Source organism: Notolepis coatsorum, assembly GCF_963971535.1.
Source record: "Notolepis coatsorum genome assembly, chromosome: 1".
Taxonomy (NCBI): Eukaryota; Metazoa; Chordata; class Actinopteri; order Aulopiformes; family Paralepididae; genus Notolepis; species Notolepis coatsorum.
The window spans coordinates 238,982,649-239,052,989 of record NC_140165.1 but is presented as its reverse complement, the minus strand read 5'-3'; the positions used below and the strand labels follow the sequence as shown (position 1 = coordinate 239,052,989).

At 43.9% G+C, this 70,341-nt stretch overlaps 2 protein-coding genes across 2 annotated transcripts in view; both read right to left on the bottom strand.

Moving 5' to 3' along the window:
- vmn2r1 (vomeronasal 2, receptor 1) overlaps positions 1-7,445 on the bottom strand; it is a gene marked incomplete at both ends in the record, with an annotated part of 17,790 nt that extends 10,345 nt beyond the window's left edge. Inside the window, 4 exon segments of the mRNA XM_084309366.1 lie at positions 124-145; positions 673-915; positions 2,456-2,747; positions 7,222-7,445. Of these exon segments, the coding sequence (XP_084165492.1) occupies positions 124-145; positions 673-915; positions 2,456-2,747; positions 7,222-7,445 (781 nt within the window).
- A 9,548-nt stretch (positions 7,446-16,993) lies between these two features.
- gmps (guanine monophosphate synthase) lies at positions 16,994-65,040 on the bottom strand. The gene is made up of 16 exons (XM_084330890.1): positions 64,793-65,040; positions 60,112-60,284; positions 57,941-58,055; positions 52,811-52,908; positions 47,605-47,708; positions 45,653-45,846; positions 39,747-39,912; positions 34,217-34,368; positions 33,075-33,248; positions 31,451-31,556; positions 31,130-31,245; positions 25,812-25,937; positions 21,666-21,781; positions 19,338-19,468; positions 18,933-19,105; positions 16,994-17,640 (listed from the first exon to the last, which is right to left on the bottom strand). Exons 1-16 carry the CDS (start codon positions 64,817-64,819, stop codon positions 17,539-17,541), a joined length of 2,073 nt encoding a protein of 690 aa, XP_084187016.1. The 5' UTR covers positions 64,820-65,040; the 3' UTR covers positions 16,994-17,538.
- Positions 65,041-70,341: the final 5,301 nt, after the last annotated feature.

Here is a 70,341-nt window from a genome sequence, read left to right as displayed (position 1 = left end):
GGTTAATCTTTTTATGATATTGGGATTTGATACTAGATATTTATTAAGCTTGTCTGAGAAAATATTCTTACGTAAGCAATCCTGAATTATTCCAAGATGAATGAATGATTTAACCAACCTTACCTGATCGTTTGGTTTGTAAAACCTTGGAGAGGGGCAAAGTTGAAATCATTGTTATGTGTTGATTAAATAACAGTAGTGGTAATTAAATATTAGGAGTGCAAATGGATGTAGAATGAATGAAAGTGGGCCGATGAATGAGAAGGAGAGAAGAGAAGAGAGGGAAGAGAAGAGAAGAGAAGAGAAGAGAAGAGAAGAGAAGAGAAGAGAAGAGGAGAGAAGAGAGGAGAGAAGAGAAGAGAAGAGAGGAGAGGAGAGGAGAGGAGAGGAGAGGAGAGGAGAGGAGAGGAGAGGAGAGGAGAGGAGAGGAGAGGAGAGGAGAGGAGAGTGGAGAGGAGAGGAGAGTGGAGAGAAGAGGAGAGGAGAGGAGAGAAGAGAAGAGAAGAGAAGAGAAGAGAAGAGAAGAGAAGAGAAGAGAAGAGAAGAGAAGAGAAGAGAAGAGAAGAGAAGAGAAGAGAAGAGAAGAGGGGGTGGGGTGAATGGAGAAGCATGATAAAAGCAAGAGGGAGGGAAGGAAAGAGAGATGCATGAAGAGAGACAGAGAAATCGCACCTTGGACAGGGTCTCGGAGAAGGAAATGCAGACCCCAGCATCCTCCACCTGCTCCTTGAAGGCCTTGATGCCGTACTTGCCGTAGTCATCGTCGGCGGCTATGGTGCCCACCCAGGTCCAGCCGAAGTGCAGCACCAGGCGGGCCATGGCCTCAGACTGGTGCACGTCACTGGGGATGGTCCTCAGAAAGGTGGGGAACTGGAACTTACTCTTCAAGGCGGAGCAGGACGAGGAGTAGCTTACCTAGAGGGAGAAGAGAGGGGGGACAGGTAGGGGTGTGAAGACAAGGTGAGAGGAGAGGAGAGGAGAGGTGAGGTGATGAGAGAAGAGGAGAGGAGAGGAGAGGAGAGGAGAGGAGAGGAGAGGAGAGGAGAGGAGAGGAGAGGAGAGGAGAGGAGAGGAGAGGAGAGGAGAGGAGAGGTGAGGAGAGGAGAGGAGGGGATAGGAGAAGAGAGGAGAGGAGAGGAGAGGAGAGGAGAGGAGAGGAGAGGATAGGAGAAGAGAGGAGAGGAGAGGAGAGGAGAGGAGAGGTGAGGAGAGGTGAGGAGAGGTGAGGAGAAGTGAGGAGAGGAGAGGAGGAGAGGAGAAGAGAGGAGAGGAGAGGAGAGGAGAGGAGAGGAGAGGAGAGGAGAGGAGAGGAGAGGAGAGAGAAGTGAGGAGAGGTGAGGAGAGAAGAAGAGAGGTGAGGTGAAGTGAGGAGAGGAGAGGTCAGAGGTGAGGAGAGGAGAGGAGAGGTGAGGAGAGGAGATGAGATGAGAGGTGAGGAGAAGTGAGGAGAGGTGAGGAGAGAAGAAGAGGGGTGAGGAGAGGTGAGGAGAGGTGAGGAGAGAAGAAAAGAGGTGAGGTGAAGTGAGGAGAGGAGAGGTCAGAGGTGAGGAGAGGTGAGGTGAGGTGAAGAGAGGGGAGGCGAGGAGAGGAGAAGTGGGGAGAGGTGAGGAGAGAAGAAGAGGGGTGAGGAGAGGTGAGGAGAGGTGAGGAGAAGTGAGGAGAGGTGAGGAGAGAAGAAGAGAGGTGAGGTGAAGTGAGGAGAGGAGAGGTCAGAGGTGAGGAGAGGTGAGGTGAGGTGAAGAGAGGAGAGGCGAGGAGAGGAGAAGTGGGGAGAGGAGAAGTGAGGAGAGGTGAGGTGGGGTGAAGAGAGGAGAGAAGAGGAGAGGTGAGGTGAGGAGAGGATATGTGAGGAGAGGATATGAGAGGAGAAGAGAGGAGAGGAGAGGTGAGGTGAGGAAAGGAGAGGATATGAGAGGAGATGAGGAGAGGAGGAGAGGAGAGGTGAGGAGAGGTGAGGTGGGGTGAAGAGAGGAGAAGAGGAGAGGTGAGGTGAGGAGAGGAGAGGTGATGAGAGGAGAGGTGAGGAGAGGAGAGGAGAGGAGAGGAGAGGAGAGGTGATGAGAGGAGAGGAGAGGTGAGGAGAGGTGTGGAGAGAAGAAGAGAGGTGAGGAGAGGTGAGGAGAAGTGAGGAGAGGTGAGGAGAGAAGAAGAGAGGAGAGGTGAAGAGAGGAGAGAAGAGAAGAGGAGAGAAGAGGTGAGGAGAGGAGAGGTGAGGATAGGTGACAGGATAATGGATGGGATTAGGGTTATGAGGAAATGGTAAGAGGAGTGGAGTTAGGGGCATCTGTCAAACATACAAGTACAAAGACACACACACACACACACACACACACACACACACACACACACACACACACACACACACACACACACACACACACACACACACACACACACACACACACACACACACACACACACACACACACATCACATCACACACACGACAGCCTACCTGTGGGAAATGATACAACCCCAGGATCCTGGCCGTGGCGATGGACAGATCCGAGCCGCCCGCACCCACCAGAGCGGCGAGCGGGGGCCCCGTGCCACAGCGGTAGTTGGGCACCGCCTCGTCCTGGCCCGTCAGGTAGGTGAGGGTGCCCTCCACGGCCTTGGAGATGGTGAAGCAGGAGTCGTAGATTACGTAGCCCAGGTCGGTGTTAGGGAGCAGGTCCGTCCGCCGGTTGATCTCCTTGATGGCAAACAGCATGGTCTGAGTCCAGCGGAAGGTACGGAAGTTAAATCTGAGGGATGATGTTGGGAGGATGATGGGATTAAAGACATTTAATTACAGTAAAGCCTCATTTAAACTGGGGCATCCTGCTGACTCAGTGTGGGTGGATACTGGATAGATAGATAAGACAGGCCCACTTTATTAATATACTATGTACTCGTGATGACATGGGTTCAGCTGATTGATTGATTGATTGATTGAAAACTTTATTAACAGATTGCAGAATGGGTACAGTACAGTACAGTACAGCTCAATACATACAATTGTTAAGGGGATGCAGACCAGAGAAAGACTTTCGTCTTGTTTACATCAGGGTCCCCCATTTTCAATTCATCATAACATATATGACATACATGACATACAGATAGACAGTACTGCTACATCTATACATTTATGACATACCAGATTTGCAAATACAGTACTGTTTGTGATACAAAAAGAGTCTAGAGAAGAGAGTTTATACATTTGACATAGAAACTGTACATTGGAGGAGGTTGGGTAGGTGGGGTGGGACTGTACATTGAAGGTGGTTGGGTGGGTGGGGTGGGCAGGGGTAGGAGGGGTGGGGGGGGGGAAACTGTACAACTGTACAAGCAAAACTGTACATTGGAATATTGACAAAACCATACTTGGTTCCAAGAGGAGGGTCTCGTGTATTCTTGGGTTAGGTCATTTACTGTACATTGGAGGGGGTTGGGTTAGGACATTTACAGGGGCCAGTTTCGAATTGCAGTCTCCCGTAGGTGTTCTTTGAGAGTGGTTTTGAAAGTGGGTAGTGATTCACATTCCTTTACAGCTGTGGGTAGGGCGTTCCACATTGATGTGGCATAATTGCGAAACGTGTTTAGTCCCTTGTTTGAGTCGAATCTGGGTTTAACATGATTTGTGGAGCTCCCTCTGTGTTGTGATCGTGGTATTCACTGACCTTTGGGAAGTATTTTGACATGTACATGGGTACCTTAGTCGTGTAGTGTATCTTGTAGACCAGGCCCATTGCAAGTTGCTGTACTCTGTTGTCTACTCTAAGCCATCCTAGGTTGTCAAAGTGGGCAGGGGTGAGGTGGGTTCTAGGAGTAAGGTCAAGCAGTAGTCTGACCAGTTTGTTTTGAGATGTTTGTAATTTTGTTATTAGCGCCTTTGAGGTGCTTTGGTACCATGAGGTGCAAGCATAGTCGTAGTACCCTTGAATGAGTGCTCCTGCCAGAGTCTTCAGGGTATTCTTGTTTACCAGAGAGGAGATCCGGTACAAGAATCAAGTTTGTTGGTTGACTTTTTTAATTACATTGGATGCCATTTTGTCACAGGAAAGATTTGCCTCTAGGATGGAACCTAGGTATGTAATTTCATCTTTCCTTGTGACAATATTGTCACCCACTGTAACTGAGAAGCCGTCGGTCTTTCTGAGTTTGTTATTTGAACCGAAGAGAATGGACTCCGTTTTGCCCAGGTGTAATGATAGTTTGTTATCAGCAAGCCATATGCAGATTTTGCCTAATTCCGAGCTGAGGGTTTTTTCAACCTGTAACTTGTTCTTGACAGAGACCAGCAGGGCCGAGTCGTCCGCGAACAGGAACAAGTTGCAGTCACAAGCTGACGACATGTCATTTGCATAAATTAGGAACAGTAGCGGTCCTAGTATGCTTCCTTGTGGAACACTGAACACCACAGCTCGTTGGGACTGACAGGGGGGGGGGGGATAGGGTACCGTTTTGCGTGTATATTTTCCCCATCGGAGTTTCACGTCCGCGTTCGGTTTGCGCGATCTGATTGGCCACTGACGTTTTTTTCAGCGTCAATCGCATTACTCCTAACAATCGCGCCAGCAGGCTGTTACCCTAACCTTAACCCTAACCTTAACCAACTAACCCTAACCTTAACCCTAACCTTAACCAACTAACCCTAACCCTAACCTTAACCCTAACCATAACCAACTAACCCTAACCCTAACCAACTAACCCTAACCTTAACCAACTTCGAAAGAGTCGCCAAGCTTAACCAGTTTGTTAGGAGTAACGCGATTGACGCTGAAAGAAACGTTAGCACGCGCATACATGTTCCCTCGGTTGCGCACAGAACAGATGATTATTATGTGTAACGGGGAAGTCCGTGGGGTCCACAGTCACTGAAACAGGTGTGTTGACGGGTGACTGTGGCAGTGCGGGCTGGTAAGTTAAACTCACTTCCTCATAACAGGGTTAACAGACGCATCGGTACGGTAGTTAGGAGTGAATTCACTTCTTAGTGCAGCGGCCTGTGTTGTCGCCCGTGGACGCGGGAGCCCCCTGTTCGACTCCCCCTCGGGACATTAACATTTAACATCAAACACAACGCAGACCCAGTATGATCCGTCACATATGCATAAATGTTTTAAATGTAATTGTAGTTACAATTTCTTTAATTGAATTAACTTAAACTAGAAAAGTAAATACAAACTAAATTAACAATGTAACTTAGAGTTAGTTTACAGAAGGACAGTTTCCTTCAGCGACTCCCCGCTGGAGCTGGGCGGCTGCTCCGAGGACTCATTGACGCTGGTGGAGAGGCGGTAGTGGAGGAGAGGAGTCCGTTGTTATGCTATCGGTATCCTATTATTATGCAAAGTCTAGGTGATAAGTGCCGGCTGGCACGACGAGTCCAGTGACAATTGTGAACGCATTTTTGTGTGCGTGCGTGCACATCCGTGCGCACTTCTGCCTCAGTGACCTACCTAAACGGCATTTAACCGTGTTTGTGCACGACTGCATGCCTGGTCAAGAGGCATGGATTCTATCTTGAGCCTTAACGTGGCGTGGTTTATTATTCACATGGAAAGCAGCAGATCTACAGTTCTTCTCTCTCTGAGAGACATGGGGCATACTTGCCCCAAGGTGGTGTACCTGGGTGGTTCCGCCTAGAGCGCCCTCTAGTGGGAACAGATATATATATATATGCAACTAGACAGTCACTGGTGGAGACAGTTATATATGCAGGTAAACAGTTACTAGTGTAAACAGCCATATGTACAGTTAGACAGTTACTAACAATCCTACACAGAACCTCTGATCTCAACAAAACCGAACGCGGAAGTGAAACTCCGTTGGGGAAAATATACAGGCCTCCAGGTAGGATTGCATCCAGCTCACTGATAGTGATAGGACTATCAAAACCAATTGCTTTTAGCTTGTCAATCAGAATGGTGTGATTGACAGTGTCGAAGGCCTTTTGTAGGTCCAGCATGACCATGCCGCAGTATTTGCCCGCGTCCACCTCTTGTTTGATGTGGTCGTTTAAATAGAGAAGGCATCAGTGGAGTGGGATGTTCTGAAGCCATCGTTTGATTGATTGATTGAAAACTTTATTAACAGATTGCAGAATGGGTACAATACAGTACAGCTCAATACACACAATTGTTAAGGGGATGCAGACCAGAGAAAGACTTTCGTCTTGTTTACATCAGGGTCCCCCATTTTCAATTCATCAGGACATATATGACATACATGACATACAGATAGTCAGTACTGCTACATCTATACATTTATGACATACCAGATTTGCAAATACAGTACTGTTTGTGATACAGAAGGAGTCAAGAAAAGGGAGTATATACATTTGACGTAGAAACTGTACATTGGAGGAGGTTGGGTGGGGGGGGGGGGTTGGGTACATTGGGATATTGACAACCATACTGGGTAATTTACATTGGAGGTGGTTGGGGGGGGGGGGGCACACTGTATAAACAAGCAAAACTGTACATTGAGGGGGGGGGGGGAGGAGACACTGTACAAACAAACAAAATTGTACATTGGACTATTATCGTCGGCTGAAGCTGATGAACACTGCTGCATGCTATCCCCTTCTCTGGTCGCACTCAACTATATAATATCATAAAGCAGAAATATCGTGAAAATAATCCAATTAACCAATGTGTAACATACAAATTAAAAACGAATACGTTGTTGGGAGGACGTGGATACTGTTGGAGAGGCTTCTTCCGGCGTTATTACTTTGATTCCCCAGCTGAGGGCAGCAAAGACACGGAACGTCACAGTAAGCTGCAGTCATTGCACACTGGTATTCATAACGAGATGATATGGCTAATTGGCCACACTGTGACAGTGGGCCTGAGTGCATCCTGATTACTGTAGCAGAATCACACGGTTGAAAGATCTCTAGCAGAGCTCTCTGTTGGCGACACAACAATCCTAATACAGTTCGCTGAAGCCAAATGTATTCCAAATGCTAAAGCAAAAATTGCAGTTCAATTTTAGATATTAAACTGTCCCCAGCGTCACTTTATCAGGCATTCAACGGGTAATATAAAAATATAGAATTTGGTTAATGTGCGTCAAGTTAAAGGTTGTTTTTTCTTTTTACAGGTCAACTTTTATCCTCTCCTCTTCTCACATCACCCCTCCTCTCCTTCCCTCTCTCCTCTCCTCTCCTCTCCTCTCCTCTCCTCACATCACCTCTGCTGTCCTCTCCTCACCTCTCCGTGGTCAACTCACCCCTCACACCCCGAGGACACCGGCACGGTGGATGTGTTGGTGTCGGTGGAGGCGATGCGCTGGTGAACAGGAAACATCCCTCCGACCACCACCCTCTTTTTCTCCACGTCCTTGTAGCCGCTCAGGTTGAACTTGGCCTTCAGCTTGCAGGTGGACCCGGCCGACGCCGACTTGTAGATGTGGAAGAATGCGCATAATCCAAACAGAAAGCGAGTAATTTCCATGCTATGGAAGTGTAGAAAGGGAACAGGGCAGCTTTCCGCTGTGGCAGACAGTAGCCTAAAGGAGAAGGGGACTGTGACAGGTGTCGCCATGTATTCTCAGAGGAATATTGTAGCAACAAGGGAACCAGAAAACAGATGACATGGAACAAGGCGTTTCAGGGCTAGGAGTTTCAGAGCGAGGAGTTTCAGAGCTAGGAGTTTCAGAGCTATAGGAGTTTCAGGGCTAGTTTCAGAGCTAGGAGTTTCAGAGCTAGGAGTTTCAGAGCTAGTTTCAGAGCTAGGAGTTTCAGAGCTATATGTTTCAGAGCGAGGAGTTTCAGAGCGAGGAGTTTCAGAGCAAGGAGTTTCAGAGCTATAGGAGTTTCAGGGCTAGTTTCAGAGCTAGGAGTTTCAGAGCTAGGAGTTTCAGAGCTACTGTAGGAGTTTCAGAGCTAGTTTCAGAGCTATATGTTTCAGAGCGAGGAGTTTCAGAGCGAGGAGTTTCAGAGCAAGGAGTTTCAGAGCTATAGGAGTTTCAGAGCTAGGAGTTTCAGAGATATATGTTTCAGAGCGAGGAGTTTCAGAGCGAGGAGTTTAAGAGCGAGGTGTTTCAGAGCTAGGAGTTTCAGAGCTATAGGAGTTTCAGAACTAGGAGTTTCAGAGCTATAGGAGTTTCAGAACTAGGAGTTTCAGAGCTATAGGAGTTTCAGAGCTAGGAGTTTCAGAGCTATAGGAGTTTCAGAACTAGGAGTTTCAGAGCTAGGAGTTTCAGAGCGAGGAGTTTCAGAGCGAGGAGTTTCAGAGCAAGGAGTTTCAGAGCTATAGGAGTTTCAGAGCTAGGAGTTTCAGAGATATATGTTTCAGAGCGAGGAGTTTCAGAGCGAGGAGTTTAAGAGCGAGGTGTTTCAGAGCTAGGAGTTTCAGAGCTATAGGAGTTTCAGAACTAGGAGTTTCAGAGCTATAGGAGTTTCAGAACTAGGAGTTTCAGAGCTATAGGAGTTTCAGAACTAGGAGTTTCAGAGCTATAGGAGTTTCAGAACTAGGAGTTTCAGAGCTATAGGAGTTTCAGAGCGAGGAGTTTCAGAGCTATAGGAGTTTCAGAGCTAGGAGTTTCAGAGCGAGGCGTTTCAGAGCTAGGAGTTTCAGAGCTAGTTTTAGAGCTAGGAGTTTCAGAGTGAGGAGTTTCAGAGCTATAGGAGTTTTAGAGCTATAGGAGTTTCAGAGCTAGGAGTTTCAGAGCGAGGAGTTTTAGAGCTATAGGAGTTTCAGAGCTAGGAGTTTCAGAGCGAGGAGTTTCAGGGCTATGTGTTTCAGAGCTAGGAGTTTCAGAGCTAGGAGTTTCAGCTTTGGCCGTTGTAGTGTTTGGCTACACAGGGCAGGCTATTGTTCATGTCATTCAAATTGAATTGGGATCACAGGGATCTGATCTGATTCTGATCTCACTATGGGGTCATCTGCCAAAAACATAATGGAAACCCCTTTATCTATAGGAGCATATCACCATTTAAATATGCATTGTTTGCATAACACTAGAACAATTTGAGAAAGGTCCATAATATTGTTCATTATATTGTTTACACTGCCTATAGGCATATATATATATATTTTTTACTTCCCCACTGTACTATAATTGTATGACCTGTATCATGTATTCTACTATCTATCACCATGTACCTGTACCTCCCCTCCCCCATGCTGCTATGATGCCTGAATTTCCCCAAGGGGATCAATAAAGGAATATCTTATCTTATATGTTTTCATTTGTTTAAAGTACACCATATAGCCTTCCTGATTATTGACATCTTTATTTAATTTTTAATAAATCAACAAACTGTGTTAATTTGCTGCTCAACAAGTAGAATATGCTGAAATACATGTAATTTAAGGGCTGTGACATGAGGCTACAACTCTATCTCTCTCCAAATAGGATTTCTTGCCTGATTTCTACCAGCATGTGACTTGCAACACCAGAGGCGGTAACATCCTAGATCACTGTTACACGCAATTTAAAGGTGGCTACAAGGCTCATTCTGATAGTGGCTTTGGCAAGTCAGATCACGCATCCATTTTCCTTACACCAAAGTACAGACAAAGAATTAAAAGTACTCCCGTAGTCTCGCGAGAGGTGCAGAAATGGGATGTGACGTCAGAGGATACGATCCGGTCAGTGTTCCACAACACAGACTGGATTGTATTCCGCGACACAGATAACATTAATGCCTACACGGAGACAGTGCTGGACTATGTCTGTACTAGGGTGAAAGAAACAATCCCCACTACCAAAATGAAAGTTTACCCAAATCAAAAACCCTGGGTAGACAAATCCGTCCGTGAAGCCCTGAGAGAGCGCACCAAAGCATACAATGACGGCCTAGTGGCAGGCAACATGAATGACCACAAGGTGGCGCAACACAACGTAAGGAGGACAGTGTCAGAGGCCAAACGGCGCTACAGGGATAAAATTGAACTCCAGTTTGAACAAGCTGACTCTAGAGCTATGTGGCAGGGGCTCAAAACGATGACAGACTACAAAGGCGCCTCCCTCAAACTGAACAATGACATCTCCTTAGCAAACAACCTCAATACCTTCTATGCGAGGTTTGATGCTGGTAATAACAACACCAGCTCACAAGCCTCGGCAATGGGGGGGGGGGGGTCGGCTGCTGATGGAGGCGCAGTGTTCAGGGTAACAGAGCATGAGGTGAGGCGGACCTTTAAAAAAGTGAATATCAGGAAGGCAGCAGGTCCGGACGGCATCCCCGGCCGCGTCCTAAAAGTCTGTGCCGACCAACTGGCCCCAGTATTCACTGACATATTTAACCTGTCCTTAGAACAGGCTGTCATCCCCACCTGCCTGAAGAAGTCCACTATTATCCCTGTACCCAAAAAATCCAAGCCTGCTTGCCTCAACGACTACCGCCCTGTAGCTCTCACCTCCATAGCCATGAAGTGCTTTGAGAAGCTAGTAAAGGGCTACATCTGCTCCTCCCTCCCCATCAACATGGACCCCCTGCAATTTGCATACCGCCCCAACAGGTCCACGGAGGACGCCATATCCCATGTGCTGCACACAGCAGCATCACACCTGGACAAGAGGCAGGGGAACTATGTGAGAATGCTATTCATCGACTACAGCTCGGCATTCAATACCATAGTCCCCTCCATACTCATAGCCAAGCTCAGGGACCTGGGCTTGGGCTATGACCTCTGCCAGTGGGTCTTGGACTTCCTGACTGGCAGACCCCAGGTGGTGAGAGCAGGCAACTGCACCTCCTCATCCATCACCCTCAACATAGGGGCCCCCCAGGGCTGTGTTCTGAGTCCCCTCCTCTACTCCCTGTACACACACGACTGTGTGGCTCAGCGGAGTAGCAATACAATCGTCAAATTTGCTGACGACACAGTGGTGGTGGGCCTGATCTCTGCCAACGACGAGAGGGCCTACCTGGAAGAGGTCAAGGTCCTGGCGGGATGGTGCCAGGAAAACAGCCTCTCCCTGAACGTCAGCAAAACAAAGGAGATGATTGTGGACTTCAGGAGGTCGGGGGTCAAGGACTACAGCCCCCTCAGCATCGACGGGGCACCGGTTGAGAGAGTCAACAGCTTCAAGTACCTCGGAGCCCACATATCCGAGGACTTGAAATGGACCATACACATTAACAGTGTGGTGAAGAAGGCACGACAACGCCTCTACTTCCTCAGGCGCCTAAGGAAGTTCCAAGTCAGCCAGAAGATCCTTAAGAACTTCTACTCATGTACAATAGAGAGCATCTTGACCGGCAACATCACCTCCTGGTTTGGGAATAGCACTGCAAAAGACCAAAGCAGACTACAAAGAGTGACACGTTCAGCCGAACGCACAATTGGAGGGGGGCTCCCCACTCTCCAGAACATTTACAACAAGCGTTGCAAGGGGAAGGCTAAGAGAATTATTAAGGACTCGAGCCACCCGAACAACTGCCTCTTTGAACTGCTGCCGTCAGGCAAGCGACACAGGAGTCTCAAGGCGAGCACAGAAAGACTCAGAAGTAGCTTCTATCCCCAGGCCATCAGGCTGCTAAACGAACAATGAATGAACACTACACAACAACAACCACCAAACACACATAGCACACACATCCACACGCACACACTCACTTTAAACAAACACACTGTAGCACCCACTACACACACTTTATAGCACACACCCACTTTAAACAAACACACTGTAGCACCCACTCCCCACACTTTATATTTATGGATGAAGGATTGCACTACAACTCGTACACCTTACTGTAAATTGTACCTAAAATTGTACCTCATCCCATTTCTGCTTTGCACTAGATAGTACTGTACATTAGTACACTGCATAGTATTGTGTATTGTATATTATATGGTAACTCAGAACATTGTACATATGTCTATACCGAACAACTGTGACCCCATTCTTCTTCTAAATTCATGCTATATTATGTTATTATGTTATTTGATACTATCTTGTCTAGCACAGTCTCTGGAGCGTAACAGTAAGAAGCATTTTGTATGAAAGTATTCTGTACTTCTGTATGACAACTATTAAAGAACTTGAACTTGAAATACTAATCAGTCCATTAGACTGTATTCGGGCTAACGACGTAGCCTGAACTGCCAGAGGCCAAGACTTAATTGGCGAGTTGCATGTGGCAACTTGCACTTGTCTGCACGAGTGATCACGGGATATCTTGTCGGTGAGCGTGTGGTTCAATAACAGCATGGATACTCTTCCGTGATCTCCGCAGAGTCCCGGGAGGCCACTGTAGCGTGTTGACGTGTGACTGAGCTTGTCTGCTCTTGTCCCTCTCAGTCAGCAGGGAGGCTGCGCTCCACCTGAACCCAGGGCCTGTGGCGCGGCCTCCTCCTGAGCCCGGGTCGTGTGTGAGGAGCCCTGTGTGCACAAACAGGTGTCACGTCACACTCAAGGTCATTTGTATTACCTCACATTAACCCTTTCACTGCCACACTACAGAATGTTAACCTTTCACTACAGACTGTTGTGAAAGGGTTAACCTCCTGTAGTGTGGCAGTGAAAGGGTGAACCCTTTGCCGTGTGGCAGTGAAAGGGTTAACCCTTTGGTAGTGAAAGGGTTAAGGAGAAGATGTACGTGCAACCAGATGGACACAGAGACAGAACTGTACACTGGGCATGACAGTAGATGATTGAAGTCGTAAGATCCTCATTCTTCTTTATTTTGGCGACATTTATCGTTATGATGAGGGGCCGTTGCTGTTGTGTTTTTGCACTGTATCGACTTGCTGTTGAAATGCATGAGAACTGCCCAGTTAGCCTTCTTTTCATTCCAAACAAACCTCTGTTGCCTCTGGTGACGTAAAAAAAACTAAAACACATCACCTCCTGTGTGCCAGATGATTTTCCCGGGAATATCAGACCAGACACCAGGGTTTAGAACAGGAAGGTTCTACCAGACACCAGGGTTTAGAACAGTAAGGTCCTACCAGACACCAGGGTTTAGAACAGTAAGGTCCTACCAGACACCAGGGTTTAGAACAGGAAGGTTCTACCAGACACCAGGGTTTAGAACAGTAAGGTTCTACCAGACACCAGGGTTTAGAACAGGAAGGTCCTACCAGGACAAGTCATTCCAGGTCACTACAGGTCCAGAATCAGCAGAGATTGTAATAGGAAGGAATGACTACTTGAATCCATCTGTCGTTATCCTATGAAATCTGTAGCCTGAGGGTAGCCATTGTAAAGTGTTATACACCTAAAGGACGGTCACCGACACTAACGGGTCACTGAACTCCTGCCAGGCCTCCAGAGCTCACGAGAACCTTCTGACCATCATTGATGAGATCGGCAAGAAATCAATTTACACAGGCAGCAATAAAAGACGTATTCCATGTCCACACCATGGTGAAGGTATGTGGTCGCTTAGCAACAACCATGTCCAGCGTAGTATTTCTGGAAGTGATACAGTGCAGACATTTGGTTTATTATTTGAAAATACAAAGTACACCCCTCTAGTACACACTTGACAAGACCATAGACTACCACAACCAGTTCATAGGAAGACTATTCTAATTCACTTCACAAGAACAAGACCAGCTTAGCAAAGCAATTCATCTCGTTTGAAGACATTATTTCAAATTGAACTGGCAGATCATTTAGCTTGCTTCAAGTTGCACTTCTTTTTTTCAAGAAATAAACATCTAAATAAGACGCTCGATTTATGATCGTTCTTGTAAACACGTCGTTATCATGAAACGAGGGCATCTTGTTACTTGAAACCAGCTAAATGATCTGCCAGTGCAGTACGTAAATCTGACGAGGGCTGGGTGGTATGGCCAAAGTATCAAAAAAAATATATATATATATATATCGTGGATGACTGTATGGTAAAACATCTATATCTTCGCATGGATCCATCACTATTCTGACTTACACTATCTCTTGAATTAAGCAAGCAAGCAAGCTAGTCTTCTATTGAAAAAAGCGATGCAGACAATCTTTTTAAGCCCCAAGGATAATTTCATTCTTTTACCATATACAGTAAATGTGGGGAATATTCAGATTAGTTGATTTATTGATGGAAGATACGCTATATATAACTTTCCTAACCCACTGTAAATCACAATATAGGCGTTTTACAAAAATATAACCAATGTAAACTGATATTTTTCAGCCACAAAATACAATACAAATAAATTACTTTCCCTGTTGTCTAGCATTAGTCCTTAAGCTTAGTCAATCAGCGAGAGAATGAAATTATGTCGCCATTCCTATTTTCTATCAGATTCATTTACATTTAGATTACGGATCGGGCCTTTTAAACATCATGGTGTTATACGTGACGACACTACGTCGTTATGTGATACCATGGTCACAAAAAAAAAAGGAGACAAGGATTTTAACATGGACTTCTTTTATTAAAGCTCAGTTTTTCATTATACAAATGTCATCGTAGTTGAAACTGCATGCGGTGGCTTGGTTCTAGGCACATTACTAAGGAGAATGAGCATTGTTCATAGTCAACAGAAACAAAAACAGAAAAAAAGAAAAAACATCAGACATAGAATTGCATAACTTAATCTTATCTCAATATTGCAATAAATTCCAACTACAAAATTAAATGTCCATTAATATCAAGCCATTGTTTTTCCTAAGGACATATGTATCATAAAATAGTACACATGTATAAAAGGCAACACAGAGGGGGGAGACACTAATAACAATTTGTAGTTTAAGACGAGTAACAGGAACAGTTTAGTTTTGCATTGGGTCATTTTGCCACTAAACGTGAGGAGATAACAGAGGATGAGAGGCACAAAGACAATAAATTCATTAGGAGGCGTGTGATTGGTTTGAACGGCAGAGTCGAGAGAAAGAGAAGACCACGTCTGTCGGATCCACGTCGGGAACGGTCAACTCCTTCGAAACGCTTGGTTAAACCCGAGCGCTCTGTTTCGCCCGAGACCTCGAACGATAAACTCTGCAGAACCGGTTGTTAGGGATCACTGAACGTTTGGACAGTAGAGAATGGAGACGTTTGGACAGTAGAGAGCGGAGACGTTTGGACAGTAGAGAGCGGAGACGCCAGTCTGGCGGTGCCCTTTTCTGAACACCTAAAGATTAGTCTTATCCTAGAGACGGCAACAGACGATACTATATGCTTGACCTTTGACACTAAAGGGGGAGACGGTTCGAGGTGAATGATCCACTGAACGCACTATCCTTTCTAAATGATGTCAGGAAAGGCTTTATGGGTAAAAGAAAAAAACAAAAGTTGCCCCCATTGCGAGAGCGACCCATGAAAATGACGATGGCTATTTGTACAACATTAAAGGGGAACTATTTTACTATTTCTTTCACTATTTGGGCACTTTTACACAATTCCTGTGAGTCTATGGAACACCTCTGTAATATATATATTTTTTTTATTCATTGTTTTGTATTTCTAATCAAGTCCTCAAAAACATCATTTTTCTACCTCAAGATCTCGAGCTGTTTTGAGCCTGGGCTCCTAAACCACTGCGCAGCGTCGTCTTCGCCTGAACATTATCATGCAGCGGTGTCTCTCTGACATCACATATAGGCACATTTTCAAATGACTCAGTTCAGTGAGGGTGAATATTGTGAGAGGAGAATTGGAAGAATGCGCCAATATGAGAATTTTGAGACAGATCATATTACCGGTAATATAAGTTCACATAGCTAGGAAACAATGCTAAACACTCAAAAAGGCCATTTATAAGATAGTTCCCCTTTAAAATCGACCCTACACCCTAGTTTATCATCTAGTTGTTAATCCTCTTGTGAGGAAAATTATTTAAGTATTACATCCCAGGTGAGTGTGAATTCAGATCAGTTCACATAATAATAATGGGAGGGGGGGGGGGGTGTGTCTTCCCGCAGTCGCACATGTGATATTTAACAAGCCCGTCTCTGTAACCCTAGTGATATGGCCAACAACACGTGGAGCGGGCCTAGAATTCAATGATACGTTGCCACGGCTTGTTCTACATTTGGCAAAACAATGTGTAAAAAGAGTTAATTGGTCACATAGTCTCTCTCTGTTGGGATTAGTCTCTGGACAGGCGGCCGCCGTCTCTTAGCACAGTATACAGGCGGGAGAGAACGCAAAAAGGGAGGGGTTAGAGTCCTGGGTTGAGAGGAGCCTTAAATACACCAGTAAAGAGCGATGAGTGACATTTTAAACCACCGGTTGCTGTTCCTTTTGTCTTGATGTTGTATGTCTCTTTTGTTACACCTGCGTGCGCAAATCGCTGGCGAGGGGGTATTGCAATCACCCCGTGGTTCTGTCTGTCTGTCTGTCTGTCTGCACCAGCCATAACTCCTACAGTTCTGATCAGATTTGGATCTGTAGGCCCTGGACCCAAATTCTCGAATATTTTATTTTGAATTGGTCAACGACAAGTATTTAATTTGAATTAATTTCCATCATTGCTCATTTAAATCAATAATGAGGGTAAACGCAAGAGGGCGTTTCACTATTTGGCCAAAAACGAGATGGCTGGTCTAAAGTAGGGGCAAAACTCACAGAAGGAGATAATCAGATTTTCTATATATTTTTTACTTTCTTTACTAGTTCACCTGTTTTTAAGTGAGCATTCACGACTGTAGGAGTGGAATTGGATGTGGCGCGTTACAGAGTGAGCCGCCGTGGTTCATAAACTGACACGTTCCAGTGGTTCTGTGAGTGAGCGGTGAGTCAGACAGCGGTTCCAAAGTGGAGGTAAATTCTAGTGAGGTGTCTTGCTCCATGGTAGGCATATATATATATATATATAGCCCTGTAACACATGTTGATAGTAGGTGTATGCATGTAGCTGACGTTGCCCAGATGGGGAGGCTTCTCTCCGAGTGGCCTTCTAATTATCTTTTTATTTTGTTCATTCCACAATGCAGCACGAGGCACTCCGTTCAGTTCATCCACTTCCTGAACTTTTAAAAACATTTGACCTTCCACCTTTCGTGGCCAATTTCAAAAACAGGAAGCAGCAATTAAAACATCCACAGAAGAAAAGAAAAAAAATAAAGAAATGTATCGTCACGCATGGACCCCCACCCCCCAAAAAAAGATTTGATGATGAATGATGAATTCATAATTTTTATCAATAACATTATATAATATCACATCCCCTCGACAGACAGAAATAAAGACGGAGAGCTAGCAGAGTAGTAGCGGCTTCGGGTGTGCGCTGGTCACAGTACTGCCTGCCTTCCATGGGAATGTTCTAGGGAGAGAAGAGAGAGAGAGAGAGAGAGAGAGAGAGAGAGAGAGAGAGAGAGAGAGAGAGAGAGAGAGAGAGAGAGACAGAGAGACAGAGAGGGGGAGAGAGAGAGAGAGAGAGACAGAGAGAGAGAGAGAGAGAGAGAGAGAGAGGAGAGAGAGAGAGAGAGAGAGAGAGAGAGAGAGAGGGCGATGAAGGATGAGAGCCATGGGAGTGTGGGAGAAAAGAGGTGAAGATAGGAGTGAAGGAAAGGACAGAGGAGAAGAAGGGAAGACGAAGGAGGAGGAGAGGAGCTCACCGGCCCCCTCTCGTGTGTGTGTGTGTGTGTGTGTGTGTGTGTGTGTGTGCGTGCGTCCTCTGCGTGGGTGTTTTGTAGCGTTGTTATCTACTCCCACTCGGTGGTGCCAGGTGGTTTGGAGGTCAGGTCAAACATCACCCTGGAGATGCCTGGGATCTTCTTGATCTCATTCACCATCTTCAACACCACCTGGAGGAACCAGTGAGAGGCTTCAGTTTCAAAACAAAAACAATCCGTTTCCTCTTTGCTACTCCTGATTCAACCCTCCTAATCTACCCCACAATGCAAAGCATCTAAACATAAGTGATATTTTTGTTTTGTTTGTTAAAACAAGTTGTCTACATGTTAAAATAATAGCTCAGGAGAGAGAACTCCACACTGCAAAAATGATCAGACAAAAACAAGAAGTCAAATCTAGTTTTAAGCAAATGTTGTCAAGTAAAATAATCTAAAAGAATCCCCAAAAATTCTAAAGTACCGTAAGCTAATTTGGTTATTTCAAGAAATTAAAATATCTAGGGTTCTCTCTCCTGATTGGATAAAGTGGACGGGGATACCAGAAAGAGTGGAGGGACTGGGAGACCCATGTTACTGACCAGACACTCTATATCAGCGATGGCTGTTAGAATGTAGAGCTATTTAACACTTATTTTAACAAAGAAACACCACTTACAGCACCTTTAATATCCACAGTTGGCGTTAGCGCCAACTACAGCTACCAAACATTAGAGCTACTGTATGTCAGCCAATGTTACAGCAGCTAACGCTACCGTAACCCTGGTGTTGTAATATCAATTGATAATCATTATATCTAAGCCTCGTCTTTTAATTTGTAAAAAAAAAATTATATTGAATAACAATTAGTTTGGTATGGTTTTTCACCATAAATGTTAAATAAACTAGCAAGGAAAATGAATTTGTCATTGAAAAAACTGTCATATGTGCACCATATGAATTGAATGGCAATTTCAACATTGGCAAATTCTCATTTTGATGTAAAAACTGTCCAAATAACCAGCCTAGATCCACTGATGAATGACATTCTGAGTTTAAAATGTCAATACGTTTCTAAGAAACATTGCAAATGTGTTGCTCAATCAGATAAACCTCCTCGACGTTTACTAGTATAAACTATTTTACACCTCACTCCATTAATTTCGTAGAGTCCTAGGCCTGCTTATATCCCCAGAGCTGACGATGTAAGTAGCCAGTGAGCTCCACATCTCGACTCGGAGGTTCTGCTCTGTAGCAGCGAGGCCAGCCAGCAGCAAGTCTGTCAACTTGGAAACTGGATTTGGGTCCCGTGTAAAGAAACCACCAAAGACACGTGGTCCTGACCACAAACTGCACCACTGTACCTCCGCAGGGATGTGGTTGCCAGGTGTGGCAGGAATCCCCCTCCATGAAATCTAGATCTCAGATAGGTTACTGAACAGGTTCTCACGAACAGTGGAGGCTAACTAGAGGCCAAGCTACTGTACCTCCTCGGGGATCTGGTTGCCAGGCGTGGCAGGAATCCCTGTCATGAAGTCGCTGGTGATGAAGGTGCGGATCACCACGGAGCGCCGGCATGAAGGCTGCTTCTGCAGGGAGTCACGGTCAAAGTGCAGGGGGGTCAAGATGATCGGCATCTGACTGATCTTACCAGAGTAACCTGAGGAGGAGGCGACAGAGGGAGGGAGAAACAAGAACACCAGGAGAAAGAGTTAGACATGGATATGGAGATATGGATTAAACAAGGTACGCCTCTATGGTTAGAAGAGTCATTGAATCATAAGTCATTGAATCATTGAACAGCCGGCAATGCAATTTCCTACCCGACTACTGGATTCTACAGTAACGGTCAAATACTGTACATGTTCCAACACCTGGAAACCCCAGCTTACCAGAGTCTCTGAGGATAGAGTGGGCTACGAAGTCAGCCTGTCTGAGCGTGCTCAGTACGCCTGTGGTCAGGAACGTGGGGGTGACGTCGGTGGGTGGCTCCTTTATAGGGGACCCAAATATATAGACGACTCTAGGGAGGGGAGAGAGGGACACACGTGTTAAATGGTGTGTGTGTGTGTTATGGGCGTGAGTCCATTGATGTGTTATTTCAATTATCATAAGTTGCACTCAACCGCTATATGTGGTCTATTTTATTGCATTAAAATTAGGGCCGTCACGATTCGTCGATTGATACATTTCGTCGATTTGCATACGGTAGTCATGATCGACGCGTCGTATTGTTGTTACTTGTATGCCTTTTGCGGTGGAAATGGCAGACGTTCAAAGTCATAACATGCGCAACGTATAATCTAACTGAGCCAGTCTCTCTCCCTCTCTCTCTGTACATCCAATGATTTGAAGTAGCGTTACACTATAAAAAACTAACTGGATAGTTGATAATAAATATTTCACTTAATTAGCAAAAATATTGTAAAATCATTAAGTCTGCTATAAGCTATTCCCCCTCTCTCTTGTGTGTGTGTGTGTGTGTGTATGTGTGTGTATAAATATACGCTACTCTTTTTTACATGGATTAGGCTAATTAGCTTTAACTATCCAGATTCTTGAGCCTATTTTATTCAAAAGGAAGATTCTTTTTTGATCCACTTTTTCTCCTTATTTTTCTCCCATCCCAATTTCGTATCGCCAATTCTCCCCTTCAATTCTCCCCTCCCCTGTCTTGAACGTTGCTAGACTATGCCTCCCACTGGTCGGCTGTAGTGAAGATAGAAGCCTTGCATCACGTGTCCCCTCCGGTACACGAGGAGGCAGCCTGTCGCATCTTTTCACCAGACAGCGCAGACTCTCAGTGGCAAGGAGTAACGCATGGGAGGCTCACGCTGCCCCCGATACTTCCTGTCTCTGCTGTACAGGCGTCACCCGACAGACCTATAGGAGTCGCTGTCCACAACGTCCAATCCCCACCCATCGACTTTCCACCCGCTACCTCTGCCAATTGAGATAATATGACGACTGGCCCAAGCCGCAGGCAATGCTGACTCAGGGAGTCGAGACCGGAGTCTCTTGCATTGGTGACGAGCGCAATCTCCGCTACGCCACCCGGCCGCATTCAAAAGGAAGATATTGATTTAAATATGTATATAGCCTATATATAATAAATACATTTTAATCGTATCTCCTGTGCAGGGCACTACCATAGCATGGAGTGGAGAGATAACACACAATACATATAATAATTCATGGAAATATACTAAAAAGCTATTTATGGCCGGTAAAAATCTCTCTGGCTGGTAGTTTTTTTTAAATCTAAAAAGGTAAAAAGGATGAGGGTAAAAATTTTAACATTTTGAAATATTAAATTGCAAATAATAATCAATTGTTGATTTTTCTGGGAAATTAATACCGTTTAGATTAATCGATAAAATAATAAACTGATTAATCGATAAAATAATCGTTAGTGACAGCCCTAATTAAAATGCATTTCATTGTTTTGACTTCACATCCTGCTTTCCGTTTCTGTACAGCCTTCAGTACTTTTATTTATTGCAAGACACTTACTAAATAAAAAGAAAATAAAGATTATTATTACCGGTATAAGTTTGTTGACAAGTCACTAACTCACTCATCAATCTTGTGTGAGTGAATACTATAATGTGACTAGTCTAATGTATAATATGGCTAGTATTATGTATAATGTGACTAGTATTATATATAATGTGGCTATTATTATGTATAATGTGACTAGTATTATGTGACTAGTATTATGTATTATGTCACTAGTACTATGTACAATGTGACTAGTATTATGTATTATGTGACTAGTATTATGTAACTAGTATTATGTATTATGCATTATGTGACTAGTATTATGTATTATGTCACTAGTACTATGTATAATGTGACTAGTATGTATAATGTGACTAGAGGCGTTTCACGGCGTGTTGGAAGAAACAACAGTTGCTATGTGTTGATACATAAGAAATATATCAACAGAAATGTAATAATTCTGTGTCTTATTACTGGGTCTTGTGAGTCACGGTAGAAGAGTGTTTCACTGGCGCAGCACCCATCACCACGTCGGTGCGCGCCTGTGGTGTGCCAGGTAGGCGCTATCTGGACACCATCCGACACATACGCCGCGCTTGAGTTTCGTTTCCATGGTAATACTGGTATATTGGCAATCAGGATGTGTATGTGTGTGTGTGTGTGTGTGTACTTGGTGATGGTGTGGCACATGCGTGGGATGAGTGTGTGTGTGTGTGTACCTGTTGATGGTGTGGCACATGCGTGGGATGAGTCTGGAGAGGAACATGAGCGACTCCCAGTGAGGAGCCTCTTTACTGGTGATACCACACACATAACTGTAGGACCGGCAGTCACCCTGAGGAGAGAAGAGGGGGCGGTGAGACCAACACATAACTGTAGGACCGGCAGTCACCCTGAGGAGAGAAGAGGGGGCGGTGAGACCAACACATAACTGTAGGACCGGCAGTCACCCTGAGAAGAGAAGAGGGGGCGGTGAGACCAACACATAACTGTAGGACCGGCAGTCAGCCTGAGGAGAGAAGAGGGGGCGGTGAGACAACCCTTCCCAGTCAAAATGTTTCCCTGCCTCACTCCGATGAGCGGAAGGCTGCATTTCTATAATGCTTTTCTAGTACCCACGGGAATCGAAACCCTAACCCTGGCAGAGTTACTGCCATGCTCAAGAGCACAACTCATAACAAGTTAGTCACACTTCCTGCAGTAAAAGGTTTTATTTATACACACACCAAACCTGGCGTGGCTCATTTCTTCCAGGACTTCCAGTCCTCTGTCTCCTGCCTGCCCCCAGGTCTGAGGTCTGGGGTAAATTTAGTTCTCTGTGGCTTCAAACAGGAAGTGATGGAGACACGCCCGACGTAATGTCATTGGCTGCCTGTGGTGAGTGTGGGCGTGCGTCTGGACAGGGTCAAGTGGCCACGATGATCAACGTTGTCATAGTTACCGTGGTAAAGTGAAACGCAACAGAGGAGGGGAGAGTGAGGGTGATGTTTGTTTGGGGAGGATCTCTGGGAGCAGCACAGACTGCAGGACTACAACCCTAACCACAGCCTCGACATTAACCCATTCAGTGCCAACCACGAGTATAGTCGGGTTAACTCGCAATCGCTTGAGTGCCAATCACAAGTAGTCTGGTTTTAATCGTTATTTCTTTTATTAGCGATATCCATTAATTTTCCATCCATCCAGCCTGACGTTATCATTGGGAATGGGTCTGAGCTCGCAAAGGGCAAATACCGCCGCATATCGTCTCCCGGATGGTATTGCACATCATTGGATTGGATTGGCTGAGACTGTGCATCAAAAAGTCCGGTCCAGGTTTTACTTCTAGGGCATGCAGCTGGATACTATTGCATTGGCTGGGGGGACTGGGAGCATCGTGGATTATGTGTTTTGGACTATAACGTTGGATCAATGGACGCGATCGATATTTGGAATGGCGATCAGGAATTGGATTAATCTTTTTGCATGACATCAGATGTGAGGTAAGGCCTTTATGTTACGAATATTGGGGTAATCAGATGTTCCTTTCTCCGCCATCGGCGCATGTGTGAGGTTCGCGCCGACCAGAGTATGGAGAAGCGATTTTTCAGACCCTGCTTCTCTTCGTGCATGAGGACACATATACCGTAACTTTCGGACTATAAGGCGCACCTGAATATAAGCCGCAGCAGCTAAATTGAATGATGTGTACATATTTATATAAGCCGCACTGGACTATAAGCCGCAGGTGTTTTAATGTTTAATTACCATAATAAGGGTTCGTGCACAGAGGGGATTGTCGGGAAAGAGATAGCTGTTTGAGGAAGCTCCCATTTATTAACATTTGTTTAAACAGTAACAGTAGCTAGGTACCAACATTAGCTCACAGAACGATAGCTATGTTAGTTAGCCAGCGCCAGCTAGGTACTAACGTTAGCTCACAGAACGATAGCTAGTTAGCCAGCGCCTGCTAGGTACTAACGTTAGCTCACAGAACGATAGCTAGTTAGCCAGCACCAGCTAGGTACTAACGTTAGCTCACAGAACAATAGCTACGTTAGTTAGCCAGCGCCAGCTAGGTACTAACGTTAGCTCACAGAACGATAGCTACGTTAGTTAGCCAGCGCCAGCTAGGTACTAACGTTAACTCACAGAACGATAGCTACGTTAGTTAGCCAGCGCCAGCTAGGTTCTAACATTAGCTCACAGAACGATAGCTACGTTAGCCAGCTAGGTACTAACGTTAGCTCACAGAACGATAGCTACGTTAGTTAGCCAGCGCCAGCTAGGTTCTAACGTTAGCTCACAGAACGATAGCTACGTTAGCCAGCTAGGTACTAACGTTAGCTCACAGAACGATAGCTACGTTAGTTAGCCAGCGCCAGCTAGGTACTAACGTTAGCTCACAGAACGATAGCTACATTAGCCAGCGCCAGCTAGGTACTAACATTAGCTCACAGAACGATAGCTATGTTAGTTAGCCAGCTCCAGCTAGGTACTAACGTTAGCTCACAGAACAATAGCTACGTTAGTTAGCCAGCGCCAGCTAGGTACTAACGTTAGCTCACAGAACGATAGCTACGTTAGTTAGCCAGCGCCAGCTAGGTACGAACGTTAGCTCACAGAACGATAGCTACATTAGCGCGTGCACAGCAGATTTAGGAGTCTGATCTGACGGTCACAGAGCTGAGGGAGCGCGCCCAGTTAGCTGTAAAAATCCATAGATTAGCCGCACCGTTATATAAGCCATGGGGACGAAAAGGGGGAAAAAGTTGCGGCTTATAGTCCGAAAATTACGGTACTATTGATAATCTAGCGTTTATTTGAAAACGATTCATAAATCAGCCGAAAAATGACAACATGTTTTGTGTATTCCACTAAAGGGCTATTATTATCGTGTCTTTCTCTGAAATTACTAGAAATCTCCAAAACTATACTCTTATTCAAAACGGTATAAAACGGAATTGTACCAATGAAAAAACAATCCGTTTCGTACATGTTGACTGCAAGCAAGTCATTGATAAGCGACGGGTGTATTAGACCCATAGCCATAATTTAAGATATAGTTTAAGCGTTCGCAAATATCCCAGTCCTCCCATTGATTAAAGCGCTGGCCTACAAGCCCTAATTTGGTCATATCCGGCCGGCTCTGAATGTGTTAAGACTGTTTCACATACCAAGAGAGGGAGAGGGGAGGGGGGGAGCGAGAGAGAGAGAGATAAAGAGAGAAACAACGGAAGAAACAAGGAAAGAAAAAAAGAAAGGAAAGAGAAAGAAAGCAAGAAAGTGAGAAAGAAAGAAAAAAGAAAAAGCAAAGGAGTGAGAGAGACAGAAAGAAAGAGTCAGAGAGAGACAGTCAGAATGGGTGTGGCTTACCACTGGTGGTTGACCACCAAGCTATGGTGATGATGATATAGCAGCAGGACTAACACTGTGAATGGAGAAATGTTCTCCAACGTCGGTTTCTCTATGCAGTACATGTCTCAGCCAGCCTGACTCTCCATATACAAACAGTGTTGTCTAACTTCCGTCTCTATACACCCAGTCACTCTCCATATACAAACGGTGTTGTCTAACTTCCATCTCTCTATACACCCAGTCACTCTCCATATACAAACAGTGTTGTCTAACTTCCATCTCTCTATACACCAGGGGTCTCAAACTCGCGGCCCGAGGGATGATATTTTGCGGCCCCCTACTTGACATCAAAGTGTAGTGTTAATGCGGCCATGGAGACCATGTTTGAAGGCAAACAAAAGCAAAGCCCCCTCAGATCGCACAGCAACCAGAACAACTGAAATACTGGCTGGTGATTTGATTAAACAGCTTTATATTAGAATAAAAGAAAATGCACAGTGCATTTCCATAGCTGTGGATGAGTCCACTGACACCACTGAGAAGCCTATGTTCTGAAGAACCATTCATGTTCTGAAGAACTGTTCATGTTCTGAAATGTTATTGCTAAGGATTGAGAAGATTGGATCAGTTGTACTTTTTTTTTGAATGCTTGAAACCCTTTTTTTGTGGAATATTTTATGCGGCCCAGCCTCACCCAGACTCTACCTCCAGCGGCCCCCAGGTAAATTGAGTTTGAGACCCCTGCTATACACCCAATCACTCTCCATATACAAACAGTGTTGTCTAACTTCTGTCCCCGCTAGACTCTCTTGACTTACGTGTGGTCTACGTTATGAAACGTAACATAATAGTAAATTTGTTGATCGACTGATCTGTCTAATAGTAGAGCTCTGCATTTTACGTTGACACTGAGAATGTTTATGGACAGCGAGAAGATATTATGATGATCGGAACTGATGGGTGGATGGATTCATTGATTTACCTGAATACCAACAGTTCTGATAGGTTGCAGACAGACAGAGACTTACCTGAACACCAACAGTCTTGATGGGCAGCAGGAAGGCATTGAGTGAATGAAGGCTGGTGATCTGCATGAGCTTCTCCTCCTCCTCATCAGATATACATGACTTGACTCTCTGTAGGAGCACATGGGGCTGAACAGGAGAGAAGGAGTTAAATATACACGCATGGGGCAAAACAGGACAGCAGGAGTTAAATATACACGCATGGGGCTGAACAGGAGAGAAGGAGTTAAATTATGGGGCTGAACAGAAGGAGTTAAATTTATACACATGGGGCTGAACAGGAGAGAAGGAGTTAAATATACACACATGGGACTGAACAGGAGAGAAGGAGTTAAATATACACACATGGGGCTGAACAGGAGAGAAGGAGTTAAATATACACACGTGGTGCTGAACAGGAGAGAAGGAGTTAAATATACACACGTGGGCTGAACAGAAGGAGTTAAATATACACACATGGGGTTGAACAGGAGAGCAGGAGTTAAATATACACACGTGGGCTGAACAGGAGAGAAGGAGTTAAATATACACGCATGGGGCTGAACAGGAGAGAAGGAGTTAAATATACACACATGGGGCTGAACAGGAGAGAAGGAGTTAAATATACATGCATGGGGCAGAACAGGAGAGAAGGAGTTAAATATACACACGTGGGCTGAACAGAAGGAGTTAAATATACACACATGGGGTTGAACAGGAGAGCAGGAGTTAAATATACACACGTGGGCTGAACAGGAGAGAAGGAGTTAAATATACACGCATGGGGCTGAACAGGAGAGAAGGAGTTAAATATACACACATGGGGCTGAACAGGAGAGAAGGAGTTAAATATACACACATGGGGCAAAACAGGAGAGAAGGAGTTAAATATACACACATGGGGCAGAACAGGAGAGAAGGAATTAAATATATGAACAACACCATGCTAACATTGACCAGATGTGAGGAATTGCCACTGAGCTCATTCAGCACCTTTTTGAGATCAAGTGTACAAAAAATCTAATGAAATGAATAAAGGGCAGATGATTTTTTACATGTTTTTTTTTTATACAGTACTGAATTTTGCCATCCGGACACATGCCATTTGAAATATGAATATAGAATATCAGGCCTAAAAATGACCTTATAATGGTCAAGTCACACATCTATGGATCGGGCCAAATCTCCTCTTTCCAATGGCAGAGGTCAATCTGGATTTAGTACCATCAGGCGCCCCTGACAGGGCAGCAAAAACCGTGAATGAAATCTATTTCTTTGTAATGCAAAATGCGCCGCCATTTTTTACCCGATTGAGCCGCAGTTTTTTCCCAGATGTTCACAGAAAGGTAAAGAAACTATAGGCCATAATGTGAAGCCTGAGAAGTGTCTAGAAAATGATTCTCGTTCCCACCTCGGGGGACTACGCAATTTTCACTCTGGGTGAAAGATATATTGGTGTAGATTTAGAAATAAAAAGAACTGTAAGTCTTAGCCAACTGAAAACATTTTGAGTTCATCAGCTTGAAAAAATTGAGGCAATCAACTTTTTAAAGTTCTAGTAACTTATTATTAGGGTTTACAGTGCATGAAAGGCACTTGTAGAGTCACAACCCCAATAGATCCCAATAAGTGCTGAACACACATTGGTGCCAAGGGCTGATGACACCTAAGCCTAGCTAAATAGACTATTTGCTGTGCTGAGACAGTTTAGCTGTGTTTTTGTTTACATAATTAACTAGCATTCTAGTTTTCTTCAGATACTGTATGCCAGGGGTGCCCAACCTTTTTTGAACCAAGATCTACTTTTTAATTTACCACCTAGCCGAGAGCTACCAGCCAAAATTGTATATTGTAAGCAGTCATTTGAGGCTTTATAAAAGCAGCATAATGAACACAAATCTGTCAGTGCCGAGTCAGACCTCATCTTAAATAACAAACAGCATTGCTTGTTGTAGTTAACAAAGAGAGGCAGAGTTGATTTAGCAAAAAAATAAATTAAAAAATCTAATTTTATTAATCGAGATCTACTTGAAATCAGCCCGCTATCTACCTGTCGACTGGTTGGGCACCACTGCTGTATGCCATCTAGTTAGCCCCCCCCCCCCTCCCCCAGGGGTGCATGCTAGCTCTTGTCCTAGTCACTAGGAGCTAGTGTGTGGGGGGAGGAAGAGGTAAGGGTAACAAGCATTGGTTCTGAAAGCTAACATACTTTAAACATCACTATGAACTAGCAGAGCTACATAAACATCACTGTAAACAATAAAACTAGATGGCATACAGTATCTGAAGAAAACTAGAATGCTAGTTATGTAAACAAAAACACAGCTAAACTGTACATTGGCAAAACCGATCTCTAAACAATGTTTGTATGTCTCCGCAATGGTATGATTCTGGCCTGGTAGGTTAAACCACCGTTCGACGCAAGTTTCTATATCTATCCCACGTGTCTGTGTAAAATCTTGTACACATTCTTTCTGAACGGATGTGAGATGCATATAACATTGTTTTGCGAACTTTAGGTGCTTTTTGTCCATTTCCGTCCTTTTCTGATGTAATGTTACTCTGTGGATGTCATATTTGTTGTTGCCCGACGGCCGTATCCTCGCAACAAAGAGAGCTGCTATTGGTCGAGCGCAAGATACGTGACTAAACTCGCACCAATTACGTCAAATAAAACTCTGTGGCGAGTCAAGTGGTGATCAAGTATCCGTTCGCGAGGAAAGATCTAGTCCCGACTTTAAAGGACTGTAAATGGAGAACTTTTTATTCCTAAATCTACACCAATATATCTTTCACCCAGAGTGAAAATAGCGTAATCCGCCGAGGTGGGAACGGGATGAAACGACACAGGCTCAGCCTTCACTTTACAGCCTACTAACTAACTACATTCTATTTTATGGCAATAATGTTCAGTGAGACATTATCATAAAAAAGAATGAAATAATTTCACGTCAGACAGCTCCAAGTTTGACAGGGGCTGGCGTGAGCTGGGTAGTAGGGGTGGGACGATACATCGATCCAGATCGATATATCGATCTATTATCAATGATTAAATAGGATCGATGCAACGTAAAAAGATTGATTCATATTGCGATACTATTTTGAAAATCCCCTGGAGCATATCCGCAACAACAACAGTAGCTCCGCATGTGTAGACGTTACACAGCATAGCTCCAGAGTCCGCCTATTTTGCGACCAGAAATAAGTGCCTGCTGTTTTCCCCCCACAACGGGTCAAAATGCATCCAACATGCTTTGCATCCTCGCCATTCCTTTATGCCCATGTTGCGTTAAAGACCGAAATTAACGTTACGTTAGCATAAGCTAGCTAAGCTAAGCTAACCCTGATCAGAGCCATATAGAGAGAACAGCAAAGTGGGGACTGGGGAAGGTGGGGGGCATTCTCCCTTTCTGTGTGTGCGTTTGGAAAGACCAGATGAAGTCAAGAATATATTATATTTATAGTAAATTTACTGAGGATGGACAGATCATGTTGATATTTAAACATAAAAAATACAATACATAATGAATGTATTCATGATCACCATGCAACATAAAACAATTAGAAGAACGGTTTGGGAGAGGAAGGGGTTTTATATATATCAATATATCAAAACGTGGCACTTTACAGTGAACAGGAGGTCTATTTGTATTAAAAACAATAGATTGTTTTTCATTTAAATGTCTGGAAGAGCAACATTTTTTTTGCCTTTTTTGAGTTGATCTAAATGTTACTGATTGTGTTAAAGGGGAACTATCTTATAAATGGCCTTTTTGAGTGTTTAGCATTGTTTCCTAGCTATGTGAACTTATATTAATATGATCTATGTCTCAAAATTCTCATATTGGCGCATTCTTCCAATTCTCCTCTCACAATATTCACCCTCACTGAACTGAGTCATTTGAAAATGTGCGCGATATGTGATGTCAGAAAGACACCGCTGCATGTTAATGTTCAGGCGGCGCCGGCACGGCGCAGTGGTTTAGGAGCCCAGGCTCAAAACGGCTCGAGATCTTGAGGTAGAAAAATGCTGTTTTTGAGGACTTGATTAGAAATACAAAACAATGAATAAAAAAATATATATATATTACAGAGGTGTTCCATAGACTCACAGGAATTGTGTAAAAGTGCCCAAATAGTGAAAGAAATAGTAAAATAGTTCCCCTTTAAATGGGCATATAACATAGTCTCATATTGATCGCAGGCACCTGAATCGAATCGTGGCAGATGTTGTGATATCGGCAAATATCGTATCGTTGTCCAAAGAATCGATATCGTATCGTGATGAAACTGGTGATTCCCACCCTACTGGGTAGTGTAGTTTTGGTAAAACTTAAAAAAAAAACTTAAAATCATTGGTAAAAAAATTTAGTGCTGAAAATATACACTCTTGGCTACATTTGAAAAAGAAACTCAACATTATTTAATGCGTTCTGTATTGATCGATTTATGGCGTGATATGAATCTTGGCCCTGTACCGGGCTATGACACCCAAGCCTAGGGCTTAAATATACACAACACTGAATTTCTGCAAATTACAAATTAATAGCTCGTTAGGTTATATTTTGAGAGAAAAAAAGTGTATTGTGTTGCTTTTACTAGGAATGAGCTCAAATAAATCAATTCAATTATCAAACTCAATCAATAAATTCACAAGGTGTTTTCTTTTTTTCCTTCTTCTAAAACTCAAATATGGAAAACCATTTTGCAAGAGAAGGTCATCATATCCAACCTATTCATGAATAACAGATTCTAGATTTACATTTTGAATTGATTGAAATCTAACTGAACTGCTCAGTGGTCAACAGTGTCAGACTGTGGTTGTACTGGGCAGCTCCTAGTGGTCAACAGTGTCAGACTGTGGTTGTACTGGGCAGCTCCTAGTGGTCAACAGTGTCAGACTGTGGTTGTACTGGGCAGCTCCTAGTTGTCAACAGTGTCAGACTGTGGTTGTACTGGGCAGCTCCTAGTGGTCAACAGTGTCAGACTGTGGTTGTACTGGGCAGCTCCTAGTGGTCAACAGTGTCAGACTGTGGTTGTACTGGGCAGCTCCTAGTGGTCAACAGTGTCAGACTGTGGTTGTACTGTGTTGTACTGGTTGTACTGGGCAGCTCCCAGGTGTGAATCTGTGTTAACAGTATGAGTGTGAAGCAGGGTGTTGCTGAAAAAGAGCTTCTGTGCTCAGCGAACCTACACTGTGTAAATAAAGGTTAGAAAAAGCTGAAAGACAAAAATCTGCATGCATTGTCCTCAAACATGAGGCTGTTTTCACCACAATTCCAAAAATAAATAAAACATAAAATTAAATAAAACATGTCCGTATACAGTTATGTAGTTCTGACCTTTTTGATGCTGGCGGAGAAGTCCGAGATGATTTTGAGGATGTTGTTGGTCTCAGCAAAGTCTTTACAGACGTAGGGCTCATCTGCACAGATCACCCTGATGGCCAGACCAGGACCTGCAGGAGAGGAGAGACACAGGGGACATCTGAATGGAATGGCAGTGTGGGAAGACTATAGATGAGCAAATGAGAGGGAGAGAGGTATAGAGGTAGTAGCAAGAGAGAGAGAGAGAGAGTGCGTATATGAATGAGTGTGTATGTACAGTGTGTGTGTGTGTGTGTGTATGCATGTGTGTGTGTGTGTGTGTGTGTGTGTACATACCAGGGAAAGGGTGTCGACAGACTATCTCCTCAGGCAGGCCCAACTCCCTCCCCAGTGCTCTGACCTCATCTTTGTGGAAATCCTTCAGTGGCTCGATTACTTTTCCCTGGATGGGATCAACACGGCCACAGAGAAGGCAGGAACACATGCGTGAGGGTTTGTACTGCTATACGTGAACGCTGAACAATGAACGATGACGATCAGCGATGGAGTAACTATCAAGGATTTAAAAATTGTTTTCTGGTGTGCATGTGAGCCCGTTTACCATAACAAAGTCACCAGCGTCTAGGGCTGGATATCGGCACCGATTACGCCGTATGATTTCAATTCACGGGGTTCCGATTAGATTTAGATTCAGTACCAATTCTATATGGATTCTATCAGGCTCGATGGCGCTGGTTACAGGGGGCCGGCATCTGCATGGCGAGACGCACACTAGAAATAACGTTTAGCGGGAAAATCTTCACACGTCCACTGAAAAAAAGGCATAAATTAAAACATCAATTGGGATTTTAAGTAGGGCGATATAACGATAATTATTGCGATATATATATATATATTTTTTTTTTATACTTGATAATATCGAATGATATATTGTTATCGATATCGCAATATAATTTTTGGCCATATCGCCCAGCCCTAATTTTAAGAATCAATTTGATTCACTTAAAATTAAAAGATTCAATTCAAATGAAAGGATTCAAATATATATCTTTTTAACCAGCCCTACCTTTGTCAGCTGTCCCATGTTGATGTTCACTGACCCAGGACTCGCTACCCAGGTCAAGAGCAGGGTCACGACAAGGCTCCTACCTGGGTGGTCTTTGTGTCAAAGGGTTTGCATGGTGGAGCCATGTTGAAAGAGCGTGGCCCCCTTGGCTTTGGTTACTGTGGACTAGTGTGGCGGTCATTTGGTGACGGCCTAAATACACAGCATGAGAGACCAACGTACTGGGCAACATGCAGCCTGCCCTGTGGAACAACAAAACGCACACACGTCTGCTCCTGCTAATGTTGAAAATGTGACAACCCGTTTGGGACGTGACAATTAAGCAAATATTAAGTAAATGTCTGCACTTTATGCATTGCTCTTGATCTGCCACTGTTTTTTTTTATTTTATTTTTTCTGCTGTGAAGCACTTTGAGCTGCAATTTTTGTATGAAAGGTGCTATACAAATAAACTAAGATTATTATTATTATTATATTATTATTAAAATAAACTTGTGGACCTGGTTCTGGCATAAAAATGTGACAGCCTGGGACCTACCCATGTCCATGGCTTGGTGTGAATTGCCCCACGAATGGTTGTGAAAACCTTCTGAAGCGCTTGCGTGCGTGTTTTCATTGTTTCAAGCTCCTGTGCGCTTGGGTGCGCTTCCCACTCTATGCAACCTGACTGATGCGTATTCTTTTCACATGTCAAAGGGAAAAAAACGATCCTACTTTTGCATGGTATACACTGTTGGCATTGGGGGGGGAAGGCGCTAGCAACAACCAATCAACGTCCTCCTGCCTTCACCCCTCCCTGCTTGGGAGCGAGCACCCCGCTTCTCTCCGCATGCTACAAGAAGCATCTAGCTGTGTGCAGCCTAAAAGAAAAGAAAAAGGATCCATGTTCCATACCTCGTCTCGGAGCTTGCGGATGAGCTCTGTGTCGTTGTGGTGCGTCTTGATGAGCTCGGCCTTGCCGCTGGCGAGGTGGGAGGCGCTCTCAATCAGGTCAGGCCTCAAGGTTCCCTGGGCCAGGAACACCTCTTCTGGTTTCAGGTTCAGCTCTCCTATCACCTCATTGGCCACCTGGGGATGTCAATCCGAGGAGGTTAATCATCGGAGACACACACACACCGGCCTCATATCTCGCGCTACCCGTTATTAACCCCTCTATTAGCCTCGACGCAAACCAGTTAGTCAGTCGCTGTAAAGGAAGTCAATCTAAATGTTAGCGGCTTGGCAGATGGGGAGGGGGGCCATGTGTAGTGAAGGGGGCAGGTGAATTGAAAATGCAATAATTAGTTGTAATAATTTTCAAGTCGCTTTGGATAAAAGCATCAGTAAATGACTAAATGTAGTTGGTATGATATCTTTGGGGGAAATATACGGTATATCTATGAACATACAGATGGACAGACATGCAATCAGGCAGCCTGGCAGGGAGACCTACCAACACACTGCTCTCTCTTCATCCCTTTCCAACACACACACAATCCCTCCCCATTCTCCTATCTATAACAGACGCCACTCATATCTCTCTCCCCCTCTCAGTCTCTTTCTATCTCACACACATTCATACACTACCCCCTCCCCTCTATAACAGACGCCACTCATATCTCTCTCCCCCTCTTTCTATCTCACACTGCCCCCTCCTCTCTCTCGATCTATAACAGACGCCACTCATATAACTCTCCGTCTCTTCCATCTCATATGTGCGAGCGCGCACACACACACACACACACACTTCACTCATATCTCTAACTCAATCCCAGTCATATCTAGCTCCATGTCATTATCCATATCGCTCTGTAGTACACCACATCTATAACTCATATTATGTACGTCAATGCTCCACTTGTTTGATCCATCGTCTATAAATACTGTATTAGCTCACCAGAGATATAGCCTATAGGGCCACTGCTGTAACCTAGGTCTCTCAGTAACCTCTGTCCTTAAATCAAAGCCTCTCTGCTGTCCGCCTCCACGAATAATCTGGTCAGATTATTCCACATCACAGCCCATGAGAGAGACGGTAATGAATGAGCTCGTCCCACCTTGACGAAGGTGTCTCCGATGATCTTCCTCTTCTCCTCGGGGTTGGTGGTCATGTTGAGGGTCTTGCTGATGCGCTTGCGCGGCGTCCGGTCCTCCTCGGAGATGGGCAGTGTCGTTGTCCCGTTGTAGAAGGTGTGGGCTGCGTTCACCACTGGGGGACGGAGGAGAGTCAACATCTTTATTAAAGTGTCACTCTACAAAGAAGCAGCTGACAAATACTGGCTTTGTAGGGCCCTCATTAAGAGTTTTGAGACACTACATACATTTGAAAAAACTAATAAAAGACGATTTGCAATTTACATTGTAGATTTGGTTGAATTTGCATTCTTTTTTTTTGCAATCGCAATTATGGATGGGCATCGATTTTCGAATAGTCGTTAAATAATATAAAAAAAATATATAGAATAGGTTATGCGAATATCATCAGTGTATTGAGATGGGACCCTATTAACTGTTACAACGGCATGCTGGGTAAAGGTAGCTAGCTAGCCAGGTAGCATAACAGTCTGTTAAGAGCTGGGAGAACTGAAAAGAAAGAGACTGGAGAATGTTACATGGAAACACCATTTTGTACATTTGCCATGTTGTTTCACACATTCCAAGCATCAGTGATGTAACGTTCAGAATGAATGCTTTTGTTCCCAAAATATGCTAGCGTTAGCTGTTAGCAATGACAGCAGCCAGCTAGCTCACTTGTTTGATTATCTCACGTTCGCTATTAACACTTTGAGTGCCAGCCACGAGAAATCTAATTAGTTCATGCCATGCGTTGAGTGCCAACCGACGAGAAATCTAGTTTTTAATTGTTTTTTTTTCTTTTTATCGATTTCCATGAATTTTTCATCAATCTAGCCTCACGTTACCAGTGGGGATCTGTTTGAGCTCGAACAGGGAAAATACCACCCCCTATCGTCTCTCCGGATGGTATTGCACCCCATTGGATTGGACTGAATGAAATGGATGGGGAAAAAAAGAGTCCGGATTACACATTTTACTTCTCAGGCATGTAACCCGAGCCTATTGCAGTCATCGCCCACCATCAGAACAGCGTGGAATATGTCTTTCGACCACCCAGCATTGGATCAATAAACGCGATCGATATTTGGAATGGCGATCAGGAATTGGAATACGCTTTTTGGAGAACATCTGATCTGAGGTAAGGAATCTATTTTTACCAGTCTTAGAATAATGAGAGCCGTTTTCACCTATATACCGTATCAACGTGTCCCATATGTGTGTGTGTGGCTGTGAGTGTGTGTGTGCTGATCAGGAAATAAGATAATCGATTTTTCAGCCCGCTTCTATAGCGTGCATAAGTACACATATACTATCGATAATCTAGCGTTTATTTGAAAACTATTCATAAATAGGCCGAAAAATTACAATGTGTTTTACAGTAAAGCGCGATTCCTGCAGAATCTTTTTTTCCCCCCGAAAGTTTAAAAAAAACAGCGTTTTTCAAAATGGTATAAAACGGAAATGAGCCGATTAAAAAACAATCCGTTTCGACAATGTTGACTGCAAACAAGTCATTGATAAGCGACGGGCGTATTAGACACATAGCCCTAATTTAAGATATAGTTTATGTGTTCGCAAATATGATCGCCCTCCATTGACTACAGCGTTGGCACTCAAGCGCCTATTTCTGGCACCCCCTGCTGGCACGGAAAGTGTTAAGTAAGTAAGAAAGAGACTGGAGATGTTACATCTATGGCATTGTGTGTCCTTGTTTATTCCAGGTTTTATTCAAATGGCCATTTGGCCTGAGAGCAACATAAGAACAAGGAACAACTGGAATGCGTGGTTCCATCTATGGTAATAGCCATACAGTCATCAGTGATGCTAAATTAATAGGAATCACAGATGCAACGGTGATGCGTTTCAGAATTCTTGGTCACACATTATTAAAACAGCACACAATTATTTTTTAATAATTGTTGCCCGTGGGCGGAACACACAAAGTCACTGCACTTTGTGAGCATCTAGTGGCTGCATTTTTCGCTGAACATATAAATGACCAAATTAAAGATCTATTTGTTGCCGTTCGAACACCACCTCACTCGACCAAATCCGTGCATCGGTTCTCGAGTTACATGACGATATGTCAGGTGAGCATCTTTTTACGTGCAAGTGTCAGATGACCGCCCCAGAATTGCCAACCATCCGCTGATGGCGAAAATGATGTGAGCGTTGTAGCCAATGAGTGTAGCTTTCCAATGATACCCCACATGGGGGGGTGCGAATAAGGGATCTAGGTGAAAGTTGAAGAGCGAAAACCAGAAGTGAATCACATTTTTAATGAATGGCCGTGGACGAGGAAATGGAATTCTGGAGAGCTTTTTTTTTTTGGCGCACGGTTTACGTGGATCTCTCTCAACGACACATTTCTGAACAGATTTTTATTTTATTTGAACCTGTACTACATAATACAGGCTATGGATCTGCAGAGTTTTCCAGCTTATACCTATTTAAAAAATAATAATTGGATATTGCAACCACTACAGAAAATTTTTAGTCTATTTCATTAGCACTAAAAGTGATTTCTTTTTTTCATTAGTAACTTCAAAATGTTATCGTGCTATAAGTATAAAGCTTTGCAAAAATGTTATGCAGTCCTCAAGTTCAAGTAAAAATAATTGCCACTTTTCTGGGTGCCTGTTAAGGTTAAAAAGATTGTGAAATACACTTATTTGCCATCTTCCCCAGAGTCAATAGAGAAGACTGATATCAGTTTCATCTCAGTGTGTCAAGAGAGCAGCTAGCCTAGCTCAGTCAAAAGTATACAACTTCCAACAACTGCAAAACCGATGCAGAGATGAAATTCATATAAAACGTATATGAAAATGGTGGAGTGTTCCTTACTGTTTATTTACTGCTTCACAGATGCATTTTTCTCTCTTCACGTGCACGTTATTAACCATGAACCAGAACCATTGTTAAAAAGTCCCAGCAACGTCTCATCTTTCTTAGGAAACTGAAAGAGTTCACTAATAACAGGGTGATTCTACACAACTTCTTTTTTTTTACTCCACTTTTTCTCCCATTTTTTCTATATTTTCTCCCATCCCAATTTCGTATAATCCAATTCAACCCTCCCCTGTCACGGACGCTGTTTCTTGCCTCCCACAAGCCGGCTGCAATGTGGACTAAGTCATACATAGCACAAGTCCCCTCCGGTACTTGAGGTAACAGCAGTCGCATCTTTTCACCTGCGCAGCTCGATCTCTCAGTGGCGAGGAGTAACGCGTGGGAGGCTCACGCTGCCCCCGACACTTCCTGATTCTACTGCGCAGGCGCACCAACCGACCTGTAGGAGTCGCTGTCCACAACGCCCGATCCCCACCCATCAGTTTCCCACCCCCTAATACGGCCAATGTGTATTAGTACGGACGACCAGCTAAACTGAAAGCAAATGTGGAGCGCTGGGCTCGAACTGACGAGCCCAGCGTCTCCAGCATTTTGTGGCGAGCGCCTAGCCCACTACGCCATGTAGCCGCCCGATTCTACACAACTTCTATCAATGTGTGATCGAGAGCGTTCTTACTTCCTCCTGTACTATAATATGGTTTGGTAATATTACAGACCAGGAGAAGAAATCTCTGAACAGAATTGTGCGTCTCGCATGCAAGACAATCGGGGTCATCCTGCCAGCTCTAGAAGAGATCTATGGTGCCCAGGCTGCTTTCCCGTGCCTCTAGCCCCAGCCGCAGGCCTCTTTGTCCCTCTCCCGTCGGGCAGACACTACTGCTCTATCACATGCTCTACCTCTCGGTTTACCAAGAGTTTCTTCCCCAGTGCTGTGCGCAGCCTGAATAACTCCAAAGGCTAGATTTGTATATTATCCTATTTTATTTTGGTGCGTTATTTAGTCAGGTTGTGGAAGTGCTGTTTCTGTGTGTCTGTGCATCACGCACTTTGATTATATGCACTTTTACTGTAAATTGTGCCTCTATGCATTATGCACTTTACCACTTTAGGGGATGTTTATATCAACCTTAGCATTTGTCCTTTTATACTGTCAGTGTTTTTTTTTTTTTTTTTTACCGTTTCTACTCTGCTCCTGTATTGGATTTATTTGTAGACAGTGTTGCTCTCTACCTGTATTCCAATGTGGATGCGTCCATACATGGCAAATAAAATCTCTGACTCTGATTGTGGCTGCAATTCTGAATGTCTTGTTTCAATAGGGAGGGTTCTTGTCACAGCTGAACTGCAAAAACTGCACTACGTACCTATTTCACAATTTCTCAGTGTTGAGACAACCCCTCATTGTGTAAAAACAATGGAAAACACAGGAAAATATTTGTTTTTACAATAGGGGCCCTTTATTGGTATTAATCACTATAATAGTCTTATAGCCAGGGTCTGAAATTAACTTCTTGGCACACCTGCCAAGGGCTTCAGTAGTCCTACTATTGGACTACTTGTAAGACTGTGCCAACTGTGGCTTCTGTTGGGTTGGTCATGTTGAGGCTATAGCTTATGCAACACTTTTATTTAACTTTTTATACATTGCTTTTATTTAGTAAATTCTCTGCTCATTTTATGCCTGTCTATTTTATGTCAATTTTGTCTACATTACTGCTGTGAAGCACTTTGGGCTGCAATTCCTGTATGAAAGGTGTGAAAGTAACCATAGCTGTATTATTATGGTGGTTCTCGGTTTCATAGTTTATACATGGCTTTTAAATAAATAGGTAAATGCTATCCTGTCTCAATCTAGTCAACTTCCTCTTGTAGATTGGATCGACGATTGTCCCACTTTTTACAGCTTAAAAGTAAACCAGGAGAAAATGTATACGTGACAAATAAAACAAAACTTGAACTGGAGTGTTTGCAGGTTAGCTAACTAGTTAGCTCCTCCACGCCATCCAGACAGGTTAGCTAACTAGTTAGCTCCTCTACGCCATCCAGACAGGTTAGCTAACTAGTTAGCTCCTCCACGCCATCCAGACAGGTTAGCTAACTAGTTAGCTCCTCCACGCCATCCAGACAGGTTAGCTAACTAGTTAGCTCCTCCACGCCATCCAGACAGGTTAGCTAACTAGTTAGCTCCTCCACGCCATCCAGACAGGTTAGCTAACTAGTTAGCTCCTCTACGCCATCCAGACAGGTTGGCTAACTAGTTAGCTCCTCTATGCCATCCAGACAGGTTAGCTAACTAGTTAGCTCCTCTACGCCATCCAGACAGACACTACGGTGGCCATCAGGGGACAAAGTCTGAGAACACGAGTAGCAAAGACCAAAGTCATGTAACATGATAACGCCATAAAGTATGGCTCTTGAGAGTTCATTTTAGACCCTGCTTGCAGCATTCAATAAAGAAATACACATTAACCTTCCCAAACAGAATTTAAAATGTGTAATACTTTTTAAGGCCTTTTATTAGTAAATGTGAATTTAAGAAATGTTTAAGGACCGGCAGCCACCCTGATTAATGTCAACCATTTGGGACGTTTACCACTATCCCGTGAGGGAGGTCTCCTACCTTGGAGTTTGATGCCCAGCTTAGTGAGGGAGGTCTCCTACCTTTGAGTTTGATGCCCAGCTTGGTGAGGGCCTCCTCCACACTCTGACTCTCCCTCTTCCGCATGAAGCCGTTGTCGATGTGAACAGCGATCACCTGGTCCGGGTTCAGAGCCTTGTTCAGCAGGGCTGTGCACACCGTCGAGTCCACCCCACCGCTCAGCAACACCTAGGGGAGGGGTTTCATTCAGTCATCACACACTAATATGCACAATCATTCCAGACTGTCCACGGTCTTTGAATTTGGCAGTGACTGAAAAGGTACAGGCTGAAGCATAATGGCGCAAACAGACCAGTCGCGCACTCAGGCACTCGCGGGTTCCGTGCGAGATCGCGCGCGTGGCCTGGCACACCGAGTCCGACTTCAGAGCGGGCGAAAGTGCACGGAAGAAGGCACATTTACATTGGAACAGCTGTAAATGCCTAGTCTATATGCGAAGTCAGTCCCTGTTTGAAGATTTTTTAAAGATTTCCAGTTCTATTGTCCATTTTGCATCATAACCAGTTATTATATAATTAATTAGAATGTTAGAATGATGATCAGTGTGACTGTACTCCTGAAAAAGTATAGTAATATGGTTTATTTGTATTGGGAAAGATACAGACACATTAGCTGGTTGAACAACATCTATACGTGTGGTAATAATGCAGATATTGAGTGTATTTCTGTGAAAATGCGCGTGGCGCACGGCTCTGAATCCAACCAAAGCGAGAACGCTCGCTTCCGCCCCGCGAGTCGCGCGCCCGCTTGCGGCCGGTGTGGTCACAGCTACGTGCATTAACATGGAAGCGAAAGTGAAGCGCTGGTCGCCCGCCTGCCTTCACGCGCTACTGGTGTGTCAGGGCTGTAATGCTTATACTGTATATCCATGTCCTATATTCTTATCAAATTAAGCCTCCAAAACACAAACAAAAAATAACTAAATATAAAATATTCACATTAGTAACCCTTTAAAACCCAAAGAGAATGACTTATTCTTAGTGATGCACGATATATCGGCCGCCAATATAATATCGGCCGATATGGCAGTTTTTTTACACATTGGTATCGGTCCGATATCAAAATAGGGCAGATATAAAAAATTATAATAATTATTATTATTATTATTTTAATATTTTTTATTTATTTATTTACATGTTTTGGCCTTAAATAGTTTCAAAATATCAGTCATTTCTGAAAAGAAGTTACAAAAGTATATATAAAAAAAATAAAAAACGTTTTGGAAAATAGCTCTTTATTTGATTATCATAAAAAAGTGTTTTCTATACAGAGATATCGACATCGGTAAATATCGGTATAGAACAGAAATATTGTTATCGGTATCGGCCACAATTTTCACATCGGTGCATCACTACTTATTCTTAAATGTATATCAGCATTGTTCCACACAAGTGAAGTGGAACCACACAGGCATGTCAGTATTGGGGGGGAAGGGGTGTTCTGACGCTATCAATCAAATGACTGTCCATCCCTGCCTACAAGCCTGCTTCCTTGACAAATTGGTTGCCTAGGTGCATCAAGCCAGCACAAATAAGGTGAAATGGGACTTCCTGTTTAGTGAACTGGCCCTCAAAACAAGTGCAGAAATCTGATAATTTTCATTCAAAATGTGTACGATTCTGCCCTTCTCGCTAAAACGGGTTCACGAGTCATCTTTTTCATGCTGCCTCCCTTGACACACCTGGGCAACCAACTATGATCAACCTAAATCACAGTAGAGCGATGATACCAAAATATTTTCTTCTAGAACATGCAGATGGATAAAAATAAATCCAAGTTGTCAGAAACCATTTCCTCTAAATGTGGAGGGGAGGACGAAGTGTACCGATGTCACCCTAAATCACACGCGTTGCCCCTCTCATCTACTCTCCCCCCTCTTCTCTCTCCCCAGAGAGGAAGCCCAGTTTGTCGGAGCTGATGGAATAGAAGAAGACTGCCTCCTCTCAGCAGATAGCAGTGTTTCTCCCCCCCCCCCCCCCCCCTGGTTCATTAAACCTTTATTTAATTCACAGGAATACATTAACCCTTTCACTACCACACTACAAAGTAGGGCTGGGCGATAAAACGATAACGATAACTATCGCGATAAATTATTTCCTCAAAATAAACATGAAACGTGGTCGCAAAGTTTCGATATATCGATTTTCCAAGCTTGGATATGAGCACACGCACTAACAACCAATCAGTGAAGGAGATGGCCGACAGCGAAAGGAGACCCGCGGTGCACCTCTGGGTAGAGAGGTAGGACTCAAGTAGTAAACAAGGCTGGCTAGGATAATTAGCTTGCACGGCGCTATTTTATAGTTTACGTGCCGAGTGGGTGTGGCGTGAATTCTGAGGCCACGGTTATAGTAGTGTGGGGTATACGGTGGACGTCGTTGCAATGTATTGGGGCGGAACAGAGTATTTTAGGGTGATATTTAGTACATTGGAAAAAAGGTTGGCTAGGATAATTAGCTTGCACGGCTAGGGATGGGAATCGAAAACCGATTCCCTTATCGCTGCCTACAGTTGCGCAATAACGTTACGTTAGCATGTAGCCATGGCAGACTATTTGATTCCTTAAGGGCTCGAAATTGCCTGGGTTTTGGTAATATGCTCCCGAAATGCTCCCGCTGTTTGGCTACTTCTATGTGCAGTGAAAACTACTTGAATGCTTTAGAATCTAGTCATTGATTTAGATCAGGGTGAGCTAAAATTAGCCGCGGAGCTAACGTGAGCTAACGCTATTTAATCAAGCTCACAAAGAGAGATAAACAGCCGACAGCGGATAGTACAGGTACAAATACAATAAAACAGCAGGTGGGGGCTGTTGTGTAAACCTTGTACTCTTTAGTTCACATATAATGAGACGTGAGTGCTTGTTTACTAGTCTCTGTAAGCCAGGAAGAGTGGTGCAACATACAAATGTGTCCGTGTAGCAACACAAGCCAATACTTTAAAGGACAGGGGCCCGGGGAGGGAGGGAGGGGGGGGGGGGGGGGGGGGGGGTGGGTGTGTGTGTGTGTGTGTGTGTGTGTGTGTGTGTGTGTGTGTGTGTGTGTGTGTGTGTGTGTGTGTGTGTGTGTGTGTGTGTGTGTGTGTGTGTGTGTGTGTGTGTGTGTGTGTGTGTGTGTGTGTGTGTGTGTGTGTGTGTGTGTGTGTGTGTGTGTGTGTGTGTGTGTGTGTGTGTGTGTGTGTGTGTGTGTGTGTGTGTGTGTGTGTGTGTGTGTGTGTGTGTGTGTGTGTGTGTGTGTGTGTGTGTGTGTGTGTGTGTGTGTGAGAGAGTGTGAGAGAGTGTGAGAGAGTGTGAGAGAGTGTGAGAGAGTGTGTGAGTGAGAGACAGAAGTCAGAGGAATAACAACCTGTTATTCAATAGATTAAATTCGTAATAATAATAATAATAATAAAGAAATAAATACATTTTAAGAGAATCTCAAATACATTATTTTATTTAAGTGTAGGCTATAGTTAATGTTTTATTTTTTACAGTTTTTGTATTTTTCTGACATGGGGGCTCAACAATAAATGACAATCAGAAATGTCAAGTTGCATGTTGTTATTCTAACCAGCTTAGACCCCGACGCTCTGCATCTTCTGGCCGCCTCAGACCTACTCCTATCCGAGCTCCGGGAGGGTCATCAAAGAGAAGTCGCCTATTCTCAGTCCTTGCCCCACAATGGTGGAATGAACTACCCACCCCAGTTAGGACAGCCGAATCACGTCCAATCTTTCGCCGTCGACTAAAGACGCACTTCTTCAACCATTATCTGAATAAAAAAAAATATATCTAACCCTAACTAACCGTACTGTCATGCACTTGTCCTAATAAACTAACCTACACTGTAGCACTCAACACTTTGATGAACATTGTTGCTCAGCTGATAGAGTTGTGCCCTTCCTGATGGCTTGTCGTACAGAACTTGTAAGTCGCTTTGGATAAAAGCGTCAGCTAAATGACTAAATGTAGTTCTGTTGCATTTCCAATTTATTTATTTAAATTAGAAATTGATCAGGTATCGATAAGGGAATCGATAAAGAATCGAATCGATAAGCAGAATCGATAATGGAATCGTATCGATAAAATCCTATCAATTCCCATCCCTATGCACGGCGCTATTTTATAGTTTACGTGCCGAGTGGGTGTGTGGCGTGAATTCTGAGGCCACGGTTAGAGTAGTGTGGGGTATGCGGTAGGGCTGCACGATTAATCGTTTTTTTAATCGAAATCGCGATTTGGAATGATGCAATTATCAAATCGCCAAGCCTGCAATAATTTTTATTTTTATTTTTTTTAACCAGGAAGTCCCATTGAGATACAAGATCTCCTTTGCAAGGTAGACCTGGCCAAGATGACAGCAATAACATTTGCAATACATCACACAGCAATAAAATGTGCGATACATCACACAAGAACATAATAAATGTGCATGTATACAATACATCACATGTAAACACAAAGCAGAATAGTCTACATGATAGTAAAAGTGTATAATACAGGGTAATACAGTAATTTTGCAGTTGGCACCCGACTACAGAAAGCAGCAACATGCTTCTTGTAAAAAAAATTTAAAATATGTTATAATCGCATCGCAAATCGCAATCGCAATATCTGTCAGAATAATCGCAATTCGATTATTTCCCAAAATCGTGCAGCCCTAGTATGCGGTGGACGTCGTTGCAATGTATTGGGGCGGAACGGCGTATTTTAGGGTCATATTTATTACATTGTCATGGGATACACCGCTTGCTCTGGCTAACTGCTAACGTGCGCGGACTGATGACGACATCAACTCGAGACATTCGCAGCAGCAAAACAAGTCTATTAATAGCCTGTCCATCGGCGCCGGGCATAAGAAGTTAATTAAACTCGACAGACATCATATAGACGATAATTATCGATATCGAGTTATATGAAAATAATTTTAGCGCAATAACGTTTTTGGCCATATCGCCCAGCCCTACTACAAAGGGTCAACCCTTTCACTACAGAAGGTTAACCCTTTCACTACCACACTACAAAGGGTTAACCATTTCACTACCACACTACAGAAGGTTAACCCTTTCACTACCACTACAAAGGGTTAACACTTTCACTACCACACTACGGAAGGTTAACACTATCACTACCACTACAAAGGGTTAACACTTTCACTACCACCACACTACAGGTTAACCCTTTCACTACCACACTACAGAAGGTTAACCTTTCACTACGACACTACAGACGGTTACCGCCTGAGTATTTAAACCCCGCCCGCACGGCTCGGATCGTCCCAGAAAAGACACTACACCATGCCCAATGGAGTGCAATACCAGCTGGAAGGCGTAGGCGGCGGTATTTGCCCTTTTACGAGCTCAGACCCATTCCCAACGATAACATCAGGCTGGATGGATGAAAATTTATGGATATCGCTAATAAAAGATATAACGATTAAAACCCGACTATACTCGTGATTGGCGCTGAACGGTCGGCGAGTTAACCCGACTATCATTGGGTCTGGCGGCCAATGAGTTAAGAATAAGCCAGTCATCTGAGCGAGTTAGATAGGGTCCAAAATTCCAATCCCCATTAATTTGAGTTTAATTTGTTCTGCTCAAGCACCCACCGGCACAATCCACACCCGGCACCACCCCCCACCCCCATCACAGCCTGGGTGTGTAATTCTCCGGTGCCTACACTCAGGGAGGGTTTTATAGAGCAAGGACAGCAAACATTTCTGCCCACAATTCTATTAATATGAACACAAAACAAAAAAACGCTGTAATGCTTTTGCGCTGCCTGGTTCTGTGTAGAAAAGCTTTTGCTTGTTGCACGTCGACACACAACTTTGTGTAAATGTTAATACTACTAATTACTTACTTATTTACTAATCCTACCATACATTGTTGGGACACACACAGTTTTCTGTAAAGGTTTCCGCCTCACCAGCACTTTAGAGTTGGCTACTTTCTCCTTGATCTCGTTGATGCAGGCCAGCTGCCGGTTCTGTACAGTGAAGTTGCTGGTGCAGCCGGCGATCTCAAACAGGAAGTTGCGCAGCATCTCTGTGCCCCGCTCCGTCAGGTCCACCTCCGGGTGGAACTGTGTGCCGTAGAGCTTCTTCTGCTCGTTGGCAATACCTGGGGAGAGGACGACAGGAGAGGAGAGCGGCGATGAGAGGAGAGGAGCGCTCGTTTCCCTATGCTTTCTCTTTGGTTGTTGTTCTTCTTAGCTCTATTATTCTATTTTAATCTTTCAAAAAATTTCTTATGTACCCCAGTTGCTATTGCATGTACATATGTGTTTTATTACACGTATATATATATACACATGCATACCAACTATTCGCCCGTTTTATTCTCCACCCATCGGTCATCCATAGCAACACTACCATCACCGACATCTAAGAAGGGAGATCCCCCTTGAACGGCCCTTCTAAGGTTTCTCCCCTCCACATTGCCTGTGGTGCCTTTTTCCTATTGCTAGGTTTTTAGTGAGTTTTTCCTTACATTTGCGTGGGGTATGTCTGAGAGTGTTGCATTCATTTATTTAAAAATGTTTGGACTTCATGGTGTTTTTGTTTTGTTCTTGATTTATTGTGATGTTTCTTCTTGACTTGTTTAAAGGCGACTTGTCCGGCCCATGGGGACATTGACTTGTGATTGCGGGCTTTACAAATAAATTTGATTCGAGATGAAAGGTTGCCGTGTCACCTCACTGTTCTAACGGAAAACATTAAGAAAAAGTCAAGAAAGTCTCTTCAGAACAGAAGCCTTGTGGGACTTTAATTAAACCACCAAATCACCTGCCTGTTACATACTTGTGTGTGGTTGAGTCTACATGGTCCTCATTTTAAATGATCAGAAATCTTAGTGCATTTCAATGATAACATATCATAACCAATCATAGATCACCTTAAATGGGGTATCAGGGATTTCCCTAAAACTCACTGTACCATTAAAAGCCCTCTTAACCCATTGAAACCGAGAAACACATTTGTGTGTATATGCAGGCTATATAATGCATTATTAGCAGGAGTTTTAGGTCTAAATGATTAGCAAAACATTTTGCTCAAAATGCAGAACTTGTAGGGAACTATTTTAATTTATCAACGGACCTCAAACTTGTGTGAATTTGTAAACAGGAAACTGGGATGCAGCCAAGGAAATGTGTTCCTTACACAAAAACAGGGGCGACCTCTGCCAATGGTGAGAAGTCAAAATAAGACTGAATGTATGAATACATTTTTTTTTATCTACTTTTTCTCCTCTTTTTCTGTATTTTTTCTCCCATCCCAATTTAGTCATTATGCCAAACACCCCCTCCCCTTCCGGGTCGTTGCGCGCATTTGCCCCCCACTTGCCGGGAGGGTTGATAGATACCATCACATGTCCCCTCCGATACATGTGGAGTCAGCCAGCCGCTTCTTTTCACCTGACAGCGAGGACTCTCACTGGGAGAGCGTAACATGTGGGAGGCTCACACTACTTCCCCCAGTTCCCTCCCTCGCTGAGCAGGCACCCTGACCGACCTGTAGGAGTCGCTGTTTACAACTACCAGGACACACTCCGCCGGCTTCCCACCCGCTAACACTGCCAATTGGTTAGTATGGACGACCGACCAAGCCGGAGGTACCGCTGACAGCTGGATTCGATACCAGTGTCTCTGCGGTGGTAGGCAGGCACTTAGTCTGCTGCGCTACCCAGCCGCCTATGTATGAATCAAATTTGAAATGTTGTGCAAAACAGATGGCCTCATTTCCTTGCACAAGAAGAAAATAAAAATTGATCGGATCCAAAGAGAGCAAGTTCTCGGTCTAAAAGGCTCCCCATGTACAAAAGCTACCCGTTCCCTACGTGGGGTTTGGTTAAGGGTCTGCGTTCCCAGGGGCTTCTTACCGGCGATGATGTTCCCCGACTGAGCCACCACCTTGAAGCCGTCTGCCACCTTGTCCACGCTGTCCCCGTGAGTCAACAGCACCAACTCCTCCTTCTGCAGGCCTCTGACGGAACACAGACACACAAAGGTTATGTTTGTAATCTTGACTCCGACTGCCGGAGCACACTGGCACAAAACTGATCGATGTTAATTCAGGGCATCACTATCAGAGCATATAGTATCAGAGCATCACTCCAGCCACTCTGACCAAGCAGGCAGAAGGAGCAACGCTAATGTTTACAGTAAATTGTATCAAGCTAACTGGCTATACTTGCTAGCAGCACGCAATATATTACATTAGATTCAAATGTATTGTCATCATACAGAACAAGTACAGTACAACGAAAAGAAGTTTGGCATCCAACCAGAGTGAAAATGTAGCAGTAAAGTGCAACAGTAATATACAATGTACAGGTGATTAAATTGAGTATAAAATATATAAATTAGTACTACTGGGTGTAGTGCTAATCAGATGCATGTACAGAGTTGTAATATTAATATTAGGGATGCACCGATATGAAAATTTGCCACCGATACCGATTGTTCAACTAACACAATCGGCCGATACCGATATTTGTGGCAAAATATTAATATTTTTCTTTTTGTAATTTTTTTTTTTTTTATGAAACTACTGTATATTTGTCTTACAAATTGTGCTCACCGATATGAACATAGGCCTCTTTACTTACTTAAAAAAAGGAAACATCAAGACATCAAGAAATAGCACTATCTCTCTCCCAGTATGTTCTGCAGGGCTGCAGCTAGATACTAGTTCTCCCAGCATGGTCTACCTGCTGGGCTGCAGCGAGATACTATTGTCTCAACCAATGACATTTTGATTGACAGTCGATTCTGCCAATTACGTCACACACCACTTACACCCGCCTCTGCTGTTACCACCAATCGGCAAGCCGTATACATTTTTTACTTCGGCTTTCGTCCGCCATTGATTTTGAGTTGACGAGAGGATTTCTAGAACAACAACACGGCGCGGCTGACGTTTAGCTTTTAGCTCCGCAGGATGACTTAAATGAGGCATAATGATTTTACTGCAACTAATGTTATAATAAAACAAAGCCTTTCTATACATGTGTCTGATTGAAAACGTTATTAACAGATTGCAGAATGGGTAAAACTCAGGGCTCTGTGAGCAACGGAAGGAACTGAGCTAGTATGAACGCTTGCTACGTTCGGGTAAATAATATGCTGATGTTATGAACGTGTAACACTAACTATATAATGTTAATGCCACAAAACGAATGCCTTGTTAATCATAAGTAGTAACTTTGATGCAGTAGCTTGTGTGTGTGTGTGGGGGACGGCGGGCGTTGCCTTTTGACGCTACACAAATTGATGGTTATTTATCGGCGACTGCTATCGGCACATTTGAGCTTATCGGCCGAAAGGCCGATAGCAGGCAACAAGGCACTTATCGGCCGATACCGATACCCGACCGATATATCGGTGCACCCCTAATTAATATGTACAGTGATACAGGTATAAAGACAGTATGGTAGTAAGTCATACTGGCCAGCAGCATAACTAGTAAGAGTAGGTAAGGGATATGTGCAGATATAGATATAGTATCTACAGATGTGTAAAAGGATTATGTGCAGGTATGTACAGCCAGATGTGGATAGATATACATACGGTCAGAATATATATATATATATACACAGCATTATTGTACATGCTATCAGAGTATTACTCAACAGCAGTTAAAACAAGTCTGTCAGTTCTGTTTTATTCCAATGCTTACAGGAGGGATTGAGCACTTAAATGTATGGATGTTTTTCATCATATCTGCATCACATCTGCTATTTCAACCATTCATAAATCCCTCTGGCATTTTCTGCCTTGTTCCAATGGATCTGTAATGCTCTTAATTGGAGCCTCACAATATATTTAGGAATGCACCCAAAGAAACGGATGCTCAGACCCAGGGAACAAGTGATGGTGTATGTGTATGAGCCGTGGTTAACTTGTTTTTTTGGTGTATGTATGTGCGTGCGTGTGTGTGTGTGGTGCGTGCTAGAGAGCAGACAAGACTGTGGTTTTCTATTTTAGACGTTGAACTGTTTGTCTGTCAACCAGTGGAAATATGCGACTAGTGGAAATGTTTCCTTAAGTTTATAGTAAACATGGCAACAAGCCAAACAAGAGAGACAGTCACATTGAACATCCTCTTCAGCTTCTCCTGCTCTTCTCTCATTCCGTCTATACTATTCTATTATATACTATTATATTCTTACTATTCTGTACTATTCTATAATATACTATTGTATTCTATAATATACTATTCTATTCTATTCTATTCTATATGCTTTATTGGCCTGAACAAGAACTATTGGTAACAGTCTGACGACTACAAGTGTCCTACTAGTACAGTGGTTCTCAACTGGTCTAGCCTCGGGACCCAACATTTTTCTTAGTCATTAAGTCGCGACCCACATTTTTTAACCACCGATTTATTTCAAACGTTTTTTTTGCAGTAATACACAATCTTTCATGCACTGTTAAAAACATGAAATAAACACAAAAAAGTGCAACAAAAGTGCAACTAGGGCTAAAAACCCAATGAAATAAAATAATAATAATAAATTATTATGCTTCTTAGCAGACTTCTTAGCTTAACATAACAGACCTACAGTACGTTTGGGGGAACTAATGGGATTGCAACAAAAGTGCAACTTACTATGGCTAAAAACACAATGAAATAAAATAATAAATATTATGCTTCTTAGCAGACTTCTTAGCTTAACATAACAGACCTACAGTAAGTTTGGGGGAACTAATGGGATAACTGGAGTTGCAACAAAAGTGCAACTAGGGATAAAAACACAATGAAATAAAATAATAATAATACATAATATATGCTTCTTAGCAGACTTCTTAGCTTAACATCCCAGGGAACTAATGGGATAACTGGGGATGTTGTTTGCTCCTGACAAGAGTCTCAAAGTCTGGGGTGATGGTAGACAAAGCAACTCTGAGGTCATGCACAATGCTTTGTCTTCACTCTTCAGCTGGACCAGAGCTGAAAAGCCACTTTCACAAAGATAGGTAGTGCAAAAAAATGTGTTTGACGGGTGGGGTGTCCAAAAGACAACACTCCATTGGACAGACACACCGCAAATAGACTTCTCAGCCTAACAGGGCAGCTTGCAGTGGGTCGAGGATCACTTCACTTTTCAGTGAATTCAGGAAGTAAGATTTTCTTTCAACTTTAGTCATGAAAAGGTTGTGCCATCCAACCTGGTGACCGGTCGATTAGAATGGACCCAAGACGTCTCAGTGTATCAACAGTGCATCTTGCTATGTCCGTCCATCACAAACACGCAAACTGTTAACGCCTGTCCCGTCTCCCTGTGAGTGGATGTCTCGTGGTGATGACCGGAGTGGTGGACGTCCCGTGATGATGGCTGGGAGGATGCAATCCTCTCTACGCTGCCCCCATACCTCAAATGGATCCATCATCAGCTCTATTTTCAATCTTTAAAAATTTTCTTATGTACCCCAGTTGCTATTGCATGTACTTATTTGTGCTTACCAACTGTTTCGCCTGTTTTATAGCAACACTACCATCACCGACATCTAAGAAGGGAGATCCCCCCTTGAACGGCCCTTCTAAGGTTTCTCCCCTCCACATTGCCTGTGGTGCCTTTTTCCTATTGCTAGGTTTTTAGTGAGTTTTTCCTTACATTTGCGTGGGGTATGTCAGAGTGTTGCATTCATTTATTTAAAAATGTTTGGACTTCATGGTGTTTTTGTTTTGTTCTCGATTTATTGTGATGTTTCTTCTTGACTTGTTTAAAGAAGACGTGTCCGGCACATGGGGACATTAATGTGTGTTGTGGGGCCTTACAAATACATTTGATTTGATTGGATTCTTGTGTTGTATATCAACAGTCTTTTCCAATGCAGACTATCCATATGTTATGGTAAATGTGGGAAAAGTGGTTTTGCACATTTTCAGTGATATGTGCCTGGAATATGGCAGGTCGGTAAGTAAATCATGTACGTAAGGTTTCTGAGGCCAATAATCTGTTAATAAGATCTAATACAGTGAACACTTGGGCTTTGTTCAGACTGCCAGCCATTTATTTTTGGCATATCCAGATTGATTTTCTCGACAGCAGATCGGATTTCAAGGGGTCTTTTGCGTCACAAGCAACGCGACACACGGCGACGTCAAATCCAAGTCAAGTCAAGTCAAGAGTTTTATTTGTCACGGCATACGGATATACAATGAAATGCGGGTGGTCTTGCATCAAGTGCATCAGAGCGGTATGGACATGGAGGACAATACAGAGGACAACAGAACGGTATGGACATGGAGGACAATACAGAGGTCAACAGAGCAGTATGGACATGGAGGACAACAAGCAGTGTGGTCCTAAATGATTTTTCCAGTTCACAGTCACATCTATTTTTAGGGGCAAATGAGAGTGAAATAGTCGCACTGTAGAGCCCTGACATGGAGGACAATACGGAGAACAGCAGTCCGTGGACAGACGGAGATTAATTGGCCAAAGCTGGATTGAATGCTTCCACGCTGAAAAGCCACGTCATCAGTGCACGTAGTTACCTACACCTAGACCGTTACCACAGCAATCGGTGAAAATAGGCCGGTGATGTCTGGACACACAAATCCCATCGGATCACTTGCAAATAACAGTGCGGCCAGTCTGCCTTAGAGATCGGATTTGAGGAAAACAAATCTGATTTGCCGGCAGTCTGAACAAAGCCTTGATGGTTTATATCCTAATCTGATTCAATTCTCCACATCATTGTACGCACGTTTGTTTATAAACCTAACCCCCGACCTAAAACAGACGCTGCTTGTTGAAATATGGTGAACATTCGGCAGTTCATATCCTAATCCGTTTCAATCTAAATCTAAACAGGCGCTCGCCGTGTCGTGGATGTGCACTGGGGAGGTAATTAAGAAGGATTGGTGCTCGTGCTGTCGCATGCTTTTCTCTCTCTCATTTACCCTCCTGACGGGGAACATACATACATACTGGAGATGTGCAATATCACCATTTTCCCACAGTCGCCATTAACATACATATAACAATAACCACAGAACCTGAAGGCAAACGATGGGCCTCCATGTTATCTTAAGAGAGAGCAGGTGTTACCTGAAGAGAGAGCAGCAGTTACCTGAAGAGAGAGCAGGTGTTGTCCAGCCCGATGTTAAACACCCCATCCTCCCTCACACTCTTCCTGTGTACCGTTCCGCCAAAGACTTTATTCATCATCTGGAACAGAGAGACAGACAGACAACAAAGTCAGCCACCAACAGGAAGCCAGCACTCGCATTTGGAGCTTGATTCACAAAGTGTGTGTGTGTGTGCGTGTGTTTGTGTGTGCGTTTGTGCCGATTAAGTTTTTTGGCCCCAATCCGAGTCATTAACCATTTCACTACCACACTACAGAAGGTTAACCCCTTCACTACCACACTACAGACTGTGAACCTTCTGTAGTGTGGTAGTGAAAGGGTTAACCCTGTCGTGTGACAGTGAAAGGGTTAACCTTCTGTATTGTCGCCGTGAAAGGGTTAACCCTTTGGTAGTGTGGTAGTGAAAGGGTTTGCCGATGCGTGACAATTTCATAGCTCTGCATTCATTTTTTTTATCTACTTTTTCTCCCATTTTCTATTTTTCTCCCATCCCAATTTCGTATCGTCCAATTCTACCCTCCCCTGTCTCGAACGTTGTTAGGCCATGCCTCCCACAAGCCGGCTGCAATGTGGACTAAGCCTTACATCACGTGTCCCCTCCGGTACTCGAGGAAGCAGCAGTCGCATCTTTTCACCTGCACAGCGCGATCTCTCAGCGTCGGGGGTCTGCGTTTGGAGGGCACACCGCCCCCGTCGCTTCCTGATTCTGCTGCGCAGGCGCACCAACCGACCTGTAGGAGTCGCTGTCCACAACGTCCGATCCCCACCCATCAGCTTCCCACCCCCTAATACTGCCAATTGTATTAGTATGAACGACCAGCCAAGCTGATAGCAATGCGGAGAGCTGGGCTCGAACCCAGCGTCTCCTGCATTGGTGGCGAGCGCCTTGCCCACTGCACCACCTAGCCGCCCCTCATAGCTCTGCATTCATAAAAGAATATCCTGCATCACAATTTTCCTTTAACCCTTTTCCCGCCAATAACGTCGTACGACGGGTTTCAAGTTCATGCGAATTCTGCCAATAACGGCGTACGACGTGATTCTGATCATAATTTCATATTTTCGCCATGGGTATTCATATTCCACTCACGGAGCCTTGTCAGATGCTGATGGACTCAGCACAACTCTGCAACGCTTCAATACTGCCACCTGGTGGCTGATCGGCGAGTTGCCAAACCGGAAATGCCCGTTGCAGCTCGGTCCGTCCCCTAATTCCGTCCGGCCACTCGTTTTAGCGTCCCGGGACTCAATACACACACCGTGGATATGGATCTTTGCCATAACTCAATAATCTACATGATTTGGGCGTGTATTAGTAATATACAAACCGGAAATGGATCGCCTAGATCCCCACCACATAACTGGGATCTGTTTGCTCCACTCTCATCGCCCAACGATACGAGAAGACTGATGTGAGTTTCAGCGTTTTTGTTTATCATTTTCGATACAAACTGCTCTGATCAATATATCACCCATACACTACATGAAGCATCTAACGACTAACATAGAATTATAAACGACCCCCCGCCCTCCGTTCACCCGCGCATGATCAGTCATAACCATGTACAGTTGACATTTTTAATATAGTGTCGATCGGTATCAAACTGCATTTGATGATCTAATATATGCATTTGTGCCTATATCTCACGTTCTGGGAAATACTGCAGAAAACGATAAAAACATATTTATACTCTAGACGGTATTTTCGTATGAATGTGTGAATGAAAAAGTAAAATGTTCCTACATCCTGAACGTAATCGATGTTGAATGGGCCATAGTAATGTCAATTTAGCAATACAATTTAAAAAGTTATAGCCCTTGACCACTGGCGCAAGGTACAATCGATGGTATCTAAGTTTATCTGGAATAACAAACGCCCGAGAAACAAAAGAGCTACTACTCAACGTAGGAAACAAGATGGGGGCCTCGCAATCCCTGATTTTAAGCTTTATTTCTGGTCCTTTTCACTGAGACCTCTGATGTGCTGGCTAGACCCTGTAGAGGCTGTATCTTGGCGCTCCTTAGAAGCGGCGGCGGTTTCACCGCTAAGATTGCAGGATGTAGTGTACTCCACTGTCCCTATTTCGAAATGCAGACTGAGGTATGGACCGATCATAACTCACGTGATCCAAACGTGGCGTAATGTACAGAAGTCGTGTGGGGTTAAATGCCCATGGCACCTGGACTCTCCAATTTTTAATAATCAGCAACTACTTGTTGGGCACAAGCCGGTTAGTATTCCTCAATGGCAAAGGAGGAGAGTTCATACTCTGGAGGATATTTATGATAAGAACGGCCTTCGGGCGTTTCAGGACTTAAGAGAATTTTATGATCTTCCCGGCGAGTCCTTCTTTCTTTACCTTCAACTAAGGTCAGCGCTGAGGGCGCATGGCGTGCCGTGGGCTCAAGCTTTGCAACCACACCCCTTCCTCAGGCTCATAGTGGACAGGACGACCTCCAGAGGGTTTGTCTCAGACTTTTATACGCTCTTAATTCAATCCACGTATAAAAATGTGTCATTGGATACAATCTGGCGTGTGGATATCCCGGAGTTGGACCCCGAGTTTGACTGGGATGATGTTTGGGCAAATGTGGCATTGTCTTCCCGCAACCCCAATCACCAGCAAATTAATTTTAATTATATTCATAGGACCCATCTTACACCTAGGAAGCTATTTGCTATGGGACTGGTAACCGACTCTCGGTGCACTTTGTGCTCTCAAAGGGCCGCTGGCACTTATATGCATATGTATTGGGATTGCCCACCAGTGGCCCGCTTCTGGAGGTCAATAACGGACAAACTTTCAGATTTGTGTGGCTTAACTATCCCATTCACAGCTGTTACGCTTCTCCTGAACGATATAACGACACTACCCGCGTCCGTACAACTAAAAAGGGTTGTCCTAGCGGGCGTCACAGCAGCGAAGAAGCTAATAGCATTGAGATGGAAGGAGCCTGAGAAGCTCACAGTGATTAACTGGTCCCTAACACTGTTGGATGTGATTTATCTTGAGATATCCACGGCGCGGGTGATTGGGGTGGGGCAGGCTGGTATTGACCTGTGGTTTGCAACAGCTGAGAAGGTCAGGACCGCCGTGTGCGGCTGAGCGGGGTTGAGGTGCTTGTTCGGGGGAGTCCGGCGGTCTTGTGGGAGGGGGAGGAGGAAATGTCTTGTCTGTCTTGTCTTTTGTCTTGTCCTTCTTAACTTTAACTGGGGGAATTTTATTGGGGGGGAGCTATTTTGCTATTTCTTCACTGTTTGGGCACGTTTGCACGGTTCCTGTGAGTCTATGGAACACTCTGTAGGTTTTTGTTTTTCGAAAAGGTTCATTGTTTTGTATTTCTGGTCGGGTACTCAGGGGCAGCGTTTTTTCTACCTCAGGATCTTAAGCCGTTTTGAGGCTGGGCTCCAACCACTGTGTGGCCTGGTGACAATTGCCACATTGTTATGTAGCTGGGAATCTCTGACATCACTGATATGCACGTTTTGAGATGACTCAGATTGGTGAGGGTGAGGGTTGTGAGGGGAATTGGAAGAGTGCGCCAATATGAGAATTAGAGACATAAGTCATATTGATATAGAGCCACACGGCCGGGAAACGGTACTGAATACTGGGAAAGGCCAATTGTTTTTTTTTTTTTTTTTTTGGTCTTTTTCCTCCTCCATTTTCCTCCGATTTTCTCCCATCCCAATGTTAGTCGTATGCCAATTCCCAGTCCCTTCCTGGTCGCTGCGCACTTACCCCCCACAGTCAGATCATCTGGGAGAGTGGAGGCTACCACGTGCTTCCTCCGACACACGTCCAGCCAATCACCGCTTCTTTTCACCTGGCAGCGCGGATTCTCATTGAGAGGGCGTAGCGTGTGGGAGGACCACACTATCCCCCTCACGTCCAATCCGCACTTAGCAGGCGCCCCGACCGAACTGTAGGAGTCGCTGTTTACAACGACCCGGACCCACCCCGCCAGCTTCTCCCACCCTCTGATACAGCCAATTGTATCAGTGCAGACGGCCAGCCAAGCTGGTGACAACCCCGGAGCTGTGAGCTGGATTCGAACAGGCAAATCCAGCTCAGCTCCGGGGCTGGTGACGAACGCAATCTCCGCTCGGCCACCTAACCGCGGGAAAGGCCAATTGTAAGATATAGTACCCCTTTAAATTAAAATGTTGTACTCTGTTTTTATAAATTGTTATTTCTTTTATTATTATTGCTCTGTTATCTCCCTGTGAAGTTTTGTGTATCGTTATTATGGTTACTGTATTGTGTTGTCTTGTTTTCATGTTATGAAAAAATTTGATAAAAAAATTAGGCCAATATTGCGGTCTGGTGGGCCGTGGTGGAAAAACTAAAAGAACACATATGACTCTGGAAAGTACTGGAAGTACTGGATAAGGTATTATATTGATGGCTCACGTTGGGGTCCTGGGGCGAGGGGATAGAGCGAATATTCATGTATGTTGATGGTTATGGTGTTTTTGTATTTTTAATTTTGTTTTGTTTATTATTTTTCATTCAATATTGGTCCTATGTATATTTTCTGACCCCCTTCTGATCTGGGTCTGGTGATCGTGGGCTCTGGCTGGGGTGGGCCGCGGTTCGGGGTCTCTGCGGGTCGAGGCGCTAAAGAGGCGTGGTGCTTTGGCTCGTGGGGGGGCCGGGCTGTGGGTCCTCCGGGACTGTGGCTTGCGGTTGCTGGACCTGGAGGTGGAGGGGGCTCGGTAAGCACTTTTTATAGTAAGATTTTATTTTGTTATCCTTTTTCTTTGTGACAAATTGTATTGACTGGTTGTGTATCCGATATATAATAGGTCTAATTTATTGTCTAGTCATTGTTGTGTTAGTTTGTGTTCTTGGATGTCTGTTATGTAATATTGTCATTATTGTGCTGTGTTGTTTCTTGTTTGAAAATATGAAAATAAAAGATTTGGTCAAAAAAATATATATATTATAGCCCTGCAAAGAAGGTGAACATCTCCATAGACTTACAGTACTGGCAGAGAATGGTATAAGATGATCAAAGTGGTGGCAGGGAATGTGTTAATGGTCTTCTTTTAACAAAAAAAGGGTTGGAATTCAAATATTTGTTTGTGTGTGTGTGTGTGTGCGTACCTGCATGCCATAGCAGATTCCGAGGACCGGCTTGCCAATGGTGAATATGGCAGGGTCGAACCAGGGGGCGTCCTCTGCATAGACAGAGGCAGGGCCGCCTGAGATGATGATCGCCCTGAGAGAGAGAGAGAGAGAGAGAGAGAGAGAGAGAGAGAGAGTTAAAGGAACACGCCAACATTTTGGTAAATTAGCTTATCGTCTTCTTCAGAGAGAGACAGGAACATAGATACCAGTTTCCTCTCTGTGCCTTCAGTAGAAAGCTATCTGGCTGCATGTTAGCCTAGCTTAGCACAATGAATGGAAGCGGACATGACCGGTTAGCCTTTGGGAGAGGTGTGCCTAGGCTAACCGGTCATGTCCGCTTCCATTCATTGTGCTAAGCTAGGCTAACATGCAGCCAGATAGCTTTCTACTGAACGCACAGAGAGGAAACTGGTATCTATCTATCTATAGTATTTACCAAAATGTTGGCGTGTTCCTTTAAGACCTCTGAAAAAGGAACAGATCCCCAGGAACCTCTATAGACCCCCAGCCCTTCTCCATGGAATATTTCACTAGCTTGATATTACATGTGTGCGTGTGTATTATGTGTGTGTAAGCATGCGTGTCTATCAGTCTGTTTCACACACATGTGTGCGGCACGCGTGTGTATTATGCATGTGTGTAAGCATGTGTGTCAATCTGTCTGTTTCACACACATGTGTGTGCGTGTGTATTATGCGTGTGTGTAAGCATGCGTGTCTATCTGTCTGTTTCACACACACATGTGTGCGCGCGTGTATTATGCATGTGTGTAAGCATGTGTGTCTATCTGTCTGTTTCACACACATGTGTGCGGCGTGCGTGTGTATTATGCATGTGTGTAAGCATGCGTGTGTCTATCTGTCTGTTTCACACACACATGTGTGTGCGTGTGTATTATGCGTGTGTGTAAGCATGTGTGTCTATCTGTCTGTTTCACATGTGTGTGTGTGTGTGTGTGTGTAAGGACCAAAGAAAATTCTGTCTTACTGGCAAGATAAAATGGCCACATGAAAAATACACAACCTCCTGGCTTCAAAGACGCCACAGGAGGGGTGTGTGTGTGTGTGTGTGTATAAAGTGGATAAGGCAATGCTTTTTCACAAAATGTAATGGAAAAATACTGTCTGGATAAAAGCCTGTCTCTCCCTCAGTCCCTCGAATGTAAAAAGACATCCGTCCTGAAGTGAAGAACAGGATTGTGGGTTCATAAATTGATCTTTTTGAAGTCCGGCGACAATGGGAACATGGACGCGGCCTGAAGTGGGTCGCTGTGCGCATGCAGGCTTCATTAGCGCCCACAGCGTCTTCAGTACATTCAAATATGACAGGCGTGTCAAGTGTCGTCTTTATGGGGGTGGACAGAATTTCTAAGTAGGGGGTTCACAAGTTCAAGCTTAGAGCGTAAAAGACACAAGGAACCATTTAAAAAAATAAAAGAAATGTATGGACTGAATTTTATATAGCAGCTTTTATCCAAAGCGCTTTACAACTTATGCCTCACATTCACATACCGACGGCGGAGGAGACCATGCAAGCCAAGGTACCTTTCTTTACTCTGTAGTGCTGATGTAATTCGGTCTGTACCATTAAAAGTGCTGAGTTCGGTACCAAACCCTAGTAATAACCAGTTTATTCTCCTGCATGATGGGATGGACAACATTCTACATTATGACCACAACATTCCAGGTCTCATACTTGGCAGCCAGGTGTGGCTTTATTGTTTAGCCTATCCAGGCACTGTTAGATTAGGCAGTGCCAGTGTGCTGCATTTAAGACAACTTGGAACAGTGATAAGAGGAAATAATGGAGGAAAGCAGGTAAAGAAGAATCTTTAAATGTTTAAGGAACCTTATATATATATAAATGTATTTGTAAAAAAAAAAAAAAAAAAATTTAAACTGGATGTAAACGAAACAAGTCGCATCCCAATTAATCTGTCTATTATGACAATATCCACTGTGTTCAACTGACACACTGAGCCTCTATAAGCCCATCTTGTTTCGTTTCGACTTTGCACATGAGTCATTATTTACTGTTGTCTTACCGTATCGAACTTGTTCCTATATTTGTGCAAAGAAAGAAAGAAAGAAAGAAAGAAAGAAAGAAAGAAAGAATAAAAGAAGAGATGAATGGTTCATCGCTCTCACCTGAAGCCCTGCTCTCTGATGGCGAACGCAGGCGTCTCCAGGGGCATGATCTCGGACCGGACAAACATCTCTCGCACCCGTCTGTCGATCACCTTACCGTACTGGGCGCCTGCATCCAGGATCACCACCGCACCCTCGCCTGACCCATTCTGCTCGGCACTGGTGATGTCCAGCTGTGGACACACACACATCAAGATTCAATACGTCACTGCCATAGCAACCAGTGTGATTTTTTGCGCGTTCAGCACACTAAACTGGAAAAGTTCTAGTAATTAGCAGAAAAAGCCCCCTCTTAAAGAGAATCGTCCACATAGACAATACTAGGGTTGCCGCGGTGATGAGAAATTGCCCATGATTAATAAACTCACGACATCGCCGGTATTACTGGCGACGACACCAGACATTTTACAAAATGGACACCCGATATCCGTACTAGAGTGCTAACTTTGAGCGTTACGCGGTGACATTGATCCGCTGGGTCTGTCCGTCTGTGTCCGTCCTTAATTCATCTGCAATGATGAGTATCCATTTGCTGGACAGACGCAGTCGGCCTCAAGTAACTAATTTTAAAATAAAACATTACTACCTTCCATACATTTTCTATCTGTTCATGGACGGGTTCAATGTAGCTGCAGCCTTATTTAGTGCCCAATATAAAAACTTAACCAAAGATTAAGGACTACATGTTATTTCTATATTTTAAAAGAAAGCATACACCAGTGGAGGTGGTGGGCAAGTAATGTACTCGGTAGATGCCTGAACACCAAGTAACACCAGTGACACCGACTAACATGGCCTGCCAGCCTAACACATACGCACACACACAAACACAGTATTCAGGAGAAAATGTCAGGGTTGACAGATTCAGGTGCTTATGTTATCTTCTTCAAAACACTCAAGTCACACATACGCACTCTCACGTCTGTAATTGGTACGTCTCTGCAAAGTACAGACTAAAATGCTAGGAAACACAGCGTCACTGACGTGCGTTGGTACGGCAAGGTGCCTGGCGTGACAGCAGCTGAGAGCAGACTCCGGCAGGACCCCCGCTGTGCCTGTCTGTCCCTCCAGCCTGGGGATGGATGTTCGCTAGGGATCCTGCCACAGCGGGGACACCACTGTTTAACTGCCGCAGATACACCGTCAGAATATCAAACTGTAGGTATATATATGAGGCAAAGTACCAATCGCAAACTGATGATTCTTTAAGTTACTGATTCATCAAACGATTATTTTATTGATTCACCTGTGCTGTCATCTAAAAGTCATCATCACCAAAGAAAACAGTCTGATCATTGATTGAACATTTACTGTTTTCTTGCATTTTATTTTTCCCATGAATGCACTCGAGCTGAAGCGTGCACTTTTTATTAATTTTTTTATTATTAATATATAAACAATCTCTGTGCTTCTGAATGAAATTATTCTTCCATGAATTTCCCCAAGGGGATTAATAAAGGAACACTTGACTTCCTCTTTTGTATTTGTAATAGGAGGTGCAAATCCAGAGCCTGCAGAATAATGAAGGACCCTCACCACCCCAACAATAGCCTGTTCAAGCTGCTGCGGTCAGGCAAGCGCCTGCGCATACACGCAGCAAGAACAGAGGCTCAGCTTCTTCCCCCGGGCCCAGGCCATCAGAACATTGAACACTGATCTCTCCCCACACAAGCACACATGAACACACACACACCACAGGTCACTTAAATCACACGAGAAGAGGTCACTTTAAAAAGGAAAGAAAAACATAGCTGGATGTTTTTGTATAGTAGTTAGGATAGCATAGTGACATAGGGTAGAACTGTATATTGTATAGAAGTGTACATAGGACTCATTGCCTTTTGTATTTTATCTTAGTATTTGTATCATGTCTATTTTATTACTATTCTATTTTATTCTATTATTATTTATTTGTATTTTTTGCACAATCGAAGCGGGCACAGCCACCTTTAATTCACTATATGTCTTGTGTATATGTGATGAATAAACCTCTTGAATCTTGAATCAGACCAAACACTTTGGAACATTTACCAGTAGTGAAATGTAATTTTTATAAAGGATTTTTAGGGATGCACTGATTTTTGGTCCATACCAATAACCGATATTAACATGTTATTTTTGAACATACTAAAACAATCTTAGCCCAAACCCAAACAACTTTGTGTGCCAAAAAGAAACACACACAACAGTAGCTAGACAGAAATAATCATCATTGTTGTTCATATCGGCCCAGTTTTGCTCATCAGACTGATACAATCAATAACAAAATCACTATCACCAGCCAACATATATCTGCCTAGTTTTGCTCATCATCAGTCAACAATACAGATGAAAAATCACTATCATCGTCCAATACTGATACGGTCAGTGGTACCGATATATCGTGCATCCCTAATAATAGTTTGTAATTTATCAGTTCAGTCGATGAATCGTAACACTGCTAATCTCATGCAAAGTACCAAACCTATCCATTACTTTTACTAGACCGTATAGACATATTATTTTGGGTTCATTGAACAAAAATAATTTGTATATAATATTAATTAAGTGGTTTTGCTTTGATTTCTGACATGTTACACATAGATAGCTCTTGGTAATGGTTTTTTTAGTATTTGGAAACATTAGCCAAATACCTGTATCTTTACCCCAACCTCTCACCCAACTATGGGGAACGTGATTCAAATGAGGCCTAATACAATTATAGACATGTGAGCTTCAGCATCGAAAGAAGCAAAGTCTGTGAAACATACTACACCCATTCAGTCCCCCACTAGAATCACATGAGGCCCACAGACATAGGTCACATAGAGTTGTTAAAAGAGACATCCTAGCTGGTCCCAGGGCAAAAAGGTATATGGGTTCACATGCTTATAAATGTAACTTTTCAAGTGTAGTAAACATTACATATCTAATTTCTTTCTCAGAGTGTCTAGCTCCTTTAAATGTGTGTGTGTGATATGAATGATAGAAATTCAAAGTCGAAATGAAAATGTAATACACAAATCACAACTTGTCAGTTAATTGGTGACAGAAAATACATATTAAAAACTGGGCAGTTATGTAAACCCTGAACATCATGCCCCCCACGTGGTTTGTGAAAAAAAACACACAAGAAAACCCTTTCGGTAGTAGGTGAAAAACATCAGCAGGCTTGGCCATCGCCTTCGTTGACTGCTCTGAACGAAGTAGAGCATAAATAAACCTAGGTAGGATTTTTCATATGGCGTTACATGGAGCTTGTGGGGGCACCAAATTAATGAATGTTGATTAGAGCCTTGACGTAAATGGTTGTAGCTAGCCATATAGCTACAACCACTTACGTCAAGGCTCTAATCAACATTCATTCACCCCCCCCCCCCCCTCCCTATGAGCTGAAAATACCGGAAGTGTTGCGGTGGTCTATTGCAATCACTTCATCGTTGAGTAGCAGTACGGTCTGCTGTATGTCATGCATGTTATGATTAATTGAAAATGGGGGACCCTGATGTAAACAAGACGAAAGTCTTTCTCTGGTCTGCATCCCCTTAACAATTGTATGTATTGAGCTGTACTGTACCCATTCTGCAATATGTTAATAAAGTTATCAATCAATCAATCAGCGGCTGTTGTCATGAATCCACTGATGTAGCACCACGACGGTCCGACGAGGCTCGCCACGTTAAAGGAAAACTCCAACATTTTGGGAAATTAGCTTATTTGCCATCTACCCTGGAGTTAGACAATAAGACACATACCATTTTTCTTCTCTGTGCATGCAGTAGGAGTAGGAAGACGCGCACCGTTAGCCTAGCTTAGCGTCAGTCACTGGAAGTAGGTTCCTCCAGTAGCCTAGTTCCCAACGTCTTCCTACTCCTACTACTGCATGCACGGAGAAGAAAAAGGTATGCATCTTCTCGTCTAACTCCGGGGTAGATGGCAAATAAGCGTAATTTCCCACCTTTAATAACGTTAGCCAGGGGTGTCCCCGACAGCCTTTTTACACAGTCACCACTAAAACATACGAGGAGAAGGCTCAAATTAGCTCGCTTTAAGAAGCGGAGTACACATTTCTACTGGGAAGACGAACAATATATAATAAGTGCGGTCCAAAAGTTTAGTAAGATGTGTACTGTCGTATATGCTTCCGGTGTGCTAGCTAGCTAACAAACCGCCCGCCTGTGTACGTGCCTAGCTGGCTAGCTCTGTGGTTAGCTGTGTGGTGGTTAGCAGCACTAGCGGTAGCTGCTGGCTAACAGTAGCCATGCTAGAATCCGGTCCACGCGGTGCTCGGAGGCGGCGAGTCCCCAGACCCAGCAGCAGCCGTACCGGGGAGAAGCGATACGAGAGGTCGGTGCATCTATTCGAAACCCTCCAACGCTCGCCCGAACCCCCCCCCCGGTACGGTCCATCTCGTCTAGCCGCTGCGCGCAACACGGTCTACGGGGGACGTTGCAACAGGCATGCGGGGCGGGGGAAGCACTCATCACCGGCGGTGTTGCTTTGCAACTTTCCCCGATTCACACACAGGCCGTAATCAACCAGGGACCACAGCAGCACCCATAGCATCAAGTAATCACCCGAGTAAAAACACCACAACACGGCCCGCCGCACACACAGCGATAGAACGGCGGGGTATATATGTCGCCCCCCACTCCCGCGACGAGTCGTCGGGTACGTTACGGGACCGCGGTTCGCCACTGACCTTGCTATCTCCGTTGCACAGAGCCATGGATGACTGTGGTGTTGTGGAATGAGCTCTCCCCTGCTTCGCCTCGGCGTCCCTGGTCTCATGCGCAGCTCGGAGAGAGTGAGCTGGCGGGGGTCAGTGCGCCTACTACTGTCGCAAATGTAGACTGTTGTTGGTGTCGGTCTCTCTCGGCTGTCCGTCCTAGACAAGTGGACTGGACTGCTTCTGTCACTGTCTGTCCTGCAGCTTGGATACTAACATTTGCGTGGGAACATAATTCTTGCCTATGTATTTTGGTTTCATGGGAGGAGCGAAAGGTTTTTTTGTATGTATAAAGCCCCAGTCCCCAGAGTTGGGGGCTGTCAGCGTCTTTGAAATTAACTAAACGTATCAGAGTATTTTTTTTTACAAGAACCATTTTTTTTTAACTTTAACTCTGGGATCAGGATGAGTATGGAATATGTTCACTTAAGTTAACTTCCAATTCCTCCTTATTTCCCAAGTGGTTCCCTTATTTTTTAGTAACATTTTAACAGGATTTGGAAACCTCTTTTATTTATTTTTTTTATCAACAAATTGGTCCAAATGGAAAACGTTCCTTATTTTCACGCCTCAGAGTTAAAGGGGAATGCCTACTATTCTAACAATTCACATTATGTTCTTGCTGTGTCGCGGGGACAGTTCAGTCAGTATTTGTGAACATGCCTGGTCCTGGGCCTGGTCTACAAGATACACTACACGACCAAGGTACCCATGTACATGTCAAAATACTTCCCAAAGGTCAGTGAATACCATGATCACAACACCAGAGGGAGCTCCACAAATCATGTTAAACCCAGATTCGGCTCAAACAAGGGACTAAACACGTTTCGCAATTATGCCACATCAATGTGGAATGCCCTACCCAAAGCTGTAAAGGAATGTGAATCACTACCCACTTTCAAAACCACTATCAAAGAACACCTACGGGTGACTGCAATTCGAAACTGGCCCCTGTAAATGTCCTAACCCAACCCCTCCAATGTACAGTAAATGACCAAGTATGGTTTTGTCAATATTCCAATGTACAGTTTTGCTTGTACAGTTGTACTGTGTCGCTGCAGTCTACTTCCTGGCAGAACAAGGTGCCATAAAAAGACACATTGAATATGTAATTTAACCAAAATGTGACACTTTTTTATTTTATAGGAACTGATGCCCTGAGCAAAGACCATGCAGTCTCTCTGTGAGTGGCTGTCTCGGAGTGATGACCGGAGTGTTGGATGTCCCATGATGATGACCGGGAGGATGCAACCCTCCCTGCGCCGCCCCCTTGCCTCAAATAGATCCGCCATCAGCTCTATTTTTAATCTTTCAAAATGTTCAGTTGCTATTGCATGCACTTATCTGTGTTTCATTACGCTTGTGAGTGCATGCTTTACCAACTGTCTTGCCTGTTTTATTGCAACTACTATCACCGACACCTAAGAAGGGAGATCCCCCCTTGAATGGCCCTTCTAAGGTTTCTCTCCTCCACATTGCCTGTGGTGCATTTTTTCTTATTGCTAGGTTTTAGTGAGTTTTTCCTTACCTTCGCGTGGGGTATGTCTGGGAGTGTTGCATTTATAATATTTTTTTTGGACTTTAGGGTGTTTTTGTTTTGTTCTTGATTTATTGTGATGTTTCTTCTTGACTTGTTTAAAGAAGACGTGTCCGGCCCATGGGGACATTAACGTGTGTTGTCTGGCCTTACAAATAAATTTGATTTGATTTGATTTGATCTGTACTTTAACACACATGTTCTCAGTGTGGGTCTAACTCAGAACCTTACTCTGGGCTGGTGGTTCTTTCTCTCACTCTCTCTCTGTCTTACCAGTGTCGACATGGGAGGTAATTTCGGGTCAACTGTAACTGGAGCTATTGGAACATGGAGGGGAAATAATCCATCCAACGGGTGTCGTGTCCCAATTATGGGTCCAGGTTTGTGCTGACTGACTCCCCTCCTCTCGTTCAGACAGACACACAAATACACACACATGTTGCTTGTACGACTACTTCATGGAATCACACTGTTCACAAACTCTCACACTGCGTCACAGTTTCATTTCCTGTCTTTTGTATGCAGTTTAAGGATGATGCACTAATACCACGTCCACTGCAGATGCCATAGGAGCGCCACACTTGAAGTATCGCCTGATGCCAAGTACCGATCCACTCCGTTAACTTCACAGAACAGTAGTCTACAGAGACTTTATCCGTTTTCACCATTATAAATATCTACCATATTCTGTGTCGACAACACAGAGTGGCTTTGGTTGGATTTCTGATTTGATCAGAATCAGACATTCAGAATCAGAAAGGTCTTTATTGCCAAGTAGTTTACACATACAAGGAATTTGATTTGTAGAATAAAATGGAATGTAAGCTAAATTCAAAGAGAAGTACAATAGAATAGAATAGAATTATTAAATAAAATAGGCCAGGGCTGTACAATTGTGCACAATGTGGTCAAGTATAAGCACTAAATAGAATACAAATATGCCATGTCATTACTGTTGGTATTGGGTTTAACAATTGGGGAGATTCTCCTCATTGCCCAGCCTGTGTTGGCCTGGTGTTGGCCCTGCTATCTGATACCAGTATGGCATCAGTGAATCCCTGAAGTGGCCTTGATTCAAATGCCTGCACGGTTACGGCACGCTCTCTCATTGGGTGAAATCGTGAGGGGTTCAGAAGTATATATGCCACGCCGTTATGTAATCCCCAAGAAGACGAGGAGTAATCTCACAGCAAAGTGAGATGTAACAGCCCAAGATTGGACAATTCCGTTTCATGTGGAGTAAGTTGGTTCTTTGCAAATATTTATCTTTAATCAAAAATCCTTCCTGTTTCTTTATGTGTTTTTTCCCTCTGTACATAAAAAGTATGTGACTTTATTATTCTCTTCCATCCCAGTGGAATCGACAGTGGCTCAGAGGATAGAGCCGTCGTCCGGTCATTCTGACTCCTCCCGGCAGGGTGTCGAAGTGTCCTTGAGCAAGACACTTGACCCCTAACTGCTCCTGATGAGCATGTTGTCACCTTGCGTGGCTCTGTGGTGTGTGTGTGTGTGTGTGTGTGTGTGTGTGTGTTGCAGCAGCACGGCAGTCTTGATCTGATGTGTGTGTTGTTTGGTAAACACAAACGTACCAACACATGGACAGAGTAATAGTGAACATCATGCGCATGTACATATTTATAAAGTAGCAATTTTTTTTTAGCTACTGTTTATATTGTATATAGTCCTGTATATTGTGTGTAGGCCTACATCGTGTCCCATATGTTACTTTATGTTTATATTAGATATTTTTGTATATACACCGTGGGAAGGGGGAAACACAATTTAATTTCTCTGTATGTCTTGCACATTACGAGAAGTGACAATAAAGCTGACTTTGACTTTGATACAGATTAGGCTATATATCATTGAGTATCATCATATGGAACCCCACACACACATACCATAATACATTGCAATCACCCTCATTTGTAACTTTTGCGTAGCTTGTGACATACTGCCCTAATGTAGTCACATGCTAACTCACGTGCGTGTGTGTGTGTGTGATGGTAGTCACATGCCATCTTATAACTAGTTCTAGTACGTGCCACTTAGCAGCAGGAGAGTGGAGCGTGCAGTCATTCGTTACATCAAATTCAAATTTGGAGAAGCTCCCTGCTCCCCGCAATGGGCTCCTTCGCCAGAAACGGCCCTCTACTGTACATTGTTGTTTTCATCCCGGGGCTGAGGAATCTGAAGACCGGACCACCGGCTATAGACCTTTATCAATGGAACTGCGTTGCTAGGGGAACAGCTTGGGCCCAGGCTTATTTACTGTCAGCTATTGTACTAGCGAACACTGCACCAGGAAATACACTTGTGCCAATTTAGAATGTTTATGTTGTCGAGTTTGAAAGGGTGACTGTACTGTGCGACCACTTTGTTTTGTTACACTTTGAGTCATTTTCCTCTTGACGTAGTTGCTGTCAAATTCACTCTCAATTTGAATACTATTTTGATTCAGCAGGCTGAGGCCTATTCATTTTTCAAGCTTATTCTGCAGGCAGGCTAGGCAGATTCACAAACTCTTGAACTCAGATACTCTCTTTCTCTTTCTCTCTCTCTCTCTCTCCCGCACACTTACATACATACACACACACATATACACACACAAAAACCCATACAGACAGTACTGCCCTGTCCTACATACTGCACTGAGGGGGTGGGGGGGTTGTTATGATAAATTATTGCTTTGCCCCCTACATACCTTCCGACCATCCTTGATCACATAAAACTTGAATAAGTTATGGTGCATAAGGTCTTTTTAACATATTTTGTCCATGGCTATTGTGACAGAAATAGGAAAACGCCATAAACCAAAGACCTTCAGCTCCATATTGTTCGGGCGACAGGGAGGTAGAGCAGTCGTCTGGTAATCTGGAGGTTCCTGGTTCGATTCCCAAGCAGCGTTTCTCTGTGTCCTTGAGCAAGACACTTAACCCCTAATTGCTCCCGATGAGCAGGTTGGCACCTTGCATGGTTGCCTCTGCCCTCGGTGTGTGAATGTGTGAGTGAATGGGTAAAATGTGAGGAACAAATTGTAATTGTAAAGCGCTTTGGATAAAAGTGCTATATAAATGCAGCCATTTACCATTCAATCAGCAGTATATATAACCAGTATTATCCTGGTTACCTGACCACTGATCCTACCCAAGTACTCCCTCTGTATAGGCCATAGAGGGGGTCCAGAAATCAGAAAGTCACTGCTCTGCGTGACTGTCATGTAGTGTAGTAACCATTTATACCACTAGAGGGAGAAGCGTTGCCATGTAGGCCTACTGTTGTTGCTGGCACCTGAAATAGCACAAGGAATGGCTGAGAAATACTGCTGATGCACGTTGTGTAACAGTGTTTCCAAATCATTTCTTTGCAAGGCCTCTGAAACAGACCACACACAGCGGTGGGAGAAGTACACCATTTCAATTCACTATGAATTGAAAATGGGGGACCCTGATGTAAACAAGACAAACATCTTTCTCTGGTCTGCATCCCCTTAACAATTGTGTGTATTGAGCCGTACTGTATTGTACCAATTCTGCAATCTGTTAAATAAAGTTTTCATTCATTCATTCATTTTACTTAAGTAAAAGTAGAAATACCCAGATAAGATAAGATATTCCTTTATTGACCCCCTTCGGGAAATTCAAGCATCATAGCAGCATGGGGCAGTGTAAACAATAATAATTAACTATGAATGTACACATATGAGCAAGTAGGCAGTGTAATCAAGGTGCAGATGAGAGCAGATGAGATAGAATAGTACTCTGGTAAAAGTAAGTCCTCCGTTCAAAATTTGACTTAAGTGAAAGTAGAGAAGTATTTGATATTGAATGTGCTGAAGGGTTGCATGTAAACATGCATTCTACAAGATGTTTGTGTATTCCAGAGCTTGGGAGCGTTCAACCCTTGACCCATTGACCTCTAAAGGTCATGTTAAAGTGGTATGTGGTCCAGTTATGCTGCTCTGATTACATCCTCTTGAAGTTGG

Excerpts from the sequence above, each read along its gene's own strand:
- gmps (XM_084330890.1), bottom strand. The coding sequence starts at position 64,819 with ATGGCTCTGTGCAACGGAGATAGCAAG. Across the intron at positions 58,056-60,111 it reads ATCAGAGAGCAGGGCTTCAG|GGCGATCATCATCTCAGGCG; the intron begins GTGAGAGCGATG and ends TCTCTCTCTCAG. Across the intron at positions 39,913-45,652 it reads TAGCCAACTCTAAAGTGCTG|GTGTTGCTGAGCGGTGGGGT; the intron begins GTGAGGCGGAAA and ends CCCCTCCCCTAG.